The sequence below is a fragment of the Solanum dulcamara genome, chromosome 3 (genome assembly GCF_947179165.1).
Source record: "Solanum dulcamara chromosome 3, daSolDulc1.2, whole genome shotgun sequence".
Lineage (NCBI taxonomy): Eukaryota > Viridiplantae > Streptophyta > Magnoliopsida > Solanales > Solanaceae > Solanum > Solanum dulcamara.
Window position 1 is genome coordinate 62170219 of NC_077239.1, and position 72089 is coordinate 62242307.

General features: G+C 34.7%; 1 protein-coding gene and 1 pseudogene across 3 annotated transcripts; one reads left to right on the top strand and one right to left on the bottom strand.

The window, feature by feature from the left end:
• Positions 1 to 13895: 13895 nt before the first annotated feature.
• Positions 13896 to 18864, top strand: LOC129882673 (uncharacterized). 3 transcript variants are annotated; one of them, XM_055957073.1, is made up of 3 exons: positions 13897 to 14075; positions 14889 to 15124; positions 17419 to 18864. In XM_055957073.1, exon 3 carries the CDS (start codon positions 17419 to 17421, stop codon positions 18580 to 18582), a length of 1164 nt encoding a protein of 387 aa, XP_055813048.1. In that variant the 5' UTR covers positions 13897 to 14075; positions 14889 to 15124; the 3' UTR covers positions 18583 to 18864. The 3 variants fall into 3 exon arrangements, with proteins under 3 accessions (XP_055813049.1, XP_055813048.1, XP_055813050.1); XM_055957075.1 differs by having other exon boundaries at positions 13897 to 14033; XM_055957074.1 differs by having other exon boundaries at positions 13896 to 15124; positions 17410 to 18864.
• A 6900-nt stretch (positions 18865 to 25764) lies between these two features.
• LOC129883937 (5S ribosomal RNA) lies at positions 25765 to 25886 on the bottom strand (annotated as a pseudogene).
• Between the last annotated feature and the right edge of the window lie 46203 nt (positions 25887 to 72089).

Here is a 72089-nt window from a genome sequence, read left to right on the forward strand (position 1 = left end):
CTGTTTTAAAATGAATATTTAAATCAAAGAATGTGTCCTCAACTTCACAAAAGAAGGAATAAATGAGAAAAATTTCTTATGCCAATACTATTAGAAGTCTAATGTCTGTTATGATGTGTACTAGACACGATATATGCAATGCATTTGAATTTGTTAATAGATATCAATCCAACTCAGGAAAACAATACTGAAAAGCAATAAAAAGGATATTGAGGTATCTTAAAGGCACTATCAACTATTTTTTTATGTTATCAAGAAAATGATCTACAACTCAAAGGCTACATTGATAATGATTGGGGATGAGATTTAGATAAAAGAAAATATATTTCTGGATATGTATTCTTTCTTGACAATGACTCCATATCATAGAGTAGCAAGAAGTGGTCATGCATAGTCTTATCTACTATAAAAGTTGAATTCGTAGCACTTTCATCATCAATGCAATAGGATGTTTGACTTTAATATATTTTGGTCTACTTGGGTGTGTGCTGTTGAACTTGTCATAATTAATTATAATAGTCAGGCTGCAATAGCCTACAAAGGATCAAAATATAATGAGAAGACAAAATATATTAACATTAAGTATAGTTTTATCATATACATGGTTATACAAAAGAAACTAAACGTGAAATATATATCTACACATCAAATGATAGGAGATCCTTTAACAAAATTCATAGCATGTGTTGCTTATGAAAGATATGTGAAGCCATTGAGTTTGTGTAGATGCTAATGTGTTTATGTTATTCCTAATCATGTTCATGTAAATTTACATTATTGAAGTAAATGTTAATATATGCTTATTATCCATCCTTATTGATCCATATACATAGAATATTTTTATGTATAATACATAAATGTATAGTATAAAAAGTATGTTGGACATAAAAAAGGATCGGCATGTTTGCACATGCAATTACCTTTATTTCCTAGGTGACAGATAAAGATGAAATAATTATAAACTAATTATTGTCAGAAGTGATGATATAGAAAAGGTAAAAGTTTCTAATAAGAATGTCGTTTATTTTTTTGTGTTTAATCATATATGATTAAAATGATTTAGTCTATTTCTAATGTCAAATATGAGTTTTGAAGAAAAAGATTGAGTAAATTGTGAACTCAAAATTAGACATAAGTTGTTTGAACTATCACTCTATGAGAAATGAGTCAATATTGTGATACATATTTCTTACCATGTATGTATATGATGACCTATAAGGGTGATACAAGTTTAGTCCTACTTGTTTTTGTGTGACGTCCTAAAAGTTATAAGTAATTTTTCATATTGTACCCTCATGACTTAAACCTATTTCTTTAGATTTAATTTGGTGTTTGCAAATATTTTTGTGTGAAGTCCTAAAAGCTATAAGTAATTTTTTGTATTGTACCCTCATGACTTAAATTAATTTCTTGAGATTCAATTTGGTGTTTGCTATCTTATTATGTTCCCAAGAGATCATGCTTGATTCGGTATGGTAGGACATCAAAAAATCATATCATATTGATATCAAGAGAATCATGAGATGAGAAAGATTATTCAGTATTATCACATTAATTGTATTTATTAACCGATCCCTTCTGTTTGTCTTTTGAGACAAAAGAATAACGATGGAATCAAAATTAAGATAAAGAGATTATGAGAAATATGAATGTGATAAATGATCTAGGATACTGCATACTAGAATCTAATCTACATTTCATTGATCGAGATGCTATATATTCCTAACATATGTATAGCAATGAAGCTCTCGAAGTATGCACTAGTTGCATGGTGTAATCGACAAGTACAAAAGTAATAGAGTAGGAATAAGAATGGACCCAATATGTGTGAGTGGGAGATGAAGAAATTAGACTTGGATCACCCATGTGGTCAATCCGAATCTATGTAAAATAAATATATATTTATCATATATTTAATTTATATTTATAAATAAAAGAAAAGAGACACAACTATTTGGATTATTTAAGAAAAGTTGTATCCCTTTAGAATTATAAAAGGACCGTCTTAATAGAAAAAGAACGACAATAATTCTTCTCTTTCTTCCTTCTTCCTTATCTTAATTTCTGTAAGAGTTTCCATGAGGATTCTCATAAAGATATTTCTCTGAAATCATGAATAAACTTTTGCAACAGATATGCAATTATAGATTATGGCTATTATGGCGTAATTTATCTTTGTATATGATCACATTGTTTAACTAGTAAAACTAAATTCAATGATCCTGCAAATCTAACACCTCGGAAATATAAAAGTTAGAATGGAAGTGAAAAGTGATAAAAAAGTTCTCGTGCAGTGATTTACGAGCCCAATGTACGCATTGTAATTAACTCCATAACTCGTGGAAGTTGGTCCTAGATGAGACTTAGGATTTTAGAATATTGGTTCAATTTTTATGAGTGGACTTTCGATACGTGGGTCAGTGTACAGATCATGGAATGACTCGTGAAATGAAGTTCAAAAACTTTAAAATATCAAAGACTCAAAACTCCTTCTATGAGCAAACAATATGGCTCATAGATGGAACTACGAGTCATAATTAGTCTCGTGGACTTGACTTTCAAAAATTTGTGATTTCAGTACTTTGACTCTATGAGAGGTATCTACGATTTGTTAAAAGGAATATGGATCATAGATGTGGTTCGTGGTTCAATCTTTAGAAAGTTAGGACTTCTAGTACTTGGGCTCTACGATCGGACAGTACGTTCTGTAATAATTTCCATGGGTCGTAAATAGGTGGTCGTAGTTCAAGATCAGAAACCCAGGATTTTCAAGTCAGATTCTATAGATGGCCTTCAACGGTCTGTAAAATGGATTACGGTCCCTAGAAGGACCCATAAAGCATGTTCAATAGTTATTTTACAGGGGTATTTCAGTCTTTGCCCACTCTTTTAACTCCTATACTATGTCATTTTGGATTTTTTTTAAAAGGGGATTTAGGGGTTTCTATCAACCTAATCCCTTATTCTCTCAACTCTCACCCCAAAATAGATTCTACTGTATCAAGCTTCTCTTCTAAGGCAAGAACAAGATATCAAGTTCCATGTCTCCTTCTTCAATTTCGATTAGGGATTTGATCAAGGTATGTGGGAAGTTCATCAATGGGTTCCTCTTCACCCACTGAGTCCCAAAGAAACCTCATATTTTCTCTTATATTTCTTAGCTAGTTATAGGGGTTTTATGATTCTTCCATGAGTTTAATTGATTTCAACTTTTTATATCATGATTGATCTTATTATGCATGATTTGATCATAATTCAATGTTTTCAATAATTTTTACATAAACCAATGTTATATTGATATGGTTATTATGAACTAAGTTATGTTGATATGCATGCATGAAGATTTAAAGATTTTATGAATCAAGGATGCTTTTAGATAAAGTATCAGTATATTTTATGAAATTGCATGCTTCCTATTGAAGTACTTTCATTATGAAGATTATCATCATTTAGATGCTTTATAGAAGTGTCTCTTATGAGTATGTCATAAAATTATGATTTAAAGGAGTTATACTTATGATATGAAGTTATGAATAATTTGGTATTACTAGATTCTTATCTTTTTAAAGATTATGAATATGATATGATTATGCATGTTTTCCGTTGAGAGTTTACTCAGCAATGAGTGGACTTTGGGATGAAGGCTCACTCATTATTAGAGGATCTCAATCGGGGTGGAGTCTATTCCCAGTATGACTTGCCTAGTTAGTAGAGGCAGAGTCCTTTAAAAGTAATTCCCTTGTCCCATAACTATGTTCCCTTGTAGGACTGTGTCTTAATTGAGTCTAGCTAGTAGATCCATTTAAGCTCATGATTATGGTCCTTACCTTGGCAAGTAGTACACACTCTTTTCAGTTTGGGAGAACTACATTGAACTCCATGTTATAGCTCAAATGGTTTATGTCTATTAATGGTATCTCCGACAACAGACTATGATTTCTCCTACGATATGATTATGACTCTATCTGAAATATTGCATTGGCTATGTATTATGTTTTTAACTTAGATTGCAATAACCCTGAAGGTCATTTTCGATATTTTAGAAAAAATTACCATTTTACCCTCCCATTAGTTGCTCAGAGTCATTTTAGATTTGGTTTGAAAGTTGATTTTGGAAATCTTGTAAAAAGTTGAGGTTTTGCTAGAGAAATAAGTTTTAAAGGCTTAAATTGTCAAATTTTGTGTTTTGGAGTCTTTTGGAGTTTCGAGTCTCGAAATAAAATTTTATCGATTCTATCAGTTTTGAAATATGGAAATTGGTCTAGGAGAGTTGTCAAAATTATATTTGAAGTTGAAACGTGGAATTTAGGTCCAATGTTGAAAACTGAGTTAAAGTTTGATCCAAGTTTAACTTTAGTCAATATTTGTGGTTCGGGTGCTCGTATTGGATTTCTGATGGTTCCAATAGTTTCAAAAGGTGATTCTAACGCTATAAAGAGCTTTGTTGTAATTTTTGGAAGTCTCGAGCTCGTTTTGGTAATTTAGAGGCCTAAGTTAGTTTAGTTGCGATATTTTGAGTTTCGAAACAAGGAAACCTCATTCGAATTATGTCGATTCCATTGAGTCTGAAATATCACTTTCAAGCTTGTAGCATATTTGGTTTGTGTTCCGAAAGTTCCAGATGAGTTTTGGGTGAATTTTTAAGTTTCTTAGATGTTTTGGCGTTGTTTCAGCAAATTGTGGCAACTAAAAGGTCATTATTAGTTTTATCTATGGAAAAACTATTCCAAAACTTTTGAAATTTTGAGAATGAATTATAAAACTTATCTACAAAGTTTGTCTCATTTTCGCTAAGCCGAAATTGAATATTTATCGGAAAATAAGAAATAATTATTTACCAAGCAGAAATGATATTTGACTAGGCAAATAAGTTCAAAATTAAGTTTCGATTAAAAGAGCAGGTCCATATCATTATTTAAGATATTTAGGAAAAAGAATTGGGTCATTTCAATATCATATGAGTGATTTACGGCTCTTTTAGCGAAAATATAAGTTGCAAATTTTCTGGTGCAAATAAAGTTGTACAGGTATATAAATTTCAGATTGGGTTCATTTGGTATTTTGAGCATCTCGGGAGTTCTAAAGCTCAGAATGGAGTGATTCTTGTGAATTTCCTCTCGATATAATATGGGGGTTAGTATAAAATCTTTAATTCGACATTTTCTTGTGATTTCTTCATCTGATTTTTTTTTCTTATCTATAAATTTCTTGGAATAATTTGGGGTTTTATCGATTTGGACTCCATTTTTAATGAAAAAGGTATATTTAGGATCCTTGTGTTTTGGGTATCCTGATTTTGGCATAAATTTATTGATTCATTGATTATTTTTATCATATTAACCGCATATAATTTGAATTTTTCTCGTAAAGTTAAAATTTGCTAAATTGAGGATTTCAAGGTCGATTTTAACTCCATTTTTTTATAAAATTTCATATTTGAACTTTTCTAAATACGGGTAAGATATTTTTTAAGAAATATTTTAGATTTGAGTCGAAGTTTCGGATCCAAATAGTAGGGACTTTCTCAAGAAAATGGATTTTAGTAAAATTGGTGTTTGAGGGCTGATTTCAATTCCAAATTCAAATTGATTTTCAACATTAGTTTCAAAATACTTCAAGGATCATTTGCATGTAAAAATTTCTGAATTTTCTTTTTGTTAATGAAATCGGGATTTCCAGGTATTTTAGTTTAGATTCAGCTCGGTTTTTAAAAATATTAATTTAGGTATCATTAGACTCGTGTTCTTATTGAAATTCATATTTGAATAGATTTTTTTATTCGGAACATTGGAGTAAGGGTAAAGCTCAGATTTCGGAGTAGTTCGATATTGAAATCAAGGCAAATGAATTTCTAAACCTTTGTTTAAGCTTGTAGGATCAAGTATTCATGTTTTAAGTGTTTAAAACTAATGGAAAGTGATTTTGGGATTATTTGATGTTTAATCAGAGTTGATAATAAATAAGGGACTTTCTCTATTGTTTGAAGCCATATAAGGCTTTCTTCAATCAGCAAACAAGAGGTAAGTCTGCCACACCAACCCTTGTTGAGATAGGAAATATCTTTACTTCTTGATTCTCTATCATGCGTCCTTGATCTAATCTAATTTCTATCACTTCACTCTATCCTCTCTTTTATAGTGATGACTCATGCTTGGTCCTGTATGCGTGCATGTAAGATGTCATAGCTTGGCTTTAGCGTTAGATCTGGTATTGAGGCCAGAGTGATATACTTATGAAAATGATATGTGGTCAGACTTGGAATGCTCTGCGATCCAAAAGAATGAGTGAGGTTGTAGTTCAGTGATATATTTTGAGGATATGTTATTGGAAAGTTAACAATGGTTGAGAGACTTTGTTAGCATCTCATCATCTCTGGTTAGTTATTCAGCAATGAAAAATAGCCCGTGTATGGCTTATTCGATATCTGAAGTGGTTTGACAATGAAGAATAGTATAATTAAGGGAATAACTATGTTGTGAGCACTGTGACTCTAGGGACTATAGTTTGTGAAATTCATCATAAGAGAATGGGTTGCATAGTGTATGATGATGATGAAGTTACGACAATTAAGATGAGAATTTCTATGACAGTTTTAGTGGGTGTATATCCGGAAGGGTTATGATACGTCTATTCCGCAATACATATGTTTACTTGGGTGAGGTTATGGGTTGTGTTGCTTCTGCTATCGACCTAGCCTATGAAAATGTGCATATCATTTTCAACTAGAGACTAAAATATTTTGGTAATGTATGGTGGTTACGTAATGGGTAGAAAGATGTAGACCATCTGGGAATGATCTCTTTGGTGGGTATGATATATTCTAGTGGTGGATATGTCGGGCTCTCATAGTATGGTACTAGTGAAATATGGGAACGGAGATATCGGTTGGCAAGCGCAAATACTAGCTATTGAGGTGTTGTCAGTTGTTTCACCTACTCGGGCAATGAAGTTTGATGTTGCATTCACATTTAAGAAACTAACTGGTTGTTACTATGGATGTTGGAGTTAGCATAGTTTATAAGGAAACTTATAGTTGTGGATCTTTGGTGGGGAATTAATGTGTTTTAATGGTGACGTGTATTTTGAGGATCTAATTGGGGATTGGTGAGTTCTTCATGAGCAAAAAAGAGTGCATTGACATTGAAAGGATAATCTTATGGGTGGAGAAAGTTATGTCAAGTATACTTTCATGAAGGAAGTGAGTGCACCAGCAAGAGAAGACATATGGGAATTGGTTAATTCACGGGATTAGATAGTATAACAAGTTTGAGGTATCACGTGGATGATAAGGTTAACTCCGTGATGATGGAAAGGGTGGCTAAGCATGGTAATAGTAGTTCGGGATGGACTCTGATTAGGATGTAACTATGTGGTGATGACTTTTGGTTAAGGGGATCCAGTATGATAATGATGACTTGAGAGTATCTAAGATTTTGGTTGCTACCATTTGATGAGTAGAGTAGTTATGTGGAAAGTTGGGTTCAGGAACACATGGCTTCGTCTATTTTGTTCTGATTATGGGAATAGTATCTAGTGTTCATCAGTCAGGTTGAGCATGCTTCGAGAGTGGAGTCTATGGATATTCTGCTCTAGCGTTGTGGTAAGTTCTATAGTGGTCTTGAGTCTGACAACTAACATATTTTGGGTTCCTAATGAGGGACAAGGTAAGATCGATCCATAAGTGTCTAATGATAAGCTATGGTATGTGATTGCATAAAATCTTTAAGGTATGGGCTAATGTTTATTGAAAAGTGGATTGGTTTACACGATTTAAATCAAAATTTCAAGTTTTGCATCATAAATCTACATTCGTGGTGGTTGGTTTTTGTCAAGGTATGAATTGCCAAGGTAAGGAATGATTGATTGTGTCGATTAATGAGCATTTGAAGAACTTGTGCATGGTTTGAGTTGTGAAGTTTGTTACTTTTGGTTGTAAAAGAGTTCAATGAAGTTTTCATTTGAAAATCTTGATTTAAGTTAAAAGGTAATATGATGTGGATGCTTGGATAAGAAAATAATGATGATAAATGAGTTAATGAAGGAAACACGAATCTGGTGCATCAAAGGGTTCAAGCATTTGGTATTGGGCCATGTGTTCATAGTATACAAAATTATCAGGGTGAGGAAGGGTTCTCTAAGTGTGGCATGATGTACATGATGGTTGAATAGTAGTTGAAATTAAGTAAGTGTAAGATTGCATGAAATTGATATTGGTCGTGATTCAATAATTTTATCTTAATGGAAAAGTACTAAGAGATTTGAAATTTAGAGTCTTAACAATTGGTTGAGACTCGTACCTGTCAAGGAATACTTAAATGAGCAGAGAGAGGTCCATCATTTGAAATCTTGGGGGATAATAAGGTGTTGCTAAGAAAAGCTGGATTCTAGTGGCAGTCTAAGAGTAAAGTAACTAGCCGGTGTGACTATGAAGTTTTAGTAGTATTGGTAGTGTTAGCTTCACTGGAGTATTGTAGAGAGTATGAGAAAGTTGATAAATCGAGTGTGTCTATGATTATTATGAGCCCAGGTTGGCTGATTGCGGAGTCAGGTGAATGGGAATGTGTGTTATGGACACTATGGAAGGAATATCTTGTGATATTCGACTTCGATTCCGTATATTCTTATGTGACCGCCTACCTTGTTTCAGACAGGGCTCAGTGTATGATCATCTGTCTATGATTCATGGCGCGTTTTCACTTTCGTGGATGGATTCCTAGTGGTGGATTGGATGTACTGATCCATGCCCTTTTTGGTAGAGTAAGATGCTGACGCAAGTTTGGTTATTTCATATGTGGCGGATTTGGTGTTGCCTTGTGGCAGTTGAAGATTTTCAGAAATTCTACAAATGTCATCTTACTTAAGATAACTTATAGAAAAGCTACCTTATATATTGTAGTTTCTCGACAGTCTTAGTTTCTACCTTGTCATTGAGGACATGTTCAGCTAGGTGTGATTCGATACTTGTAGGACCATTGGTCCAAGTTCTTCCATTTGGGAATTGACTACAAACACAACTACTATTTCAGTTTTTCAGCGGCGTTATTAGAGGTTTTATATGCTTGGATGTACTATTCATCAGGTGGTTACTTGATCATCTCCTTCTTTGGATCAAATTAGTTGGGTTACCCCTTGAAGAGTATGCATTGTCTAAAGATCAGGTGTTTGCAATTAAAGCGTGTGGAAGGATTAGGTTAAGAAAATAAAATTTAACTAATATTAGAGATGGGTTTTTGCATTATACATGTTTGGTGGTTGGTTCTGGATTCACTACGGATTTTAGTAGGTAGTAGTTAAGAATCTTCTCATGGTTATGTGAGAAAAAGTTTCATTCCAATGGTTGTGCTATGACTTAGAGAGTTTCGGTTCAGGTTTGGTTCATGGATTAGCCTATGGCTTGGTAATCACTCGTGGGTTATAGATTTTTCAATTTTGATTTAGAAGTTCAGTTTTGATAGTTGATCCTGATGATATGGTGTAAGGATGGGTTCAATTGAGAAAGACAAATACCAAATTTGGAGGTTATGCCTTGAGCTCTTGGTAGCATCGAGTATCCTTCTTTCTTTTACTTTATGTTTGAGGATGAACATCAGTTTTAATGGTGGATGATATAATGACCTTGAAGGTTATTTTGGACATTTTTGATAAAATTACCATTTTACCTCTCCCGACAGTTGCTCCAAGTCATTTTAGATTTAATTTGAAAGTTGGTTTTTGAAAATCTTGTGAAAAGTTGAGGTTTTGCTAGAGAAATGAGTTTTAAAGGCTTAAGTTGTCAATTTTTGAGTTTCAGAGTCATTTGGAGTTTTGAGTCTAGAAATGAAGTTTCGTAGATTCCATTAGTTTCGGAATGTAGAAATTGGTCTAGGAGAGTTGTTGGAATCAGATTTGGAGTTGAAATGTGGAATTTTGGTCCGAAGATGAAAATTGAGTTAAAGTTTGATCTAAGTTTAACTTTGGTCAACATTTGGAGTTCGGGTGCTCAGATTGAATTTCTGATGGTCACAATGATTTTGAAAGGTGATTCTAACGCTAGAAAGGGCTCCGTTGTATTTTTTAGAAGTCCGAGCTCATTTTGGTATTTTGAAGACCTAAGTTAGTTTAGTTGCGACATTTCGAGTTTCGGATGAAGAAGACCTCGAATTCAAATTATGTTGCTTCCATTGAGTCTGAAATATCATTTTCAAGCTAGTAGCATATGGTTTGTGTTTAGAAAGTTCTGGAAGAATTTTTAAGCTTCTTGGATGCTTTGGTGTTGTTTCAGCAAATTGTGGCAACTAAAAGGTTCATTATTAGTTTTATAGATCGAAAAATTATTCCAAAACTTCTAAAATTTTGAGGATGAATTATAGGACTTATCTGAAATTATTAGTTTTAAGTCGAGATTGAACTTTTATCTCATAATAAGAAATAATTATTTATCGAGCAGAAATAAAATTTGATTGGGCAAATGAGTTCAAAATTGAGTTTCGATTGAAGGAGCATATCCATATCATTATTTAAAACATTTCATAAAAGAATTGGGTCATTTCGCTATCGTATAAGGGATTTACGACTCTTTTAGTAAAAAATACAACTTGCACATTTTCTAGTGCAAATAGAGTTGTACAGATATATAAATTTCAAATTTTGTTCATTTGGTATTTTGAGCATATCGGGAGTTCTAGAGCTCGGAATGGAGTGATTCTTGCGGATTTCTTCTCGATATAATGAGGGGGTTAGTATACAATCCTCAATTCAATATTTTCTCATGATTTCTTCATCTAGTTTTTTTCCTTATCTGTAAATTTCGTAGGAAAAATTAGATTTTTATTGATTTGGACTCTATTTTTTAGGAAAAAGGTATATTTAGGATCCTTGTTTTATGAGTAACCTGATTTTGGCATAAATTTGTTGATTCATCGATTATTTTCATCATATTAAATGCGTATAATTTAAATTTTTTCGAGGTAAAGTTAAAGTATGCTAAATTGAGGATTTCAAGGTCGATTTTAACTTCATTTTTTATTAACTTTCATATTGAACTTTCCTAAACCTGGGTAAGATATTTTTCAAGAAATATTTTAGATTTGAGTCGGGGGTTCGGATTCGAATATTGGGAGTTTTCTCAAGAATATGAATTTTAGTAAAATTGGTGTTTGGGGGTTTATTTCAACTTCAAATTGAAATTGGTTATCAAAATTAGTTTCTAAATGCTCCAAGGATCGTTTTCATGTAAAAAAAATTGAATTTTCTTCTTGTTTACGAAATTGGATTTTTCGGGTGTTTTGGGTTAGATTCGGCCCGATTTTTAAAAAGATTGATTTGGGTATCGTAAGACTCATGTTTTTATTAGAATTCATATTTGAATAGAATATTTTGATTTGGAACGTTGGAGTAAAGATAAGGCCAGATTCCAGAGTAGTTCTAGATTGAAATCAAGACAGTTGAATTTCTAAACCTTTGTTTAAGCTTGTAGGATCATGTATTCATGTTTTACATGTTTTGAAGTAATGGGAAGTGATTTTGGGGATTATTTGATGTTTAATCAAATTTGATAATGAATAATATAGTAATAGATGGCAAATGAGATGATTTAGCATGTTATGTTCGATATGAGTGATACTTAGCTTATTGTGAATACTTGAATATGTTGTTGTGATATGAGTACTGACTTTTTGATATTATCATTTCATCATTGTATTTTATATGGACATTATCTATTTGCATTGGTTTTGATACTTTAAGATGGAATTTGATTCGAGGATTATGCCAAAGGGAAATGGTTCTGGCGAGAGATGATTTATGCCGAAGGAAAATGGTTCTAGCGAGAGATGATTTATGCCCAAAGAAAATGGTTCTGGTGGATACATGATCCATGTGTGTCCCCCATGGGTTCCGGCCTGCTAGTTAGTGGATGTGTATCATTAAGACAGACATGCATCACTATATGTGAAATTGTATTGCACTACATTGCATCATACATCTTTTGCCATTTATGGACTGTGATTACCCCTGATATTCTCGTGATTGATACTATTGATTGGTGTGACTTGACTGAGACTTGAAATGTACTGTTGTTGATATATATATATATATATATATATATATATATATATATATATATATATATATATATATATATATACTTGTCCTGTTAGACTGGCTAATTTTTGTGCAGGTTGTAGTTTGAGGGGTTTGATTGGTATGATAGGATTACTTACATTCTATTAGCTTTGCTTAGTATTAGTTGTTTACTTGCTGGGTACCGCGTTGTTGATACTCACTCCTTACTAACTACACTTGGTAGGTTTAGAGTCCGAACAGTGACTCCATTTTCTTTCCATCTGAGGCTTTTAGAGGGGATTTGAGAGGTAGTGTTGATGTCAACGATCCTTCTTGTTCTTCTTTACTTTTACTTTGTTCTATTCAAGAGACAGAGTTTTGAGACTTGTATTTATTTCAGTATCTTTGTATTTAGAGGCTTGTACATGTGACAATTAGTCCGTGAGGGATTTTGTAGTTGACTGGGACTTCCGTTTTTACCTTCAAATTACTTATTTTTGAACTATTTCCACTTTTATTTTCACAATTGTTGGGTTAGGGTGACTTGTCTGGTGGAAAAGCATAGGTGCCATCACGCCCGAATTTTGAGTTGTGACATAGATATATCACAGTATATCATATTTTAGCTTGATCATTGTATTATCATATTTTCAGACTTATCATGTTCTTACGTTGTACTTATACATGTTCTCCATATTCAGTACATTTTATAGTACCCCATACTTTTGTCTATATTGTCTCATAACGCTCCATCTCAGGCACGTGATTTGTATTGGATCATGTCTGTTAGCTTTGCTTGGTGAGTCCTCACATTTTGAGGACATGCCTCTTATGATTACTTCTTCAGACTTTACTTTACTTTACTTTCAGTTTTCAAATATTAGAGACAGCTAGAGACATGTTCTAGAATCTCACATATGGTAGTGGTTCTTCAAACATTAGTATTTCCACGTATGTTGAGTTGCACTCAATTTTCTTTCTATGCTATATCAGTATATGTTCAGACTTTATTCCACTTTTATGTTATTTCATTTCATTATGTTATCTTTATGTTATGTGGTTTAGCTTAGGATCACATCTAGGAATAGACTTGGGTCGTGACAACAAACTATGTGTTGATTAGATTCTTCAGTTGTTTTAGCAAGATGTTCATAAATGCAATTAGACTTATTCATAGAGTGTTTCTCGACAACTAATGGACTCTGAAATGATCAAATTGGTCCTTAATGTATGGGGATTGGATTGTTTTGTCTTTCATATAGATCAACTAATCGAAATATTCGTTAATGTATAGAAAAAGTGATTATTTTAATTCTTCATATATACCGCCTAATCAAAATAGTCCTTAATGTATAGAAAAGTAATCCTTGTAATCCATATATACCACATAATTAAATTAGTCCTTATTATATGAAAACATGATTTTTTTAGTCCTAAATCTTGAAAGTAATTGTGCAAGTGAAAAGAACTTGCTAAGTTCAATTAGTAACTCATGTGAGTTGGGTAAAAACATATAAAAAAATAAGAGTGAAATCTCTTGGCCATAGACAAATCTTATATGATGAGAAAAAAGATTATTTTTTTCTATCTTTAATGATAACTCTTGCGCCAATATTTAATATATCGTTTTGCCTTTAAAACCATAACCTAACTATGAGTCTTGCTGCAAGAACAAAACTATGTTATAAGAAAAGCGAGTCTATTATGGCTTAAATTTGAATTAATTAAACTTTAATATAGATATCAGATATATGACATAAAAAAAATTAAATACAATTCGTTTATTATATTTTCAAGATGTATACGTATTTTCATTTATTTTTTCTTGTCAACGCCTCTGTGTATATATACAGCAGTTGGGTGTCTTCAACAATTGTTCCTTTTTATCTTCAACCTTCTTTCACTGGACGCCCCTCATAATTTTCAGACAAAAGTTTTGTATTTTTTTTCTCATTAATTATTGATTTGAAGCAAAATCAACAATCAATCTCGTAAGGACAAACGCTAGGCCAACTCCAATTTCATCTTGGATTGTAATTTCGTGCACCCTTTAATTTCCCAGATTGTTTGTATTTAGGGGAATTTTTTTTCTTGACCTAATTTAATCGTATATAATATGCCCTTGTGATTATATGCAGATCTACATGTATCTAACTTCTTTGTAATGATCATGCACCTATAAAGTTACAATCTTTTTGATCTAATCGTATTTTGAGGACTATGATATTCTTTAATTGTAATATTGGAAGTTATTAAATTATTCATAGCAATTAACAGTAATATTATCTGGTGGGGTTTTGATTTCCCTTTGGACTGCGTTTCTATTGGGCTTAAATCTTTTACAATATCATCTTTTGTTTGCAAAATTAATGGATCAACGTAAATATGCTGTACTTGATTTGCTGCAAATTTTGATTTTTGGGGGAATTATTAACATGGTATGTTTTATTTGTCATTTTGGGGGTTTTAGATGGTGGTTTATGGTTTTCTTTCATGAAAACTCGGTTCACATTTCGATGGACTTGATGTTTGTCAATAATCTGGTGACATCAAACTAAATGTTATCTTGCAACTGTGCATAATGTTTGTTTTTTGTTGGAGAGTGTTGTCCCGGCTAAGATTTCATAAATCTGGGTGAAAATGATTCATCCTATAATTATCTTTTCTGCATATTTTTCAATAGAAAGTGAGAAATCATCTATCTAATTCACTAAGTTGCCTCCCTTTTTCCTAATTTCTACTTCTCAATCATCGTTAATGTGAGTCCTGTCAAACATTTCTTTCTTGCTTTGTATTGTACAAGAACATCATGCACATTACTATCATCTTTTCATACTTAACTGCAGGTTTTAGGACTCATGGCTGATTGTGGCTAAGATATAGACTAGTACTGCATTGTATTCAACACTTATTGCTCCAGATTTCTAGGACTGTTCACCAATGAAAATTAATACAGCTCGTGAAGGTTTATCATTAATTGCACTCTAGAGTGGCACAAGGATCCTGTAGTATTTCATTCAGTAGTACTTACAACGTTGCAAGAATCAGAGGAACCAGTAGAAGAGACTTGGTATATTTCTTGGTGAGTATGCTTACCAGAAGTCGTAGATATGGGTGTTTTTTGGTTTATTTTGTCTCTAGATGTGTCATGTTAATTCTTTAATCTTACTTGGTTATTTCTGGATGTCAATTTGGAGATAACAATCTCTGGTGTATCTATCCCTTCATTTGAGAGCATACATTGATGTATTCCTATATTTGTTGGGATCTGATCCCAATGCAAAATTTGTAAATTTCCTGAGTCTTTTTGCTTGAGGTTACTGTTTTGTGGGAAAGGGATGATAACTTAATCATGTACAAAGCCAAAATGTGATCTATTTCCTAAACAAGAAAAGAAAATAAAGAGATGGGAAAGAACTATGTTGCTCGAACACTCCAAAAATGTTGCTACACCCGTGTCCGATCCTCCAAAAATGCACTAACGTTAGAGGATCCGACACACACCGATTGGCATTTTCAAAGAGTTCGTGCAACACGGGAAAAATATGTTCTGTAGAATTGGAGGAGAAATAGACTGAATACATCTGATAAACTGGACAATTATGCACTACATATATCTTTTGGCATGGATGAGAGAGTTTTCCATGTTGGCTAGTGTCCTGCAGACACCGTAGAGTGAAGTAGCTTTTCTTTTAAACCTTAAAATACACACTGGTATAACACTTGAGTTTCATGGATTGGTGGATGATCCTATATTCTAACTCATTTGAAATACTGTGGAAGTACTACTTTTGTTTCTGTTGGAGGTTCAAAGATTTTAAAGGAATTGGTTATTGGTTATGTTTATCATATCGTGACTTCCATTTCTTAACTTCAGTTTAGACAATTGTACTGCCAAAGATGCTAAATTCTCATAATAAAGAACAGTGCTGACTCTGGCAAAAGAGACTTTGAAATATCGGTGAATGTAGAACTTGTTGGAGCTGCAAATCTATTAGACACCTGGTGCTAGACACTATAGATCATATATATTCCAGAACTTGGTTTTGTTATCTAGATGTAGTTGTTAGAAACAGTATCAAAGTTAACGAGTGCTTACAGGTTTGGAATTCTAAATGTATCAGAGGAGAGGTGTGTTTGGTATGATGGAAAATGTTTTCCTAGCAAATATTTTCTTGAAAAACAAGTGGATTTCTGACTTAGTCTAGTGCTTGGTAAGTAAGCAAACAAGTATTATCTCAAGAGCATTTATATGTAATCTAGCAAACCAATATGAGGGTGGGACGGTGTGGGGAGTGGGGGTTTTGGGGCGGCGGAGGGTGGGATGGTCAAGGGGTAGGGATCGGAGGTGTTGGGTGGGTGGGCCGGTTGGGAGAAGACAATTAACTTGGAATGCCACTTATGCAATTTGTTTTCCATACATCCATTAGGGAAGTCATTTTCGTCATTTTTAAGGAACTTATTTTTCTAGAGAAAATATTTCTTAACATTTTGACCGTCAAAACATGAAAAAATTGAAAACTATTTTCCAAAAAATGTTTTCCTCCATACCAAACACACTCAAAAGAGCCTCCTTGTTGTTGGGTAGTTAGTTTGGGATCATGAATCTTCCTTGAGTTCTTAACATCAAATTGGGAAGAGAATATGCCCTGCTGTTTCTTTTTCCTTTTGATGTGTGTTGTATTGGTGAGTGTGTAATATATATATTGCCTGGTTTATTGGTATGGAAGAGAATGTCTGTGAATAGACGGGTTGTGGTATGTTTACATTACATGGCTTCATCAACTGAGCGTCTCCTTGTAGTTCAGGATGCTTTTCTCTTAGCCTCAAACTCACATAAAGATTCTTTCTTTAGGACCTCCTTTCACCTTTCTTTAGCTATAGTTAAACAGATTTCATCAGTGTTTTTGGTTTCTTCTGGCTATGCTATCCACCTTAACAAAGGCTCCTAGTCAAAGTATAATAGCATGGAGGGTGTAAGGGTGGAGGTCAACTCAGAAAAGGAGAATATCTCCTCCCTAAAAGACGCTACACCTAGAAGCCCCTTTATTAGGAAGGGAAGTGCGTAAGAACCTTAGATAGTGCAGTTCATCCTTCCAGAACCCCGGAAGAATTATATTGTAAATGTAGAGTGGGAAGGCTGCAGCTCTATAGTACTGGGTGTTTGTTTCGTATCGAAGAACATTGCTTGTGATCGATAGGTTCATTTGTTTGGACAATCTCGTCCGATATATTTTTATAACTTGAGGAGTCGTGGTATTTAAACAGTTTTCTTGCTGTTTGTCATACTACAAAATTTACTGTTTCCGTATTGCTAGCTGTTGCATTAATCTGTTGGTTCCATTGTTTTCTAGTAACACTTTATAGTGTACGTAGATGGCTAGTAGGAAACGAAGCATGTCAAATGATGTAGATATGCATGTCCTGTACAAGGAATTGGAGGGAGCTTCATGTCCTATATGCATGGATCATCCACACAATGCTGTTCTTCTCCTTTGTAGCTCTCATGATAACGGATGCCGGTCATACATTTGTGATACAAGTTATAGGCATTCAAATTGTCTGGATCGTTTCAAAAAACTCAGAGCCGAAAATATGGACAATCCTCCCATTATGACACAGGGAAACCTGGATATTGCTGTTGAGACACCCGATGAACACTTGGAGCTGAGAAATTTAAGTGATCGTGCTGTTGTTCATGGATATCATGATATACCTGCCAATGAAGTTGTAGCAACTGGTGCATTTCCTGGAGGATCAGAAGAATATGGAAATAGTAACCGAGATAATCGTGTGGAGATGCTGGAAGGTACTCTACAAACTTCAGGTGCTGTTACTGTATGGGGAAGTAGTCATGAAACAGCAAATGCGGACAACTCATCTGTCTCAAAATTGAAATTGAAGTGTCCTATGTGTCGTGGAGATGTATTAGGCTGGAAGGTAGTGGAAGAAGCCAGAAAGTATCTGAATTTGAAGCATAGAAGTTGCTCTCGTGAATCATGTTCATTCCTTGGTAACTACAGAGAATTGCGCCGGCATGCTAGGAGAGATCACCCAACAGCACGCCCTGCTGATATTGACCCTTCAAGACAGCGAGCTTGGAGACGGCTTGAGAACCAGAGAGAGTACGATGACATTGTCAGTGCTGTTCGCTCTGCCATGCCTGGTGCAGTAGTGCTTGGAGATTATGTGATTGAGAACGGAGACAGGCTAGCTGGCGAAAGAGATCGAGGCTCAGGTGCAAACGGAAGGTGGTTGAGTACCTTCTTCTTGTTTCAGATGATTGGCTCAATGGATCCAATATCTGAGGCAAGAGGTGGCAGGTCAGCTTTGTCAAGGCATCGTCGGTCCACTGGACCTCTATCTAGGCGCCGCTATCCTTGGGGTGAAAACCTGCTTGGTCTACAAGATGATGACAATAATGAAGATGAGGATGAACCTGATCTTAACATTATGAGTGACATGAGTGGTGATATGTCTACAAATCCGAGAAGGCGCAGGCGCTTGATGCGATCTAGGTCAGATGAAGATCAGCAGTAAGACTGTAGTAGACCACTAGATTGTATTAATTGTCTGTACAGGAGGGGGCTGTTTACACTGAATCAATTGGATCTTTCTTGTGTTCCACTTTGTTACAGAAAGATACAGTTCAACTCTTAACAAAATTTATAGATTTGTATGTTGGCTTCTAGACGAGGTATAATAATTTGAGGGTGAAAACAGGTTGTCCCTGTGATTGTGGGTTGTAGCTTCAGAATATAAAGTGTCCATTTGGTCTTTGATTTCCCCAACTCTGAAACATTGTTCAGTTTTTATTCCATTCTATATTGTAATTTCATCAGTTTCCTATCCGTATAGTCAGTCGGTTCCTTTATGCTTTGATCGTCTTTGCCATGAAAGAGGAGATCATGGAAAGTACTGAGTGAAATAGCAAGTGCGCGTTATACTATTCTCATCTAGTCAAGCTAGCATCCAATATTTCAATTCATAAACTTGGCAACTCTTTTCCTCAACTATCGGATATTCAATAATAATGTTCATATAGTGCAAGTAAACTACCATTTAAGGTGATGCATGGCACTATGTTACTGACATGTATAATTTGTTTCAAAATATTACTTATTTTAGAAAAATAAATCACTTATTACGTTTTCTTAACTACCTTTATTGTTTCAATTAATGTATTGTCAATCAATTTAACCAATTAAAAGGATATACTGTTAGATGGAGTAGTAAATATTTATCATTGAAGTTATTTAATGTTTTTCTCGTGACCATCTTTTTTTCCCTTAAAAGGACTATTTATTTAATTAAGAGGAAATTCACAAATCACAGTTTTGGGGCCTAATAACTAAACTCAATAATACTTTTTATATTGGGATAATTACGCTATATGGCCATTCGGCAAAAGTAATTATCAAAAAAATGGTTATTCGTTGTATAGACATGTATAGTCAGTGTATATTTCATGTATAGTCAAGCTATATTCAGTTTTTGAGTGTATCATAATATATATTCAGTATATAACTCATTATAAGTAATCTATATTATATAGTCAATGTATATTTTCTATGACTTTTGACAAGCAATATTGTATAGTCATTGTGTATTTCCTATGATTTTGACTATTTTTTATGTAAATAAAACATGGCTATATTTGTTGTAAACTAATTAGTTTATTGTATATATTTAAAAATTGTCCTTTTTATATTTTCTAAACCTAGCGTCACTTTCTCTCCTTTTTCTCTTGCTCGCATCTCTGCTTCTCTCAGAGAAAAATTTGATACGTCTAATACATTATAATTTTTTTGATACAGTTTGTATTTATGATACATGTTACTTTACATATGTGTCTAAAGAGAAAAGCCACTAATAAATCTGATACAGTCTGATATATATATATATCACATTTTTATGATACAATTTTCAGGTTGCTTTACAGCTGTGTCTATGATACAATATTTGAATTTCTTAAGAACAACAAAGAAGAAGTAGAATTTTGAGAAACAAAGAATAGTCTAATACATCTAATACATCTAAGATTTTTTTTGATAGTCTTTATCTATGATACATGTTGCTTTACATGTGTATCTATGGTACAAAAATTGAATTTCTCAAAACAGGGACGGATCTATATTGGATCCAGGAGGTTCATCCAAACCCCCTTCGTAAAAAAATTACACTATATATATATAAGATCAATTTTTTGTATTATGAGTAAATATTTAATATTGAACTCCTTGAACATAAACCAAAGGACTTGCTCAGTGGTAAAAGGGGGTCCAAGATTTAGCATTATGTGTGCAAGTTTCCAGGTTTGAATCTAGTTAACCACACTTTTCCCCTCTAATTTTAGGCATGTTTGTAGGTTTTAGTTTTAGGCGTTTTTAATTAAAAATGAATAGAACAAATGATTTCATAACAAATTAATTTTTTTTAAAATTTAAAATCCTTAATTGAAAAGTCAACAAATTAAAAAAATCCTTTTTTCTAGGGATTGCAATATTTTATTTTCTCCCTAACTCGATATCTTCTCTTTCGACCTTTCGCCAGTTGCTGCTATTGACTGCTGCCCGTTGCTGTTGTTCGCTGCTACTGCCACTGTCCGCTGCTACTGCCACTGTCCGCTACCACTGCTCGCTGCCACTACTTGTTGGTGCCTTCATTCAGCCATTCATGACCACCTCTGTAAGTTCTTACTTCTTCTTCTTCTTCTTTTTTTTCTTCAGAATTCTATATACTCTTGCTTTCGTATTTGTTGATGTGCTCAACTTGGACATTCACTCTTCTTCGCATTTTTATTTTTCATATGAAAGTTTTAACTTTGTTCATTGATTCCATGATTATGGAAGTTATAATTTTTTTTTATTTGACTAATTGGTTGTTTCTATATATCTATTCATTAGGGTAACTGAATTTTATAATTTGACATTCAACTTTTATTTACTAGACATTCAATTTTTTATTCACTGCCAATAATTTTGTTTGGTCCTTATCGTGTGTTTAATTCTTCTAAGTACTAACTAAATTTTTACTTTATGATTCAGTCTCAATATTTAGTGAAGAAGTATTTTACCAAAGTTTCGAAATCAAGTTTTGCTTCTCATAGTCATAGTCAATCTAACCAAGAAGAAAATGCTAATCATTCAGAAGTATCATTGCATTTTTCTCAAGAATTTGATTTGAGTTATTTAATGTTTGATCCTGGTGAAAGTATCTCAATATTGAACTATCATCCAAATCATCATGATGTTATTAGAAGAGCATACCTTTTGAATGATCCTTGTTAATCTGGTCTAGCAGTGCATGAGTATCCTTAAACAAATATTTCTGGATCAATGCGTTGTTTGAATCATGAATGACTTGGTGATGTATATCATGATTGGTTGGAGTGTAGTGTTAGTAATGATGCAGTCTTTTGTTTGTATTGTTATTTACTTAAAGACCATAACATTCATTGAGGAGGAGGTGAAGTATTTTCAGGTATTGGATTTAAGAATTAGAATAAAAAGAGTAGTCTTGACAAACTTATTGGTGTATCGAATATCATACATAATCAGTCAAAAAAAAATATCAAAATTTATTACGACAACGGCAGTCTATTCAATTTGCATTTCAGAGGCAATCTAATCAATTTAGGTATGGATATTGGATCCGCTTAAGTATTTCAGTTGATGTAGTAAGACTTCTCGTAACTCGGGAATTTGTATTTTGAGGTCATGATGAATCTAAATCATCACTTAATAGGGGTAACTTTCTTGAAATTCTTTCTTGGTATGCAAAATAATGTGATAAAATTCGTGATTATGTACTAGAACGTGCTCCTCAAAATGATCAAATGACTTCTTCAATGATTCAAAAAGATATTCTGAGTGTATGTAAGATAAAGACCGTTAGGAATTAAATGGTGATTACTTTGCCTTACTTGTTGATGAATCTTTTGATGTGTCACACAAGGAGAAAATGGTTATTGTATTTCGATATATTGATAAAAAAGAATTTGCGATGGAGAGACTTATTGACATTGTTCATGTTCAAGATACTAGTGCTTCATAACATTCTTTGAGTCCATCAAGTGTTCGTAGACAATGTTATGATGGGGAAAGCAATATACATGGAGAGATCAATGGCCTTAAAATGTTGATTAGGCAAAAAAGTGAATTGACGCATTCTATCCATTGTTTTGCTCATCAACTTCAACTAACTCTTGTTGGGTTCTCTAAAAAGTGTGGTGGAGTGAAAAAACTTGTAGTATTGGTCTCAAATATTTTAAATGCATTCGGATCTTCTTTTAAGCGTATAGATGAATTATAAGATCTCAAAAATAAATAAATTAAAGAGGCATTAGATATGAATGAACTTACAATCGGTAGGAGCTTGACTTAGTAACTTGTTCTTTCAAGAACTTGTGACACTCGTTGAGGATCTCATTATAAATCCTTTAATAATTTTATTATTATGTTTGACTCTATTATTGATGTTCTTGAATAACGTTCTCTTGATATATGAAATATGAATGAAAGAGCTAAGGCCATCTCGAAGCTTGTTGAACATATGAGGTTGTGTCATGTTGCCTTTGATGAGATATGTCTTAGCAATAAAAAATGAGCTTAGTAAATGCTTACAAAAAAGTAGCAAGATATTGCATATCACGACCCAACTTCGTAGGTCGTGACTGGTGCCCGAATTGGGCACCCATACGTACCCTTAGCCCCATTTAGCGTGTTAGCAGAATAGACAAAAGTAGGAGTCAAAAAGGGATCGCTAGAGAGCGCATGAGAACAGATATAGCACAAGAGGGACGTTAAGACCATCATGGAACACAAAGCCCAAAACATATATACATAACCCACATCACAAGTCTACAGACCTCTACAGAACGATAGCCTAATCATATGATGGGACAGGTCTCCGTCGTACCCTTAACCAATATGTACAAATGTACAACAGAAAAGTTAGTACCAAAATAGGGCTCCGGACAAAGGAGTACTGCCAACCAATAGGGTGAATGTCTTAAGCGAGCAGATCAGCAAATCGAGCGTATGTATTTGTGGGCATGTAATGCAGGCCCCCCCAAAAATAGGGGGTCAGTATGGATAATGTACCGAGTATGTAAAGCATAGACTGTAATAAGTAAAGTAATTACTAGAATAGAAGGTGCAAAAATTAGCAAAATATCCAGAATACCAAAATATTTTTCATAACCACAGATAATGTATGCAGAAAACATATACTATATCTGGCCCCATTATGGGACTCGGTGAAAAAATCGTGGAGGCCACCCCGTCACTAGCTCCACAGCACATCATAACTCCAGAGTAGGGAATATCTCCGTAACAGATCATATCATATTAGATGATCATATCATATCATATTATATATGTACATGGCATATCATAACTCTACAAATCCCATGCACAGGTCGTACTTGCCCCCTCACATCGGGGCATGGAGAACAATGCAAAAAAGTACGCATGATAACAAATCCTGGCTCCTGACTCAGTGAAAGAAGCATTCAGGCATCTACGAGTGGAGTATTGAGAAACTAAATGCAATATAAAATACAAAACATTTCCAGAGACTCGATAGCGTAACTCTGATGCAAAGTCATATAAGAGAAATTGAGCGATAATCATAGTGCATGTCTTTCGGATGTCACGATGGTCTATGTCAAAATAGTCTTTCTGAAATCATTTCCATATTTCAAAATATATTATGGGGCTCAATGGATTAATTAAAAGAAGCTATCATTCAAAATCAAGACAAGAGTCATATCAAGTACCTTTTGAAAGTCACTATGGATTACATCAAAATAGAACTTTTGGAACTATATACTCGTATTAAAGCGTGATAAAATATCCTTTGTTAATAAAGAAATTAGCCATCCTAGTGGCTCTAGGAATAGGAACTTCCTTGGAATCATAAAAAATTCATATATTTGTTTCATAACGACCATGCCAAAAGAAAGAATAAGCTTTACATACTTATGCCAAAATATGCCAAAAGAAGGAAACGTTAGCTTTACATACCTCTTACGGATTACTTTTAACATGTTCGCCTCGTCGTCTCTTGAACCTATTTAACATGAAAGTAATTCTAAGGTTAGTGACCTTCAACTTTCCAGCTTGTAATTCTACCACAAATTACCCATAGGAACCAATCCCTTATCCATTTCCTTAGACTAGTTCATTACTAGTTCCGAAGTTAGCGAAAATCGAGCAGCATCTCTCCTATAACTTACCCTATCCAAACTTCCTTGGTTACCTCCAAACCTTAGAATCCAACCAAAAACAACAATCATCAGCATATATATAAGTAAACCACTTCAACATTACATAACACAAACTCCAAACAAATCGTTTAAAACTACGATACCAAAATAGGGTTTTTAATCTCTATTTCGTAAAATTTTTAACCACACGAACCGGGGTGTCATGTGGATGAAACCAGAATCATATACAGTCATTTTTAGTCATGTTACATCTCTACAATACTACAAAACAACGGCCAACACAACACCACAATAACAATGACTCTAGCCAAACTTTAACCCGTTAAAATCGCGTCAAACCAGCCCCTACATGACCTGCAACATTCTTTAGTCGTAACATGTATATTTTTATGTTTCCAATCCGTATTTAGTCCTTCATAATATGTCCAAACCCTTACCAAAATGTGGGAGAAGAGAGACAAGCCATACCTTTCTAGAACTCGCTAAATCTTGCCTCAGAAGTTCTCTTAACATGCTGAAAATTGACGGGCTGTTCGCGTCCCTTCTTCGCTGCCCCAAATAATAATTTTACGCTGTTAAAAACTTTCATGTATTTGTGGAATACCTTAAATAATTAATTCACATAACGAAAGTCGAAGACTTACCTCAAATTGGCCAAATCTGTGGCTGCCTTCTCTCCTTTCTCATGTTTTTTTTCTCTTCTTTGTTGTTGATTTTTGGATGAAAATGACTTAATAGTCATCAAAACATTTCTATATATGTGTCCTTAAGAGGGGACACATGGCATACCCTATGAGTGACATGTGGCAGCCCCTTAGGGTGCCACCTCATCCATGCGCTCACTCACATGATGGCACATGGCAGCGTGGGGTCCACCCCAAGAAGGTGAATCACCTACTTGGTCCAAGTAGGTGCATCACCTACTTAGTCCAAGTAGGTGCTACACCTCCTTCCACCTCTCCTGTGGGTTCATAATATCATCTCACTTCAAGAGCCTATGTATTTCTTGCTACTTAAGCTCGACGTGTACTCAAGTAACTTAGTATGTAAAATGTCCCAAGTAATATATTTCACAAGTAAGTCGAGTCCTACGACTCACTACTTGACCTCTACCTTCTTCCGGATTCTTATAACCCTATTTCCAATCTTCTCTATTATGGAGTATCTCCTTCCCCTTTCTTTAGGATTATTTGATAGCGTTATAGATTATCTGACTCATATGACGACTTCTAAGAAACTTAAGAGCCTTCCCAGAAACTTAAGAAGCTTAAGAAACATTCCAAGGTACAAAAGTACGGGGTGTAACATCCTTCCCCCCTTTAGAACATTCATCCTCGAATGTGAACCAAAACTTTCCTTCGAATATTATATGGACTATATGGAGAGTTTGTCTGTCCCATTTCCATAGCATATACTTTCATCGAGCAATCAATATCAGAGTTCCAAAGGTTAGGATTACTTGTAGATGTAGGGAATAGGTATGGATACTTGTGTTTCATTTCCTCTTTTATTTCCCAGGGGGTCACCCATCCTAGTACTACTTTTACCCAAGCATGCTTAACTTCGGAGTTCTGATGGGATCTGGTGCGTTAGTGCTGGTATGATCGCATCCATCCCTTAAAGTCTCCACCAATGGTTCCTCACATAGTCTCAGATACCGCAGCTTCTATTTGTTTATTGCTGGTTGTTCCTCACATAGTCTTAGATACCACAGCTTCTATCTGTTTATTGCTGGCCTCGAGATCCATCCATTCTTTATGGGATCTCTTTGAAGTTTAAGCGTTTCCATTTATATATGATAGCGTCAGTTGATTTCCTCTTATGCTTGTACTTCTCTTATCCATTTCCCCCCTTTTAGGGTGTACTCATGTCATCCTCTATTTATTTTCAACTATTCATGCGCAAATGATTCTATTCCAACATATTTAACATGCTGCACCATGTCCACACCCTCTGTTAGATCATCCATACTTTAAGTTGCCCCTATAAGAAACCCTAGTACCACCATAGGGTGCTTAGTATTCTTGATAGATAGTACATAATTTAGTCCAAGTACTGGTACTCAAGTCATACAACTTAATGTAGTAGTTTAGCCTAAGACACATTTCATTCATCCCAATCAGTACGTCACTAGTGCTTATAATCGTGTTCAATTCTCTATTCGGGGGCACTTATACTCTGATGTCATGTGTTTAACATTTTGTTATCACCCTTTTTTCCCCAAAGGATACCATTTGTTCCTTTGATAATTTCACAGTGCTTCAGTTGTTTTGCAATTTCTATTCCCTATCCTCGAGGGATCCCACTATTTTCCAAGGTGGAGGTACATATACACAATACCCCTTTCTGCTTCATGATCTTCCATCCTTATCGTTATTGTGGATACAATCTTTCAAGATATATTACAACCTTATATCTCATTCTCTTTCTATTTCCAAAAAGAAATTTGACAGAGTTTCCTCTATATTTCTTACTATCCCAAACCTGAACTCAGGAAATACCAATAATGCCTCACAGGACCAACAAATATTTATTCATATCACATCCACACAGGGCTTTCAATATCAATAACCGTATGAAAATAATGGACTTACCTCACGTGTCCAACTCAAACTGCATTTGTTACACTTTCCTGTCTACTTTCCTTTCACCTTTCAACCTTACATGTCAATCGTATTTCCATACCTCACCTGACATATCTCCTTCGTGCCTTTGCTTAACTATGTGCCCTATAACCTTCAATATCGTTAGTTACTTTCTTCTATCAATGTTGTTCTTCTGCTGAAATCACAAGTTAGTATAGGGAATTTCATTCCCTATGACTCGGCTTTATCGCACGATCTTAGATATAAAAGAAAGGTAACATCCTAAATGTCTTGCAACTTCCTGTTTATAGAAGTAGTGCACAACACACCGATAAACAAGACTCTACTAGACACCATCTGTAGACACTCCAAGGACGAACTGCTTTGATACCACTTTTGTCACGACCTAACTCCTTAGGCCGTGACTGATACCCGAGTTAGGCACCCATACGTACCCTTAGCCCCACATAGCGTGTTAGTAGAATAGACAAAAATAGGAGTCAAAAGGGGGTTGCAAGAGAGCGTATGAGAACATATATAGCATAAGAGGGATGTTAAGGCCATCACGAAACACAAAGCCCAAATCATATATACATAACCATATCACAAGTCTACAGACCTCTACAGAATGATATCCTAGTCATATGATAGAAAAGGGCTCTGTCGTACCCTTAACCAACATGTACAAATGTATAATAGAAAAGTTAGTACCAAAATAGGGCTCCAGACAAAGGAGTACTGCCAACCAACAGGGTGAATTTCCTAAGCGAGCGGATCAGCAAACCAAGCGTCTGTACCTATAGGCATGTAATGTAGCCCCCCCAGAAAGAGGGGGTCAGTATGGATAATGTACCGAGTATGTAAAGCATGGACTGTAATAAGTAAAGTAATTACTAGAACAGAAGGTGCAAAAATTAGCAAAATATCCAGAATACCAAAATGTTTTTCATAACCACAGATAATATATGAAGAAAACATATGCTATATATGGCCCCATTATGGGACTCGGTGAACAAATCGTGGCCGCCGCCCCGTCACTGGCTCCATAGCACATCATAACTCCAGAGTAGGAAATATCTTCATAACAGATCATATCATATCAGATGGTCATATCATATCATATGTGTACATGACACATCATAACTCTACAAATCCCATATATAGGTCATGCCTGCCCCCTCACGTTGGGGCATGGCGAACAATGCAAAGAAGTACACATGATAACAAATCCTGGCTCCGGGCTTAGTGAAAGAAGCATTCAAGCATCTATGAGTGGAGTATTGAGAAACTAAATGCAATATAAAATACAAAATATTTACAGAGACTCGATAGCGTAACTCTGATGCCAAGTCATATAAGAGAAATTGAGCGATAATCATAGTGCATGTCTTTCGGATGTCACGATGGTCTATGTCAAAATAGTCTTTCTGAAATCATTTCCATATTTCAAAATATATTATGGGGCTCAATGGATTAATTAAAAGAAGCTATCGTTCAAAATCAAGATAAGAGTCATATCAAGTACCTTTTGAAAGTCACTATGGATTACATCAAAATGGAACTTTTGGAACTATATACTCGTATCAAAGCGTGATAAAATATCCTTTGTTAATAAAGAAATTAGCCATCCTAGTGGCTCTAGGAATAGGAACTTCCTTGGAATCATAAAAAATTCATATATTTGTTTCATAACGACCATGCCAAAAGAAAGAATAAGCTTTACATACTTATGCCAAAATATGCCAAAAGAAGGAAACGTTAGCTTTACATACCTCTTACGGATTACTTTTAACATGTTCGCCTCGTCGTCTCTTGAACCTATTTAACATGAAAGTAATTCTAAGGTTAGTGACCTTCAACTTTCCAGCTTGTAATTCTACCACAAATTACCCATAGGAACCAATCCCTTATCCATTTCCTTAGACTAGTTCATTACTAGTTCCGGAATTAGCGAAAATCGAGCAGCATCTCTCCTATAACTTACCCTATCCAAACTTCCTTGGTTACCTCCAAACCTTAGAATCCAACCAAAAACAACAATCATCATCATATATACAATTAAACCACTTCAACATTACACAACACAAACTCCAAACAACTCGCTTAAAACTACGATACCAAACTTGGGTTTTTAATCTCTATTTCGTAAACCTTTAAACACACGAACCAGGGTTTCATGTGGCTGCAACCAGAAGCATATAAATTCATTTTTAGTCATGTTACATCCTTGAAATACTACAAAACAACGCCCAATACAACACCACAATAACAACGACTCTAGCCAAACTTTAACCCATTAAAATCACGTCAAACCAGCCTCTACATGACCTGCAACATTCTTGAGTCGTACCATGTATATTTTCATATTTTCAATACGTATTTATACCTTCATAACATGTAAAACCCTTACCAAAATGTGGGAGAAGAGAGCCATGCCATACCTTGCTAGAACTTACTAAAACTTGCCTCAGAAGTTTTCTTAACATGCTGAAAATTAACGAGCTATTCGTGTCCCTTATTCGCTACCCCAAATAGTAATTTTACACTGTTAAACACTGTCATGTAGCCTTGGTATACCTTAAATAATTAATTTACAAAACGAAAGTCGGAGGCTTACCTCAAATTGGCCAAATCCGTGGTTGCCTTCTCTTCTTTCTCACATTTTTTTCTCTCTTCTTTGTTGCTGATTTTTGATGAAAATGACTTAATAGTCATTAAAACATGTATATATATGTGTCCTTAAGAGAGGACACATGGCATACCCTAGGGATGACACGTGGTATCCCCTAGGGTGCCACCTCATCATGCGCCCACTCACATGTTGCCACATGGCAGCATGGGGTCCACCCTAAGCAGGTGAGTCACCTACTTGGTCCTAGTAGGTGCATCACCTACTTAGTCTAAGTAGGTGCTACGCCTCCTTCCGCCTCTCCTGTGGGTTCGTAATCTCATCTCACTTTAAGAACCTATGTATTCCTTGCTACTTAAGCTCGACGTGTACTCAATTAGCTTAGTATGTAAAATATCCCAAGTGAGTCGAGTCCTACGACTCACTACTTGACCTCCAACTTTTTCCGGATTCTTATAACCCTATTTCCAATCTTCTCTATTATGGAGTATCTCCTTCTCCTTTCCTTAGAATTATTTGATAGCGTTATAGATTATATGACTCACATAATGACTTCTAAGAAACTTAAGAGCCTTCCCGGAAACTTAAGAAGCTTAAGAAGCATTCCAAGGTACAAGAGTATGGGGTGTAACATTGCAAATGCCATGCGACTTGTTGAAGTAGAAAACAGAAGGTTGCAAGTTTTAAGGGATGATGAATGGGATTTTCTTATTGCTAAGGTATCTACATTATGTATCAAACATGATGTTTTGATACCTAACTTAAAGGAGCCATATGTTATCTCTTTAAGATCAGGGCAAAAACTTGCTAACTGTACAATCTTACATCGTTATCGTGTTGAAGTGTTTTGCAATATTATTGCTTCGCAATTTCAAATAATTAATGATCGTTTTGCTGAGATGTCTATCGAAGTTTTCCATGGAATTGATTTCTTAAATCCAATTAACTCATTTTCAAGTTTTGACATAAAAAAGTAATGAAAATGGCGGAATTATATCTAGATGACTTTGATGAATATGAGTGCTCTTGAGAATAAACTTGCAAGTTATATTGTTGATGTTTGTGATGTTGATGAAAGATTCTCCGATCTAAATGGGCTTTGTGATATTTCCAAAATATTATTTTAGTTTAAAAAAAATTTAAATTATCCACTGGTATTCCGCTTAGTGAAACTTGGTCTACTTCTACTAGTTGTCACTATCTTTGTTGGAAAAGCTTTTTCGGCAATGAAGTTATCAAGAATGATTTGCGGAGTCAAATGAGTGATGATTCTTTTAGTGATTGTTTGGTGACTTATTTAGAAAATGATGTATTTGATAGTATTTCTAATGATGTTATTATTAAGACATTTCAAGATATGAAACCTTATAGAATACAATTGTAATAATGTATGTAGTTGCATTTCAATTGTAAAACTATATTTTGACAGGCTTATTCGCTTGTTTGGTTTCTTAGTCCCCCTTCAAGGTAGTGTAATTATCATTATGTTTTATAATACATATCAAGATATGATAATTTCTACTATTCAGGGTGTTTTGTATTATTTTAAAGTCATTTTATGTCAATTCTTTTTTGTGGGGGAAGAGTATTTTTATTTTGAGTTGATGTTTATTTTAAGTATTTTGAATGTAAAAGTTTGTGGTAGCTCTCCATTTGCAATTTTAGAAGCTGAAGATAATTCAAAAGGAACTAAGAACTTGTAGAAAGACCCCTGCTTCTTGCAAAACAGGTATATCTGACTATGACTTGTGATACTTTAATAAGATCACATATTTATAACATCATGATAAAGAGATATTAAAGTAGCACAAGTCATATTCAAATATACTTGTTTTGCAAGAAGAAAGAATCTTTCTACAAGTTCTTCAGTTCCTTTTAAATTCTCATCAGCTTCTGAAAGTGCAAATAGAGAGAAAGCTTGAACTTTTACATTCAAAAGACTTAAAATAAACATCAACTCAAAGTAATAACACTCTTCTTCCACAAAAAAATTTGCCATAAAATGGCTTCAAAATAATACAAAAAACCCGAACAATACAAATTATCATATCTTGAAATGTATTACAAAACATATTGATAATTACACCATCTTGAAGGGGAATTAAGAAATCAAATACGCGAATAAGCCTGTCAAATTGTAGTTTTACAACTGAAATACAACTATTTACATTATTACAATTGTATTCTACGAGGTTATAGCATGATGAGAAATACTATCAAATATATCTTTTTCTAAATAAGGCACCAAACAATCACTAAAAAAATCATCACTCATTTGACTCTGCAAGTTATTCTTGGTAAACTTCATTCCCGAAAAAGCTTTTTCAAAGGAGGCAGTGACAAATGGTAGAAGTAGTGAAAGTTTAACTAATTGGAATACCAGATGATAATTTGAATGTTTCTTTGTCTGAACTAATATTTTGAAAATATCACAAAGTCATTTAGATCGGAAAACCTTTCATCAACATCACGAACATCAATTATGTAACTTGCAAGTTAATTTTCAAGAGCACTCATATTAGATTCATCAAAGTCATTTGGATATAATTTCGCCACTTTCATTACTTTTTTGATGTCAAAACTTGAAAATAATTTATTTGAAAATAATCAAGCAATTCCATGGAGCAAATTGATAGTCACCTCATCATAACGATCATTAAATTTTTGAAGTTGTCAATTAATAATATTGTAAAACACTTCAACATGATAAAGATGTAAGATTGTATAGTTAACAAGTTTTTGTTGTGATCTTAAAGAGCTAACTTATGGCTCCTCAAAGTTAGGTATCAAAACATCATGTTTGAAACAAAATGTAGATACCTTAGCAATAAAAGAGTCTCATTCATCATCCCTTAAAACTTGCAACCTTCTCTTTGTTACTTCAACAAGTGGCATGACATTTGCAATATCTTCTCCTTTTTTGTAAGCATTTACTAAGCTCCTTTGTAATTTCTAAGACATCTCTCATCAAATGTAATAGGAATGCAACCTCATATGTTAGACAAGCTTCGAGATGTCGCATTGTCCTAGCTTTTTCATTCATATTTCCTGCATCAAGAGCAAGTTATTCAAGAAAATCAAGAATAGAACCAAACATAATAATAAAATTATTAAAGATTTATAATGAGACCCCAACGAGTGTCACAAGATCTTGAAAGACCAAGTTGTTGATTCAAGCCCCTACTGATTGTAAGTTCACCCATATCTAATGCCTCTTTAATTACTTCTTTTGAGATCTCGTAATTCATCTATATGCTTAAAATAAGATCACAATACATTTTAAATATTTGAGACCAATACTACAAGTTTTTCCACTTCAAAACACTTTTAAGAGAGCACAACAAGAGTTTGTTGAAGTTGATGAGCAAAACAATGGATGGAATGCACCGATTTACTTTATTTCCTAATCAACATTTTAAGGTCATTGATCTCACCTTGCATATTATTTACTACATCATAACATTGTCCACGCACACTTGATGGACTCAAAGAATGTTGAGCAAGTAAATTAATAATTGCCTTCTTTAGAGATGAAACACTAATATCTTGAACATGAACAATGTCAATAAGTCACTCCATCACAAATTCCTTTCTATCAATATATCGAAATACAATAGCCATTTTCTTCTTGCGTGACACATCAGCGGATTCATCAACTAGTAAGGCAAAGTAATCACCATTTTATTTCTCAAAAATAGCTTTAACGATCTCTATCTTACATGTACTCACAATATCTTTTTGAATCATTGAAGGAGTCATTTGATCATTTTGAGGAGTATGTTCTAGTACATAATCACGAATGTTATCACTTTTTTACATACCATGAGAGAATTTTAAGAAAATTACCCTTATTAAGTGATAATTTATATTCATCATGACCTCGAAATGTAAATTCCTGAGTTATGAGAAGTCTTACTACATCAAATGAAACACTTAAGCAGATCCAATATTCATACCTAAGTTGATTAGATTGCCTCTCATATGAAAATTTAATAGACTATCGTTGTCGTAATAAATCTTAACATTTCTTTTTTTACTGATTATGTATGCTATTCGGTAGATCAATAAGTTTGTCAAGACTACTCTTTTTATTCCAACTCATAAACCCAATACTTGAAAATACTTCACCTCCTCTATGATGAATGTTATGGTCTTTAAATAGATAACAATGCAAACAAAAGACTGCATATTTACTAACACTATACACCAATCAATCATGATATACATCATCAAACCATTCATAATTAAAAAGATGCATTGATCCAGAAAACTTTATTTGAGGATTCTCATGTACTGCTAGACGAGATTGACAAGGAACATTTAAAAGGTATGCTCTTCTAATAACATCATGATTTGGATGATAGTTCAATATTGAGATTCTTTTACTAGGATCAAATTTTAAATAGCCCAAATCAAATTCTTGAGAAGAATGTAATGATACTTCTGAATGATTATCATTTTCTTTTTGGTTAGATTGACTATGACTATGAGAAGCTAAATTTGATTTCAAAACTTTGGTAAAATACTTCTTCACTGCATATTGAGACTGAATTGTTAAGTAAAAACTAAGTTAGAACTTATAAGAATTAAACACGCAATAAGGACCAAAGTAAAATTTTAGGCATTAAACAAAAAAATGGATGTCGAGTAAATAAAAGTTGAATGTCAAATTAAAAAATTCAGTTAACCCAATGAACAGATATATAGAATCAGCTAATTAGTCAAATAAAAAAATTATAACTTTCATAATCATGGAATCTATGAACAAAGTTGAATTTTTTTTATGGAACATAAAAAATTGTGAAGAAGAGTGAATGTCCAAGTTGAATTAACTAAATAAAAGAGCACATCAACAAATACCAAAGTAAAAGTATATATAATTTTAAAAATTAAAAAAGAAGAAGAAGGACTAAGAACTTACAGAGGTGTCCATGAATGGCTGAATGAAGGCACCAGCAAATAACATCGAGCAGCGGTAGAAGGCAGTGGCAGTAGCAGCGAGCAGCAGCAACGAGCAACAAGAAACAACCAATAGCAGCAGCCAGCAAGTGATCGAAAGAGAAGAGTTGGGGGAGAGAAATAAAATATTGCAATCTCTAGAAAAGGGGATTGTATTTAATTTGTTGACTTTTTAATTAAGGATTTTATATAAAAAAAAATTAATCTATTATGAAATCGTTTGTTCTAATTATTTTTAATTTAAAATGCCAAAAATTAAAATATGGCTAAAATTAGAGAAAAAAAATGTGGTTAACTAGATTTGAACCCGCGAACTGGCACACATAATGCAAAATCTTGAACACCATTTACCACTAAGCTAGTCCTTGACTTATGCTTAGAGGGTTCAATATTAAATATATACACGTAAATTTTAAAATAGATCTTATATATATAGTGTTATTTTTTAACAAAGTGGGTTCGGATGAACCATCTGGACCCAATGTAAATCCGCCCCTGATTGCATCACATAATTTGAAATACTTTCTAGGTGGTTTTAGCTAGTATACTTTGATATGTCATACTGAGGAACTTTGTTTTTCAGCCTACTAGTCTAGTGTTTTATGTTATCAATGATGAATCAAAAATCACTATTAATATGTCTTGTGGAAAATTGAAAAATGAAGATATATTCCAAAGGTTGTGCTAACTATAATAAAAAACATGGTTGACTATAGTATTGTATCCTTATTACTGTTGTTTGCAGAAAAGATGACTTTTGTCACACCCCGAATCTACACCCTGAACGTGGCCGATACTCAAAACCATTCTTCATCCCAAGCAAACTCTTGGCCTGGCTAACTCTCTAAGCAGAAAACTTAACTCATAAAATGTTATGATGGGCATGCAGATTTATAAAATGCACTTCTCATTATAAAGTCTCAAAACATACTCTAAATATAATAAATCTCAATGTTTTTGAAACATGAACTCAAAAGAATAAAGTTGAATAAATTAACACACTATCTGTGACTAGTTTATCAATACTCTTGATACTGACTCTGAATAGGTACCAGGACATGCCCACGACTATCTCAAAATACTAGGAGTAAAGACTGAAAAGTAAAAGGCTCGAGAGTGCATTTGAATGCAAAAAGGTCTTACCACAATGTTGGATAGAAATCTAATCTTCAGCGGTGCGCTGGTTGAGGATCTTTATCACCTGTGTCTGCTTTATAAAATGATGCAGCGTCAAATAGCGCTAGTACATGGAATGTATGGTATGTAAAATAGCTGAAAGGAACTTACCCAGAGATATTCAACTCAACTCAAGAACTCAACTCTAAAATATCTCAACTCAATTAAAGTATGAATATGTAAAACAATGCTTTAAAACATAGATAAATAATGTAACTCAATATAAAATATTATTTTACTCTTGGAGAGTTTCTCTAACAGAAAACCATCATTATAAGCATAGTGATGATACAACGAACTGTTGTCATTGCCACAGCCATCCAATACTTTGCCATGGTAAGAGACACAATTCATCTCAAGGATCCAATTAAAGTCCTCTTTTGGTACTATAAGAAGTAACGAATGAACCGTACGATCATATCCTACACTAGCTACGTAGTTTATGGGGTTTGAGTTGTTCTATACTCTTACCCAAATCATTGATCAATACTACTTCAAAAAATATATTTACTATGCTAATATCTCAAATGAGTATATGTACTCAATTAGCTCATTTAGTCTCTTTTAAACTTCTCTCAAAACTCAAGTCTTCTCAACTCATCTCTTCTCTTTAAAATAGATATAATGTCAACTCAATAAATGCATTTAAAAGCATAATTTTGACTTCTCAACTCCATCTCAAAAATAGATATTTAAATGTATTCATACTAAATAATACTCATGCTCAAAATATTAATTAAGAGACTTCTCAAACTCAACTCATGCTCAAACTCTTTCTCAATTAAATGATGAAAAATTATCATTCTTTAACTCAAACAATGCATAAAATAGTTAATGAAAAAACTCAACTAGGGCTCATCTAAATTCAAACATGAACACATATCTCAAGAATTTAACTCATAGATATCATCATAATATATTTATATATACAAGAACTCAATAAGGAATTATATAGATAACTCAAGAATTTAATTTAATAGGCTTGAAACTCAAACTCAACTTGATTGAATGAAGATGTAGGGTATGAGAACGAACACAGTCCAACATTGTGATGAGCCTTAAATACCTGGAACGATTATTTTCTAAGCAAAACTTAAAGATCTTGATTAAAACTCTAGAACCCTAGCTTCTCCCCTTCTCCCTAATCCTTGCTCTCAAAATATTCTAAGTGTTAATAAGAGAAAAGGCATGTTGGGTACTGATAAGGGACTAATTTTAGTTCCAAAACATCTCGGGTTTAGTCTGGAAAAGGTGAAAAAAGACTGGGATACCCCTCATTAAAATTAAGTCAGGGTCGTCTACGAGCACTTCTACAGACCATAGAGTCTTCTACAGACCGTAGATGGCCTGTCAAAGAACCTTGGATAAAAAGTATGGACTTACTAGAATTTTCTCACTAGGGTCTACGACCATTCTTCTATGAGTTTCATATCCTAGGACAAGTCATAGAGACCCTCTCGTAGACTCGACTGGGTTTTGGGTTTAGGGTCCATGGACCCCTTTCTACTACTCGTTCAATCTCTAACGAGTCATAAGACCCATTTATTGGACTTTGTGCAACTGGAATGTGTCACCTAGGTTTACAATTGATCCTACGGGTCATAATAGTTTCTATGGATTGTAACTCAGCATCACAAGGACTGGTCCAACTTTGAAAATTTAGCTAAGTCTTGGGGTGTCCTACGAATAGCCACCATCGAGTCATGATTACTCCTACAGATCATAGGTACCCCTCGTGGCCACTGGACAACCTACTCTTCTCAATTTCTTTTAGCTTCTTAGGATTTATCTTAGTTAAAATAATACAGGGTGTTACAATATCTCCTCCTTAGAATCATTCTTTCTTGATTGATAACCAAGCTAAGAATCATCTCAAGCACGAATACGATGCAAGAACTCAAAGACTCAGACTCAAGAATAACTCAATCAAATACTCTAACTCATAAAGGTAGTAACTTAGAGATAAGAATTAGGAATATTACATTCAACATTGACAATACGAGGAAGGAATAGATGCGGGTACTTGGCTTTCATATCCTCCCCAGCTTCCCATGTAGCCTCCTCAATAGATTGATTTATTCACAAGTCTTTGCTTAAGAGACATCTTTGGTCCTTAATTTGCAAACCTGACGATCAAGAATTTGGACATGAATCTCCTCATAAGACAAGCCATCTTTCACACCAATGTTTTCTGTAGAACAATGAGTGAAGATCTCCCAAGCATTTCTAAATCATGAAATTATGGAATAGTGGATGAACGACATCTAACTCTGATGGAAACTCTAACTCATAGGAGATATTGTCAACTCTCTTAATAATCTAGTAAGGATCAATGTATTGGAGAGTAAGATTCCCCTTCTTCTAAAATCTCATAACTCTTTTCATGGGTGAAACTTTCAGATACACCTAATCATTTACCTAGAACTCTAAGTTTCTTCTCCTAACATTAGTGTAGGATTTTTGACAACTTTGTTTAGTCTTCAACCTCTCTTGAATAATTTTTACCTTCTCCATGGATTGATGAACCAAGTCTGGCCCTTTTAATTCAGCTTCACCAACTTCGAACTACCAAATTGGCTATCTACATTTCCTACTATAAAGAGCCTCATATGGAGCTATTTGAATAATCGAATGAAAGCTATTATTATATACAAACTCAATAAGAGACAAGTGGTTATCCCGGCTACCCTTGAAGTTGATGACATAAGTTCTTAATATATCCTCAAGATTCTGAATTGTATACTCTGCCTAACCGTCTATTTGACGATGGAAAGAAGTACTAAGAGTCACCTTTGAACCCAAACCTCTTTGAAATGACTTCCAAAATTGTGTAGTTAATCAAGTACCTCTATCTCAGATGATAGGCAAGGGAATTCCATCCAGTCTTACTATCTCTCAAATATATAACTTTGCATAATCCTCTGCTTAATCTATAGTCTTAACGGGCAAGAAGTGGGATGATTTAGTCATCCTATCAACAACCACCCAAATTGAATCATGTTGTTTGTGAGACTGCGATAAACCGGTAATGAATCCATATTGATCATCTCCTATATTCACTGTAGCAACTCTATATTTTGTGCCACACCACAAGGCCTTTGATGATCAGCCTTGACTTATTGGCAATTTGGGCACTTGGACACAAAATCTACAATGTCTCTCTTCATACCATTCCAAGAATAAACTTCTATTAAGTCGTGGTACTTCTTTGTATAACCCAGACGAATTTAATATTTGGAGCTATTGGTTTTTGCCATGATTCTTTCTTGAATGATATCAACACTTGAAACATAATCTTCCTTGATACCTCAACACTTCATATCCCCCTTTGGCAAAAGCCATCACTTTCTGTTTATGAATATCTTCTTTTAATTATAGAAAAATAGGGTCTTGGTCTTGTTGTTCCTTCACCTCAACAGCTAGTGAAGACTCAGCCTAATTCTGAATTATAACACCTCCCTCATTAGAGTCCACAAGACGAATCTCCAAACGTGCAAGTCTATGCACTTCTTTAGCCAACTCTTTCTTTCTTCCTCAATGTGAACAATGCTCCCAATGGATAACCTACTAAGAGCATCAACAACAATATTAGCTTTACTTGGATAGTATAGAATACACATGTCATAATACTTGAGAAATTCAAGTCATCTCCTTTGTATCAGGTTTAGCTCTTTCTGACTAAACACATATTGCAAGCTCTTATGGTCTATGAATACATCTACATGCACACCATAAAGATAATGATGTCAAATCTTGAGAGCAAATACTACTGCTGCCAACTCTAGATCATAAGTCGGATAATTTCTCTCGTAAATCTTAAGTTGTTTGAAAGCATATACTATCACCTTAGCTTTCTTCATCAAAACACAACCTAGTTCAACTCTAGATGCATCATAATAAAATAAGAAACTATCAATTCCCTCAAGTAAGGATAAAACTAGAGCAATAGTCAATCTCGTTTTCAATTTAATTGAAAACTCTTTTCACAAGCATCGGACCATTGAAACTTAGTCTTCTTATGAGTCAACTTAATCAATAAAGATGATATGGATAAAAATTCCTCAACAAATCTCCTATAGTAGGTAGACAAACCCAAGAAGCTTCTTATATCTATCGAAGATGTAGGTCTAGGCTAGTTCTTTAATGTTTTAATTTTTTGTAAATCTACTCGAATACCATCATTACAAATGATGTGGCCTAGGAATGCCAAAGATGTAAGCTAGAACTCACACTTAGAAAACTTAGCATACAACTCTCTATCATTGAGAGTTTGGAGAATAATTTTGAGATAGTTGGCATGCTCCTCCTCATTCCTTGAATAAATCAGAATATCATCGATAAACATAATATCAAATATATCTACATACTACTTGAACAACCTATTCATGAGGTCCATAAATATTGCAGGAGAATTAGTCAAACTGAAGGACATAACAAGGAACTCGTAATGACCATACCTGGTTCTAAAAGTTGTCTTTGGAATGGCACTTTCTCTTACTTTCAACTGACGATAGCCTGATCTGAGGTCTAACTTAGAGAAACAAGTGGCGTCAAAAAGATCATCGATTCTCAAAAGTGGGTATTTATTTTTTATAGTAACTATCTTCAACTAACAATAGTCATTGAACATTCTCAGAGAACCATCTTTCTTTCACACAAATAGGATAGGAGTATCCCAAGGTGAGAAACTCAGCCTAATGAATCCCTTATCTAGGAGATATCTCAACTTCTCTTTCAACTCTTTTAACTCTACTAGAGCCATTCGATATAGCGGAATAAAAATAGAATGAATATCGAGGAGAACATCTATTCCAAAGTCTATCTCCTTATCGGGAGGGAGTCTAGGTAAATCCTCAGGAAAAACTTTAGGAAACTCACTCAGAACCGGAACTAACTGAAGGGATGGTGTATCCACACTATCATCTCTAACTCAAAAAATATGGTAGATACACCCCTTTTAAACTAACTTTCTAGCCTTAAAGTACGAAATAAATCTACCTCTGTATACTATTGGACTATCTTTCCACTCAACAACTGGCTCATTCAGAAACTAAAATTTAACAACTCGGATTCTACAATCAACTGAGGCATAATAAGCATAGAGCCAGTCCATGCCTAGAATGACATCAAAGTCAACCATATCTAACTCAACTAAGTCTGCTGAAGTATTTTTTTATGATAGATAGATATAGTACAATCTTGATAGACTCTCTAAGCTAGAATAGACTTCCTAATAGAAGTAGAAACACTGAAAAGCTCTATGAGTCATTTAGAGAGGATCCCAAACTTAACTGCTATATAAGGAGTCATAAAAAACAAGGTAGAACCTAGATCAAGTAATACAGATACATCAAGAAAAAAGACTCAAAGCATACCAGTGACAATATATGGTGAGTTCTCTTAGTCATGGCGGCTAGCCATAGCATACAGATGGTCTGGACCTCTACCTGCTCTGAAGTATACCCTCTCTGATTATCTCTATTTGATGGTATTGTCTAAGAATATTGTGCTATGTTACCCCTATTACCCTGCCTATCTGATGGGAAATCTCTTATGAAGTAACCCATCTAGCCACACTTATAGCAACCATTAGTGTCATCACTACACTCTCCCAAATGTAGTCTACCACACATACCATAAGGCAACCTATTTGAAGAACTCTGTACCATACTCCCATGAGACTATGAGTCTTGAGATCTGAAATTCTTATTTCCTTGAGACCTCTGATGATTCCTATTATTGGTTGTAGGTGCACGTATTGATGAAGGTGCATAACCAGAAGACCTTTTCTGAAAAAAGTAACAGTTGCCATTACCACCCTTTTGATGGTTGTACTCATTACCTGTGGACTTATCTTTGTTGCTCTCATTCTCCTCCCTATCCTTTCTCTTGTTCTCCTGAACTTGCTAAGCATACACCATGAGTCTGGAGGTGTCCATATCTAAAATCAACAAGTCTTTCTGGCACTCTTTTTTCACATGTCTACTCAAGCCAGAAACAAACTTTCTCATCTTATCTCTCACATCAGGAACCATTTTGGGAGCATACCTAGAAAATTGAATAAAATTGAGATTATACGCTTTAATGGTCATCCCCTATTGCTTCAAATTAACAAACTTCTCAACTTTTGCTTCCCTCAGCTCTCGCCAAAAATATGGTCTAGAAATGCATTTTCAAACTTATCCCAGATTGCAGGATCAACATCCTCACCTCAAATTTCCTCTCTCTTGTTGTACCAGGCATTAGAAATATTTTTTTCAGTTAGTATGATACAAGTTCAACTTTCTCTATCTCAGTCGCATGTATTGCCTTCAGAATCTTCTATATTTCATCAATAAAGTTTTGAGGATCCTTCTAAACTCTAGATCCAATAAAGACTGGTTGGTTCATCCTCAAAAAGTCTCTAATTCTATTTGTAGTAGATAACTCATGGGAAGTAGAGCTAGGCACTAGAGTAATATGATGACCAGACTAAGCAGCCATCAACTGTGTGAAAATAGAAATTGCTCCTCTAAACTTAGCCTTAGAAGTTAAAGTAGGTCGGGCAGTCTGTGGAACCTCTAGAGTTCCATACTTATTCGCATTCTTAACTGCTCGGGCTCGGTTCCAAGTCTGCATTCTGGATAGTGGTAGAATCTCATTCTAGGTAACCTTCTTCTAACTCTTCATTTTGAAGGCATGATCTAAAATCATGAAACTCCCGGATTAGAAAGAGATTTCATAGAGTTAAAATCTATAGCATGAACTGAATATGAAAGAAGTGAAATGACTTCTAAAGTCATATAGCCTCCCCATTATAGATGTGATATGCTTCACACTAATAATAAGTACTTTACTAGACTCGGCTTTATAGAATCCTAGGACTCTTGAACTATATGCTCCGATACCAAGTTTGTCATATCTCGAGTCTACATCCTAGGCTTGGGGCACTCAGAAACCATTGTTGTTTTCTAAGAGAACCCTTGGCCTGGCTAACTCCCTAAGCGGAAGACTTAACTAATAAAATACAACTCATGATGGGCATGCATATTTATAAAATGCACTTCTTATAATAAATTCTCAAATTATACGTTGAATATAATAAATCTCAATGTTTGCAAAACATGTACTCAAAATAATAAAGCTGAATAAACTCATACACAATTTGTGACTAGTTTATGAATGTTCTAAATAATGATTCTGAATAGGTACCGGGACAAACCCATGACTACCTCAAACTACTAAGAATAAAGACTAAAAAGTAAAGATTCTAGAGCGTCTCTGAATGCAAAAAGGTATCACCACAATATTGGATAGAAATTTGATCTTCAATAGTGTGCCTGTTAAAGATCTCTATCACCTGTGTCTTTATCATACAATGATGCAGCACCAAATGGCATCAATACATGGAATATATGGTATGTAAAATAGCTAAAAGAAACTTACTCAAAGATACTCAACTCAACTATGAAAATAGCTCAACTCAATTAAAGCATGCAATATATGTAAAACAGTGCTTTAAAATATAGATAAATAATGCAACTCAGTATAAAATAATATTTTACTCTTGGAGAGTTTCTCTAACCGAGAACCATCACTCTGAACATCGTGATGATATAATGAACTGATGTTATTTCCACAGCCGTCCAATACTTTGCCAGGATAAGGTACACAACTCATCTAATGGATCCAATTAAAGTCCTCTTTTGGGACTATGAGGAGTTGCCCGAATGAACGATAAGATCCTATTCAATGTTGGCTACATAGTTTATGGGGTTTGAGTTGTTCTATACTCTTACCTAAATTGGTGCTCAAAACTACTCCCAAAAATATATTTACTATGCTCATATCTCAAGTGAGTGTATCTACTCAACTAACTAATTTAGTCTCTTTTAGACTTTTCTCAAATCTCAATTATTCTCAACTCATCTCTTCTCTTTAAAATAGATATAATCCCAACTCAATAAATACTTTTAAAAGAATAATTTTAACTTCTCAACTCCATCTCAAAAATAAATGTTTAAATGTATTCATACTCAACTAATTTATACTCAATAATACTCATGGTCAAAATAAGAATTAAGATACTTCTAAAACTCAACTCATGCTTAAACTCTTTCTCAATTAAGTGGTGAACATTTATCATTATTCAATTCACATAATGCATAAAATAGTTAATGCAAAACTCAATTAGGGTTCATGTAAATGCAAATATGAACACATATCTCAAGAATTCAACTCATAGAAATCATCACAATGTATTTATATATACAAGAACTCAATAAGGAATTGCATAGATAACTCAAGAATTCAATTTAACTGGCTTGAAACTAAAACTCAAACTCAACTTGACTGAATGAAGATGTAGGATATGAGGACAAAATTAGTCCAACATTGTAATTAGCCTTAATGATGATTTTCTAAGCAAAACTCAAAGATATTTCTTGAAACTCTTGAAATATAGATTCCCCTTTTCTCCCCAATCCTTGCTCTCCAACTATTCGAAGTGTTAATGAGTGAAAAGGCACATTGGATACTGATAAGGGACTAATTTTAGTCCCAAAATATCTTGGGTTTAGTCTTGTAAAGGTCGGAAAAGTCTGGGATACCCCTCATTAAAATTGGGTATAGGCCATCTAAGGGCACTTCTACGGACTGTAGTATTTTATACGGATCGTAGAAGGCTGATTGTAGGTACCCCTTGTGGCCACTGAACAACCTACTCTTCTCAATTCCTCTTGGCTTCTTAGAATTTATCTAAGTTAAAATAGTAGGGGGTGTTACAACTTTGGCCTTTGTCAAGTTAATTTTTTGAACCGATTTAGTATTAAATTCTTTAAGAGTGTTGATGATGTTGGTGCATTTGTTAGAGTTGGCTCTAGATGAGAGTAAGGTTATCAACAAAATTTAGTTAATATATTTTTGGGCCAGAGGTGGAAATGTTGATGAGGTCCATCTCATAGCCCTGACATTTTTCTCAGAGTACTGACATTACTCTCAATGGTTCTGAATAGTCTATCCGTACTCATTGATGAAGATTAAAGGATCTCTTCTTCTGATGCCTCTTGAAGAGTTCTCCCTATTGACTAGTTGCAATAACTCGAAAGGTCATTTTTGATATTTTTGATTAAATTATCAGTTTACCCCTCCTTAGTTTTTCGAGTCACTTTTGGTTGGGTGTAAAACTTACTTTTTGGAAATATTGTGAAAAGTTGAGGTTTTCCTTGAGAAATGTGTTTTAAAGGCTTAAGTAGTAAAAATTTAAGTTTCAGAGTCCTTTGGAGTTTCGAGTCTCGAAATGGAATTCCGTTGATTTCATCTTCTCCAAAATGTGGAAATTGGTCTAAGAGAATTGTCGGAATCAGATTTGGAGTTAAAATGTGGAATTTAGGTCCGAAATTGGAAATTGAGTTTAAGTTTGATCCAAGTTTGACTTTGGTCAACATTTGAGGTTCAGGTGCTCGGATTAGATTTTTGATGGTTCCAATGGTTTCAAGAGGTGATTCTAAAGCTAGAAAATGCTTCGTTATAATTTTTAGTGGTCCAGAAGGTATTTGGGGTATTGTAAGTGTCGAAACTAGTTTAGTTGCGACTTATCAGATTTTGGGTCAAGGAAGCCTCGAATTTAAATTCTGATGGTTTTATTAACTCTAAAAGATTGAATTTAGTGGGGATGCATATCTAGTTTGTGTTCACAGAATTCTGATCAAATCTCGATAGTCCATTCGGAGACTTAGCCTTGTGAAATGTTGCTATCAACTGGTGCATGCAGTTGTTCTTCGCGTTCGTAGAGGATCCCTGCCGCGATCGTAATATTTCATTATTTTTGTCTTTGAGATTGCGAGGTATAGGTCATGATCATGATGAAGCGAGGGACTTTCCTTTGCGATCGCGATGTAAGTGGGTCGCAGTCGCGAATAGATAATTCGGCCTGAACTGTATCTTTTCCAAAAGATGGGATTAAGGCCATTTTTGACATTTTAAGCTCGATGGAGGTGAATTTCAAGGGGATGTTTTGAGGGAAACTATTGGGTAGTGTATTTCTAACACTTTTCCTTAATTTCCATTGAATAATTTCGTATTTTAACTTCAAATTGTGGATTTCAAATTGGAGATTTTGGAGTTTCTCTTGAACATGAACTTTTGAAGGATAAATGGGGATTCTGAACTCACTTTAACTCTATTTCTAAAACAGATTTAATCATTAGATTCCTTATTACTTTTGAAATATTTTCATCCAAAAATAATCAAATTCCGAGTTTAATTTCTGATATAATATTTTTGACCATTTTACCCTTTTCACCTGAATTTCTTAATTTTAGTGTCAATAGATTCAAAATATGATTGTGAGTTTATATTTAACTAGATTGTGGTGATTTAGAGTATCATCAGAGAGGAAAAGGGGTGATTTTGGATTGTTCGTGACTTTTTGGCTAAGGCAAGTGAAATTCTAACCTTTGTTAAATATGTTGAACTTGGTATTTCCTATGTGAGGGGATTAGGGTGTGTTAGGTAATTGGATTGAATTGAATTATTTGAAGGGTGATAGGGGATTTGAATAGGGATTAATTATCATAAGTGTTGTGGATTTGGGGATAATGATCTATTGTGTGATTGTGGTTTATATGACATTATTGTGAATATTTATCTTGCTTCACTGTTTAATTATTCATATATTGTATTTGTAATGGTTGAGAAATGATATGAGTAAGGTACTGGATATTGGGACCGAGGTTTCTACCAGTCAAGGTGATTTGTCGAGGTTTTTTTAGGCAGACGAGGTCTCTTTCGGTAGATATTATGACCAAGATGTCTTTCGATGGATATTATGCCTGAGGTCTCTTATGGAAGATATTAGCTGAGGTTATTTCCGATGGATACATGATCTATGTGAGGCCCACATGGGTTTTGGTCTAAGGTGATCAGCGGATGTGTATTGTAGGGCAGATATTCATCACGATATTTGACATTACATTTGCATCTATTTCATCTTGTAATTGATAATGACTTGACATTTCCTTTATTTGCCTAAGTATAGTGGTGAGAACGTATTTGTACTTTCTATTTGTGGACTGTCTAGAATTTTGGTATAATTAAAATATAAACTGTATAGATTGGGTTGTCTGAGTGTAGGTGTGTAGTTGGGGAGGATTGTGGTTGGGATCTCAGGTGTACTCGTGTTTCGCATTGCTTTACATAGGGTTTAGTTTCCATTTTGCTGAGTACCGTATTATTGGTGCTCACCCCTTTTTTCTACACATATGTAGGATTTGAGCCAGTACCTCCTGTTCATAGTTTCCCTATTGATTGGACCGAGCTTTTGACGTGTGAGAGGTAGCAGCTTGTCTTCTTCGGCAGGCTCTCGTCGTCATTTACCTTATGCCTTATCCTGTTTGAGGAGTTAGACATATAGACTTATACTCTTTTCATTTCTATTAAAGTAGTGGCTTGTACATGTGACACCAAGTCTTGAGTAGTTTAAAACCTACTTTTCATTTTTTCTTATCTATATCATATTAGACTTTACATTTCCGCTTTTATTTCTTCTTACTTTGAATTGTTTAGACTCTTAGGCTGACTCATTTTTATGGGTTAGGCGATTTCTATTACACATAATTCCAGATCATAACAAATTGGTATCAGAGCCTTCGGTTCATAGGTCTCACATGTGTACAAGCCCAGTCTAGTAGAGCCTTGAGGATTGATTCAGAGACGTCCTTTACTTATATTTGAGGGCCTATGAAGACTATTAGGAAATACCTTCACTTATTTATTCTCTATCATGCGTCCTTGATCCGATCTAATTCCTATCATTTCATCCGTCCTCTCTCTTATAGCGATGACTCATCCTTGGTCCTGCATGTGAGCAATTAAGGTATCGTCGCTTGGTGTTAGTGTCATAGGTCCAAAAGGAATAGTCAGACTTGAAATGCTCTATGACACAAAAGGAATGAGTAAGGTTGTGATTCAAAGATATGTTTCGAGGTTATGGCATTAGAAGGTGAATAATTATTAAGAGACTCCATGAACATCTCATTTCGTCCGGTTAGTTATTTAGCAACGAAAAATAGCATTGGTGTGGCTTATTCGACATCTAAAGTGGTTTGACAATGAAGAATGGTATAATTAGGGAAATAAGTAAGCGGTGAGCACTGTGACTTTGGGGACTACAAAGTATGAAATTCATAATAATAGGATAGGTTATATAGTATATGATAGTGATGATATTACATCAATTGAGACTAAAATTTCTACAATGATTTTATAGAGTGGGTGTATATCAAGAAAGGTTATGACAAGTCTACTGCTGAGATGCTTGTGTTTACTTAGGTAAGGTTATGGGCTGTGTTGCTTCTGTTATCGACCTGGCTTACAGAATGGTGCATATCGTTTTTGGCTAGAGACTAAAATACTTTGGTAATGTTTTGTAGCTATTTAATATGTATAAATTTGTGGGCTATTTGAGTATGACCTTCTCAAGAGATATGATGTGATATAGTGGTGGATCTAACAGATATTCACAGCGTGATACTAGTGTTTCATGGAAATAGAGATATTTATGGAGTTATCAGTCCTTTCACCCAATCAGGTAATGAGGTTGATGTTGCATTCTCAGTTGAGAAATCAAGTAGTTGTTAATCTGAACGTTTGGATTAAGCATTATTTATAAGGAAAGTTATAGTGGTGGATCGAGTTAATCAATCTTATTTTGTCTCTTCGGTAAGGGGTGACATTTGAGTTGGCATGGTTAAGTTAGGGACTGGTAACTTCATGATAAGCCAAAAGGAGTAGACTGATATTGAAATGACAAGTTTAAGGGTAAGAAAAGTCCCAACGAGTATATCTGTATGAAAGGCAATTATACCAAGGAGAAAGTACATATGAGAATTGGTTAATCCATGGGACTCGACTGTATTATGAGTTTGAGGTATCACACCGAAGATAGTATTAACTTCGTGATGATGGAAAGAGGTGTTAAGAATGGTAATAGTAATTAAAGATGGGCCCTGACTAGGATGCAAATATGTGGTAATGACTTTCGGTTAAAAGGGTCTAGTATGATAATAACAACCTGCGAGTATTGAAGGTCGTGGCAGCCACCAGTTGATGAGTAGTATATATATATATGGAAGGTGGAACGATGTGTTAGAGATTACTCAAGTAGAATCGAGAATTTTTTTAACTTATAATGGAATTCAGGTATGTAGTCTAGCCTTTGGAATGAGGAGAGGAAAAAAATGCTTACAAAGTTCAAGGATTTAACATAGGGGATGTTCGGGAGTTAGGTTCAGAAACACGTGGCCTCATCTGTCTTATTCTAGTTATGAAAATAGCACCCGATGTTCATCAGTCGAGTTGATCATACTTTGAGAGTGGAGTCTATGGACATTCGACTCTAGCACTGTGGTAAGTTCTATAGTGGTCTCAAGTCTAACAACTGGCACAATTTGGGTTCCTAATGAGGTACAAGGTAAGATCGACGTATAAGTGTCTAATGATAAGCTAAGGTATGTGATTGCATAAAATCTTCAAGGTATGGACTAATGTCAACTAATAAAGGGAGTGGTTTGCATGGTTGGGGGTAAAATTCAAGTTTTTCATCATAATGTCTACCTTCGTGGTAGTTGGTTTTGTTAAGGTATGGCTTGGCAAGGTAAGGAATGATTGATTGTGTTGATTGTTAAGTAGTTGGAGGAACTTATGTATGATTCGAGTGTGGAGTTATTGCATTCGATTGTAAAAGAGTTCGATAAATTCTTCATTTGAGAAGTTTGATTTAAGGTAAGAGGTAATAAGTTGTGGATGTTTGGCCAAGAAATAATGATGATAAATGAGCTAAGGAAATGAACATGAGTCCGGTGCATCAAAGAGTTCAAACATTTGGTATTGGGTCATGAGTATGAGTTAAGAGTTTAAATTTTTTAGCAGTATTATGTAGTGGATACAAGCTAAGAAATATGAAGAACTAAGACCTCTGGTGTAGATCCCTAGGTTCAAAGTTGAAGGTTGTATGTGTTTTTGCCTTTGATTCAGGTATGACAATGTAAGGTGGGCTAGTTGACAACAGATTTATGATGGGTCATCAACAACTTTCTAAAGGTTTAAGTTTGGTTTTAGATTGGGTGACAGACAGTAAGGTATCAAAGATTTTATATTTTATGTGGGTTTAGATTGCTCAACTTATTGTATGCGACTTATGGGCGCATTGCAGGAAGGGCTTATATCTCTTTGTGGTTCTTAAAGATTTAACTATAGATTAATACTACTCGATTGATGGGACTACATAGATTGTTGTGATGCGATACATAATCACCTGATGGTACATAAGGGTTGCATACTCATGGTATATGGAACTGTCGGGGTGACCAAAAATTTCTCTAAATTTTGGCATGAAGTACATGATGGTTGAATAGTAGTTAAAATTGGGTAAGTGTAAGATTGTGTGGAATTGATATTGGTCGTGTTTTAATAGTTCTATCTTAATGGAAGGGTACTATGAGATTCAAAACTTGGAGTTTAGCAATTGGTTGAGACCCGTACCTATCATGGATGCTTAAATAGAAGGAGAGAGGTCAATAGCTCAAATTTTAGGAGACCACAATGTGTTTCTAAGAGGACCTTGATACTAGTGACAACTTGAGAAGTAAAGTAACTAGCTGGTGTGACTACGACATTCTGGTAGTATTGAGAGTGTGGGTTTCTGTGGAGGACTATAAAGAGTACAAAGTCAGACAGATGGGAATAAATCAAGTATGCCTACGATGGTTATAGGACCAGGCTGGTTGATTGTGAAGTCAGACAGATGGGAATGTGTTTTATGGACACTATGAAAGGAATATCTTGTGTCATTCGACTTTGGTTCTGTACATTCTTATGTGACCACCTACTTTATTTCAGATAGGGTTTAGCATATGATTCTCTATCTATGATTAATGGTGTGTTTTCACTTCAGTCGATGGATTCCTAGTGGTGGATCAGATGTGCTGATCCATGCCCTTTTTGTTGGGTAAGATGATGACACAAGTTTGGTTAGTTTAGGTATGGCAGATTTGGTGTTGCCTTAAGATTTTTAGAAATTTTGTAAGTATCATCTTGCTTAAAAGAATTTATAGAAGAGATACCTTATATATTGCAGTTTCTCGGCGGTCTTTATTTTTACCTTGTCATTGAGGATATGTTCAGCTAGGTGTGATTTGATACTTGTAGGACCATTGAGCCTAGTTCTTCCGTTTGGGAATTGACTACAAACACAGCTACTATTTCAATTTTTCAACGTCGCTATTAGAGGTTATGTATGCTTAGATGTACTGTTTACCAGGTGGTTACTTGATCATCTCCTTCTTTGGATCAAATTAGTTGGGTTCCCCTTGAAGAGTATGCATTGTCTAAAGATCAAGTGTTTGCAACTAAAGATCGTGGAAGGATTAGGTAAAGAAAATGAAATTTAACTAAGATTAGAGATGGGTTTGTGCATTATGCATGTTTGGTGGTTGGTTCTGGATTCACTCTGGGTTTTTGTAAGTAGTAGTTAAGAATCTTCTCATGGTTATGTGGGAAAAAGGGTTCATTCCGATGGTTATGCTGTGATTTAGAGAGTTTTGGTTCAGGTTTGATTCATGGATTAGCCTGCGGCTTGGTCATCACTCCTGGTTTAAAGATTTTTCAATTTTGATTCAGAAGTTCACTTTTGATAGTTGATCCTGATGATATGGTTTAAGGCTGAATTCACTTGGGGGGATAAATACCAAACTGGGAGATTACGCCTCAGACTCTTGGTAGCATCGAGTATTCTACTTTCTTTTACTTCATGTTTGAGAATGAATATGGTTTTTAGTGGTGGATGATGTAATGACCCAGAAGGTCATTTTTGACTTTTTTGAATAAAATTACCATTTTACCCCTCCCATTAGTTTCTCCGAGTCACTTTTGGTTGGGTGTGAAAGTTAGTTTTTGAAAATCTTGTGAAAAGTTGAGGTTTTGTTTAAGAAATGTGTTTTAAAGGCTTAAGTAGAAAAAAAATGAGTTTCGGAGTCCTTTGGAGTTTCAAGTCTCAGAATGTGGAAATTGGTCTAAGAGAGTTGTCGGAATTAGATTTGGAATTAAAATGTGGAATTTAGGTTCAAAGTTGGAAATTGAGTTAAAGTTTGATCCAAGTTTGACTTTGGTCAACATTTGAGGTTCGGGTGCTCGGATTGGATTTCTAATGGTTCCAATGGTTTCGGGAGGTGATTCTAATGCAAGAAATAGCTTCGTTATAAATTTTAGAGGTCCCAAGGATATTTTGGATATTGCAAGTGCCGAAACTAGTTTAGTTGCGACTTATTGGATTTCAGGTGAAGGAGGACTCAAATCAAATTCTGATGGTTCCATTGAATCTGAAACATCAAATTTAGTAGGGTTTCATATCTGGTTTGTGTTTATGGGATTCCGATTGAATCCCGAGGGTCCATTAGGAGACTTATCCTTGAAATGTTGTTGTCAACTGGTGCATCCAGTTGTTCTTTGCGTTCGCAGAGGATCCCTGTCGCTATCACGATGTTCCATTATTTTGATCTTTACTATCGCTATGAAGCGAGGGCCTAACGTTTGCGATCCCTACGTTAGTGGGTCGCGGTCGCAAAGAGATAATTCGGCCTAAACAATGTCTTTTTCAAAAGACGGGATTAGGGCCAATTTCCTCCATTTTTCACATTCTAAGCTCGGTGGAGGCAATTTCAAGGGGATTTTTCATGGAAAACTATTAGGTAATATATTTCTAACACTTTTCCTTAATTTCTATTGAATAATTTCATATTTTAACTTCAAATTGTGGATTTCAAATAGGAGTTTTTGGGGTTTTCTTGAACATGAACTTTTGAAGGAGAAATAGGGATTTTGAACTCATTTTAACTCCATTTTTGAAATGGATTTCACCATTAGATTTGTTATTACTTGAGGAATATTTTCATCCAAAAATAATCAGATTCCAAGTTTAATTTCTAATATGAGATTTTTGACCATTTTACCATTTTCTCCCGAATTTCTTGATTTTGCTGTCAATAGATTCAAAATATGATTTTGATTCTATATCTAATTATATTGTGGTGATTTGGAGTATTGTCAAGAGGAAAAATGATGATTTGAGACTGTTCGTGACTTTTTGGCTAAGGCAAGTGGAATTCTAACATTTGTTAAGTATGTGGAACCTTGTATTTCCTATGTGAGGGGATTAGAGTGTGTTGGGTTATTGGATTAAATTAAATTATATGAGTTGAAGGGTGATAATGGATTTGAATAGGGATTCATCGTCTAAATATTGTGGATTTTGGGACAGTGATCTATTATGTGATTGTTGTTTATATGACATCATTGTGAATATTTATCTTGCTTCACTTTTTAATTGTGCATATATTGTATATGTGATGTGTGAAAAATGATAAGAGTAAGGTACTGGATATTGGGATCGAGGTTTCTATTGGTCAAAGTGATTTGCCGAGGTTTCTTCAAGCGGTTGGCGGATATTACGATTTAGGTCTCTTCCGGTGGATATTATGGCTGAGGTCTCTTCCAGCAGATATTGGCTGAGGTTATTTTTGATGGATACATGGTCTATGTGAGGCCCTCATGAGTTTTGATCCGAGGTGATCACCGGATGTGCATCGTAGGACAGCTATGCATCCCAATATTTGACATTGCATTTGCATCTATTTCATCTTGGGATTGATTATGACTTGAGATTTCATGTATTTGCCTTAGTATAGTGGTGAGAATGTATTTGTACTTCCTATTTGTGGACTGTCTAGAATTTTGGTATAATTGTGATATAAACTGTATAGATTGAGCTGTCTGAGTGCAGGTGTATAGTTGTGGAGGATTTTGGTTTGGATGTCAGGAGTACTCGTATTCCGCATTGCTTTACTTAGGGATTAGTTTTCATTTTACTGAATACCGTATTATTAGTGCTCTCTCCTTTTTTCTACACATGTGTAGGATCTGATCCCAGTGCCTCCTATTCATAGCTTCCCTATTGATTGGACTGAGCTTCTGACGTGTGAGAAGTAGCAGCTTGTCTTCATTGGTAGACTCTCGCCGCCATTTACCTTATGCCTTGTTCTGTTTGAGGACTGATACATATAGACTTAAACTCTTTTCATTTATGTTAAAGTAGTGGCTTGTACGTGTGACATCGAATCTTGGGTAGTTTAAAACTTACTTTTCATTTTTCCTTATCTATATCATATTAGACTTTATATTTCCGCTTTTATTTCTACTTTCTTTGAATTATTTATACTCTTAGGCTGACTCATCTTGGTAAGTTAGGTGAGTGTCATCACACCCGATTCTGAGTCGTGAAACCAGTAAAGAAATGGATCTTGCACTAATATAGTACATGATTGGTTTGGTCAGGTTAGGGGAGAAAGTGGAAGATAATGAGGGTCTCCATAATGAAGGACCATTTTAACATGTGGAAAGCCTTGTTGGGTTTAATTGATAGTTTGAATGGGAAATTGAGGGAAAAAGAAGTGGAGAGGAAAATGATATGTTCTCTCTTGCTTTATTAAATAAGCTTTGGTCCCACATAGGTGGTGGAAATGAAAAGTCTCCTACTTAAAAGTAGAAGCACTCCTTCATGTTGCTAAAGGGTCAAGAATAGGGTCTCCCCTCGCGCCGTCGTCGTCGTCGCTCGCTCGGCTCGGCTCGGCTTCGGCTACGGCTACGGCTTCAGCTTTGGCTTCGTCTTTGGATTTGGATTTGGATTTGGATTTGGATTTGGTCAATTGATATGATTGATTGATAATCTTTTTGGACCAAATTTTCTTTAAATTTGAATTAATTAATATTATTTATTTAATTAATTAATTAAGTGAAAAAATCCTGACCCGCAACCCGCAACCCGTTTCTTTCTCGGATTAATTTAAAAATATTTCCCTCCGTTTTTCCAACGGATTTTTGAAAGGTTGCAACCTTGTCCGAAAAGTTGCAAACCTTTTCTCAACAGGCAAACCTTTTCCCAACAGGTGCCTTTTCTTAAAAGGTGTAAACAGTCTATATATATCTGTTAATCCTCAGAATGTTCCATACAAAAATTCTGAAATAACATCTTCTTTTTCTTCTTTCTGCACTTCCTAAAATCTTGTGATATACATCCTTCAAGTGGTTCGCATTCATCAAAGATTTGCAGTACTTCTACTTTGGTGAGTAAATTGTTCTATCCTGGGAGGAAAGATTCCAAAACCTCGGGTACTTTGAGGGGAATAATTTCCTTAAGGACACACTGTGCATTCAGTGGGCTCGATTTTGTTCCTGCATTAATTTTTCAGATTCTGTGTTTTATTACCTTTAGTTGTTGTTACTGTTTTTAATATTTACAATACAGTTTACTAACAATCTTAAGGAAATTATTGTTATTTTATTTTTCTGATTAAACTGTATTCTGTTTTTGGAGACTAAAACCTGTGTGGTTTTCTACTCCGTATGAAATAAATATTTTGATTTGAAGAGTATAAAAACTTCGTTGGAATATTAAAGTTCATATTTGTACAATGATTTGAAGAGTATAAAAACTTCATCGTTATTTTTGTAAAAGGTCTGATATTCTGAAATATTAAGACGGTTTGTCTATTTTGACAGTGAAAAGAAATGACAAGTGATACTGCTACTACTTTTGCGACTGTTGCTGCAATAAGCCGCACTTCTGTGCCACCGGCAGAAAAACCCGGAAAATTTTCTGGAGCCAACTTCAAAGGATGGCAGCAAATGGTGTTCTTTTGGCTTACCACTCTTGGTATGCAGAAGTTCACCAATGAACACACTCCTGTGCCCGCTGCTGATATGCCGGCCAATGAAAAGTTTATGATTACTGAGGCATGGACACAGGCAGATTTTCTATGCAAGGGCTACATCCTAAGTGCTTTGGATGATGATTTGTATAATGTCTACAGTGCTGTGAAAACTTCTAAAAAATTATGGGATGCACTTGAGAAGAAGTACAAGACTGAAGACGCATGCTTGAAAAAATTTGTGGTTGCTTAGTTCCTAGATTATAAAATGATAGATAGCAGAACTGTTGGAACCCAGGTTCAAGAACTACAACTTATTTTTCATGACCTTATTGCTGAAGGTATGGTAGTTAATGAATCATTTCAAGTGGCTGCGATGATAGAAAAGTTGCCTCCTTCGTGGAGAGATTTCAAAAATTATCTAAAGCACAAGCGCAAGGAAATGAAGTTGGAAGATCTTGTGATTCGTCTTAAGATTGAGGAAGATAACAAAACAGCAGAAAAGAAGTCGCGTGGAAATTCAACAATTATGGGAGCAAATATCGTTGAAGATGCTGCTCCAAAGAATAAGAAAATGAAGCAACCTTTTGGAAAGAATCAGGAGCAAAACAAGAAAAAGTTCAAGGGCAATTGTTATAATTGTGGGAAAGTTGGACACAAAGCTCCAGATTGTCATCTTCCGAAAAAGGACAAGAGAAAGGGACAAGCCAATATGGTAGAAAATAAAGAAGGTATCGATGATCTGTGTGCAATGCTATCAGAATGCAACCTAGTAGGTAATCCCAAAAATTGGTGGCTTGATTCGGGAGCTACTTCGCATGTGTGTGCAGTCCGAGAAGCCTTCTCTACTTATTCCCCTGCAGCACCTGATGCGACGATCTATATGGGAAATTCTGCAACTGCTAAGATTGAAGGATATGGGAGAGTATTTCTGAAAATGACATCCGGCAAGGTGGTGACACTAAACAAAGTGTATCATGTTCCAAAAATGCAAAAGAATTTGGTGTCTGCCGGCCTTCTTATCAAGAATGGATTCAAGTGTGTTTTAGTTTTAGACAAAGTAGTTGTCAGTAAGAATGAAATGTATCTAGGAAAAGGCTACCTCACTGAGGGTCTTTTCAAACTAAATGTAATGGTTGTTGATGATAATAAAGTTCAAGCTTCTTCTTACTTACTTGAGTCAAATAATTTATGGCATTCACGTTTAGGACATGTCAATCATAAAACCTTGCGAAAATTGATTAATTTAAATATATTGCCTAACTTTGATTGCAATAAATCAAAATGTCAAGTATGTGTTGAATCTAAGTATGCTAAGCATCCTTATAAATCTATTGAAAGGAATTCTAGTCCCTTAGAATTGATTCACACAGACATTTGTGATATGAAGTCTACACCAACTCGTGGTGGAAAGAAGTATTTTATAACTTTTATTGACGATTGCACTCGATATTGTTATGTATATTTTCTTAATAGTAAGGATGAAGCAATTGATGCATTTAAGCAATACAAGAACAAAGTGGAAAATCAATTGAATAATAAGATAAAAATGATTAGAAGTGATAGGGGTGGAGAATACGAATCTCCTTTTGAAAAGATATGTTTAGAATATGGAATTATTCATCAAACTACTGCCCCCTACACACCTCAATCAAATGGAATTGCGGAAAGGAAAAACCGAACATTAAAAGAAATGATGAATACTTTATTAATAAGTTCTGGTTTACCGCAGAACTTGTGGGGGGAAGCTATCCTTACAGCTAATCGAATACTCAACAGAGTACCCCACAGCAAAACACAAACTATTCCATATGAACTATGGAAAGAAAGAAAACCCAATTTGAAATATTTCAGAGTGTGGAGTGTTTAGCAAAGGTCCAAGTTCCTTTGCCCAAAAGGGTAAAAATTGGACCAAAAACCATGGATTGTGTTTTTATTGGTTATGCTACAAACAGTAAAGCTTGTCGATTTTTGGTTCACAAATTGGACAATCCTGAAATTAATGTTAATACGGTAATTGAATCAGATAATGCTGAATTCTTTGAAAATATTTATCCGTATAAAACTAAAAGTGAGTCCTCAAGTGAAAGATCTAAACAATCACGAGTAGAACCGAAGGAAAGTAAACCAATCGAAGAGGATCCAAGGCGTAGCAAACGTCAAAGGATATCTACTTCCTTTGGACCAGATTTTGTGACATTTTTGCTTGAAAATGAGCCTCAAACATTTAAAGCTGCAATGTCTTCTTCTGATTTAGCATTTTGGAAAGAGGCAATCAATAGTGAGATTCAATCAATTTTGAATAACCATACATGGGAATTGGTTGATCTTCCTCCTGGAAATAAACCTTTAGGATCAAAATGGATATTTAAAAGGAAAATGAAAGCTGATGGCACTATTGATAAATTTAAGGCAAGACTTGTAGTCAAAGGTTATAGACAAAAAGAAGGTCTTGATTACTTTGACACATACTCGCCGGTAACAAGAATAACATCTAGTCGGGTGTTAGTGGCACTTGCAGCTGTATATGGTCTTGAAATTCATCAAATGGATGTTAAGACGGCTTTCTTAAATGGAGAATTGGAGGAAGAAATTTACATGGAACAACCTGAGGGTTTCGTAGTTTCAGGTAAAGAAAGGAAAGTGTGCAAACTTGTTAAGTCACTTTATGGACTTAAACAAGCACCTAAACAATGGCATGCAAAATTTGACCAAACAATGTTGGCAAATAGATTTAAGATTAATGAGTGTGAAAAATGTGTTTACATTAAAAATACTCCAAATCATGAAATCATTGTTTGTTTATATGTTGATGACATGTTGATAATGAGTAAAGACATTGCCGATATAAATGCTACGAAGCGTATGCTTGCTAGCAAATTTGACATGAAAGACTTAGGGGTTGCTGACTTAATCTTAGGAATTAGGATCCATAAAACTCCACAAGGTCTAGCATTATCACAGTCACATTATATTGAAACCATTCTTGATAAGTTCAAGTATTTAAATTTTAATGTTGCAAAAACTCCAATTGATGTAAGTTTTGCACTTCAAAAGAATGAAGGTAAAAGTGACTTACAATTGGACTATGCACGAGTTTTGGGAAGTTTGATGTATATTATGAATTGTACACGACCAGATATAGCATGTGCTATTAGCAAATTGAGTCGATTCACGAATAATCCCAATCAAACTTATTGGATGGCAATAAAATGAGTCTTGGGGTATTTGAAACACACCAAAAACTATGCTTTGCATTATAATAAATATCCTGCAGTAATTGAGGGATATAGTGATGCAAACTGGATCACCGGATCATCTGAAGTTAAATCCACAAGTGGATATGTTTTCACCGTTGGTGGAGGAGCAGTGTCTTGGAAATCATCAAAATAGACATGCATCACCCGCTCTACAATGGAGTCTGAATTTATAGCTTTAGACAAGGCTGGTGAAGAAGCTGAATGGCTTCGAAATTTTTTGGAAGATATTCCATTTTGGCCCAAACCTTTGGCACCCATATGTATACATTGTGATAGCCAAGCGGCAATAGGGAGGGCAGGAAGCATTATGTATAATGGAAAATTGCGTCACATTCGATGGCGACACAATACTGTTAGACAACTACTCTCTAGTGGTGTTATCACTATTGACTACGTAAAGTCAAGAAATAATGTATCGGATCCACTAACAAAAGGCTTATCTAGAGAGGCTGTTGAAAGATCATCGAGGGGAATGGGGTTAAGGCCTAGGACAAGTCATCATGGCGGTAACTCTACCTAGTAGACTGGAGATCCCAAGAACTAGGTTCAAAGAGATCAAACAAAGTTATGATTGACGGTTCAACATTGTCAAATAACTCAATCCATTCTCGTGATGATGACAATGTTTAGAAACAAAGGATAAAACCTTAAGGCTTTTTACTGAGTTAATACAGCATTAAAGGTTTTTTAATGATTATCTAAGTCTGGCTGAAAATAACTAGATAGAGTGTTTATAGGACTACACGTTTAGAAATCACCTATGTGAATGTGAAGTATAAGCCGCTTCAAGGGGAATGACGGTAAAGGCCCATTCTCTATGCATTCACGAAACCAGGCGGTGTTCATGGCTGAAAAGAACACAACCGTGAGAACCATAGATGGTTGATGATTAATTGTGTTACTTATGTTGTCTAGTTATACAACAAAGTTCGACGGTTCAAAGATATCGCATCTACCAATTGATCGAGTATATCCTATATAAGTTCACTATGGAAAGTTCAAAGGAAAACCTACTTATCCAGATGCAATTAATTTTCACTTGTATATCACACACTTATCCGTGCATTCCTTTATCTTGTAGACATTCCCCATTCATGTGGGGGATTTTTGGGTTTAATTGATAGTTTGAATGGGAAATTGAGGGAAAAGAAATGGAGAGGAAATGATATGTTCTCTCTTGCTTTATTAAATAAGATTTGGTCCCACATAGGTGGTGGAAATGAAAAGTCTCCTACTTAAAAGTAGAAGCACTCCTTCATGTTGCTAAAGGGTCAAGAATAGGGTCTCCCCTCGCGCCGTCGTCGTCGTCGCTCGCTCGGCTCTCGGCTTCGGCTACGGCTACGGCTTCAGCTTTGGCTTCGTCTTTGGATTTGGATTTGGATTTGGATTTGGATTTGGATTTGGATTTGGTCAATTGATATTATTGATTGATAATCTTTTTAGACCAAATTTTCTTTAAATTTTAATTAATTAATATTATTTATTTAATTAATTAATTAAGTGAAAAAATCCTGATCCGCGAACCGCAACCCGTTTCTTTCCCGGATTAATTTAAAAATATTTCCCTCCATTTTTCCAACGGATTTTTGAAAGGTTGCAACCTTGTCCGAAAAGTTGCAAACCTTTTCTCAACAGGCAAACCTTTTCCCAACAGGTGCCTTTTCTTAAAAGGTGTAAACAGTCTATATATATCTGTTAATCCTCAGAATGTTCCATACGAAAATTCTGAAATAACATCTTCTTCTTCTTTTTTCTGCACTTCCTAAAATCGTGTGATATACATCCTTCAAGTGGTTCGCAGTCATCAAAGATTTGCAGTACCTCTACTTTGGTGAGTAGATCGTTCTATCCTGGGAGGAAAGATTCCAAAACCTCGGGTACTTTGAGGGGAATAATTTCCTTAAGGACACACTGTGCATTCAGTGGGCTCGATTTTGTTCCTGCATTAATTTTGCAGATTCTGTGTTTTATTACCTTTAGTTGTTGTTATTGTTTTTAATATTTACAATACAGTTTACTAACAAGCCTTCTCTAGATTAATTTTTAGGATCATCATGGTTTTTTCCTTTCTCTAAAGTGAGAGGCGTATTCTTGGACGAAGATAGCATTGTCAAAAGCCTTTTTAATAGAAAGGAAACTAGCTTGGCTGAGAACAATTGTCATAGGAGGAGATGGTAATTTAATCTTATTAAAATTAAACTTGGTCACCAATTTATATCCAGTATTGCATAAACCAATAGGCCTGAAGTTTTTCAGCATGAGAAATTGGTACACTTGGGGATTAGACACAAAAGAGTGACATTCATGTCAATTGACATTGTGCTAGCCTTAGAGACCTCTTTGCATAAGATGGTGATTTTTAACCCATGCAATCCCAATATTTCTAGTATAACATGGATGTAGACCATCAGGACCAAAGGCCTTGAGGTATTTGAAGGATTTGCGAGTCACCCTAAGTTCAACTTATCTTAAAAGGACATCCAGACTTACAGACATTGTGTGACTCAAGGGATGTGAGAGTAGTTCCTGACCTCAGTATAGGAGTAGGAACACTTAGTAGTGTAGAGCTTGATGAAGGAATGAATAAATGATTATGTTTCATTCTTGTATTAACAGTAGAGGTAGGGAAGAACCTGATATTTGGGTCCCCATCACCAAGCTAATTGATCTTAAAATTTATTTTGCAGAATTCTTCTTCAAACTTGAGTAGATCCCTTAGGAGATCAACTTCAAGGTCTTGAAGGATGGTGTTACTGGGGCAACTCTCTGATCTTTAGATGCCTTTGATTCTTTTCATTCAATTGAAAATATTGTAGAAGTATTTCTATTCAAGTCTGAATCTTGATTTTGAAAGATCCTATAACAGTGAAGGATGTTTGGTGGCTCAAAGTAATTTAGAACAAGGCCTTTGAAGGAGGGGGTTCCCACACGTCATATGATCTAGTCTGAAAGTTTTGTCTAGGAAAGTACTACAATGATTGTGTAGTATAACTTAGAAAGAGTATTGGTCAGAGTATGCCTGAGAAAAGTGTGTAACAATTACCTCATGATACTGAACTATCTAAGAGTCAACGACCAAACATATGTCTAGTCTTCTAAGAATAAGGTTTTGTCTATTTTTATAACACTTATTATTCAAAGTGTACTTACTTTCTTTAAAGCCTAGGTTTACCATTTTACACTAATTAAGACATTTCTAAAGTAGGCCAGTGTTGTTATTATAAATACTATTTTCTCCAAATTTTTCTCTTACCAGGAAGAATTCATTAAAGCCTCCCCCAATGAGCCAGTCACCCCTATAGTTCTAGGAAATGTTAAGTAGATTATCCTACAAAAATTTCAGTTATTAAAATCAATATAAGCTTTAATGGTTGAGAATAGACAAAAGTGGAAAGTGGAAAATACCTTGATCATAACGTGGATTTTCTGAGGGGTTATGGATATATCGTTAAGTTTGAGGATATTCTCCTTCCATATGATCATTATTACTCCTCTAAAGAGGCCTACAAAAGATGATTGGATCTGGAACTTGAAATCATCAATGAGTTCCTTGTAGTCAGACATGTGGGTTTTGAGCAACACTAGCATTGAGTGATTGTGCATCTTGAGCATAGCCTTATCTGATGATGAAGTTCATAAGTTCATTTGAGGATGTGGGTTCTCCTTCAAGTTTTTCCCTTTTTCTACATGGGCAGGCTTTTTATGCCCCCTCACCAAATTTAGGTCTACTACAAATAGAGATTATCTTTTTTGGTTCCTCAAGTTCAGTGTGCACTTCATAATTTTTCTGGAATAGTACAAAATAACAACTTAGCTGGTAGGATCGTTGGACTCTTTCAAAGGAAAGGCTTTCGCTTTTGGCTTCCCAAAGGTTGCCAAAATTGCTTCCATCTCTTGGTTGCTTTTTCTTAGCATTTTTAGTACCAACTCATTTTTTCCTTTTAGGTTTTCTACCTATGAGGTGGGCATCTGGGCATGGGGCTGAAAGAGTTGTTCTGTTAGTGTTCATAGGACAAAGTTCAAACTTAGTGGTAGGAGATTTGGTGTTACTGCTGGAAAGAAAATCATGTTCTGGCACCCGAAGGATGTCCAGTGGTTTTGACTTGGGACTTCCATGATGGAGGTCTAAAGTTCGAAATCCTCTGCTAGTGAAAGAAAGGAGTTTGCCTTCTGGGTCGAACTAGTTGCATTGGACTTGCCTAGTGTAGGTTATCTCTCTTGTGTGATTTGCGAGCTATTGCATAGGTGCAGGAGATTTTACCCTGTGCGCACCAAAAGGATACCGATTGCATGTTTATTTGTCATAAGAAAAATTATGTTTTGGCAAATTTGATTCAACAGAAGATTGATCTCTTAAATGACCATCTGGTATAGGCTTCCATACGCTTGAGATTGGAGAAGTGTTTGCAGCCAGAGTTGGTGTCTGAAGTCTTCTATTGCCTGATTCAAGCCATGCTTACTTTCTTTGGCCAAGTCGACTGCATCTTTTAGGATAAGGGTCACCCGTAGATTGCCTATTGTTACACTGAGGTTTAACAATTTCCCCTGCAAAGAAAGTTCCATCCATGTGCTCGTGTCTTGTCTTGCGGTAGCGGTGCCGACACATACATGAAAGGATCATTTCTGAATTTGAGACCTTAGATCTTGTTTGTTCACCATTGTTGGTGGGTGAAGCGCCTTCAATTTTTGTTGTTCGGAGTGAGTTTTCCTTATAATCAAAAAGAGTAACGAGGGTGGATTTAATCGATGTGACAACCATGGTCACTTCAATTGTGCTAGTGTGATATTTATCCTTTGTAGACTGAGAATATGCCCGATTTTGGAGATGTTTTTGGCGGAAATCTAGTGACAACATTATAATAAGGGAAAAGGGTCAAAAATACCCTTAAGCTATTTAAAATGAACAAAAATTCCCCCCATTTATAGTTTGATCCAAAAATGCCCTTGTCGTCAATATTTTGGTTTAGAAATGCCCTTATTATTATTTAATGGGTCAAAAATGTCCTTTTTCAAATAAATGTATTATTTATTTTCTTTTTGAACATATATTTTTCCTAATAATATTTCTTTTATTAGTAAATGTTTATTCTTTTTCAGTTAGAAAAAAAATAAAAATATTTCTTTTTTTATTATAATTATTTTTATCGTTATTTGAAGAAAAATTAATGATAGATTTATTATGATCTTATATATATGAAATATATTATCCGTTAAACTTAGATTACATAAAATTATTCTTTTTAAAGTGATAAAACGAGATTACAAATAATAAAATAATTTCGTATATTTTTATTATTTAAAGTGGTTTAAATAGAAAGATGAATGAAATTCCTTAAAAGTAATATTTTTATAAGGAAAAGATTTTTTTAAAAAAAACACATATATATTCGAAAAAGGATATTTTGACCCATTTTGTAACAATAGGAGTATTTTTGACCCATAAAATAACAATAAGGACATTTCTGGACCAAAATATTGACGGCAAGGACATTTTTGGGTCAAACTTTAAATGGAGTACATTTTTATTCATTTTAAATAGTTTAAGGGCATTTTGACCCTTTTCCCTTTTAATAACAACTTAATATAGTTTGATAAAGACATTAGTACAAATGGGTCAGAGTCACAGTCCCATTAGTTTGAGAAACTCCTAATTTTGCATTGGTATTAGATTCGAGCAAATGTGTGGTTTAGATTGCTTTTCTTCTTCAAATTTCTAAAAGGATTTTTTACATAAATGACTATTTTAGATTAATAATTACCCTTATGTAGGAAACTTTTTTTTTATTACGGTCTATAGCATATTTTTCTTAATTAATAACTAAAATCACTCATTACCCCTCCCTCCCCCCCCCCCTCTGCGTGCTTCTTCTTCTCCTTTTTCTCTTGCTCTTTCTCTTTCTCCCTTTTTTAAATAATAATTAATTATCCTAATTTAAATAGTATTGAAATATTTAAAAATTCACATATAATACTTATAATATATTTATATTAATCACATGCATTGAAACTTAAGTTTTAAATTAGAATAATTAATTATTATTTTTAAAATAGAGAGAAGGAGAAAGAGAAAAAATGGATAGAAAAAAAGGAGGAAAAACAGACAAAAAAAAGAAGAGAAGTAGGGAGAGAAAAGAGAAAGAAAGAGGAAGAAAGAGAGAGAAAAAGACGGAAGAAGGAGAATGAGAAAAAGAAAGAGGAAGAAAGAGACATAAAAAGAAGGAGAGAGAGAAATAAAAGAAAAAAATGTATTTACTATCTTTTGCTATTTTGGGGAACAAAACTAATGTTATTTTTGGTAACTGTATATATTATGTCATAATTAATAATTAATGTAATATACTATATTATTTATGTAAATGACCATTTCTAAAACATAGACATTTTCATGATCCCTTCTTAATTTTAATTTGTTTTCATTTTTAAATGGGTTTTACCACTATATGTCCTATATTCTCTTTGGGGCATTAACTAATTTCAGTTCGCCTCAATAGTTAAAAGTGTTTCTTATCATGATTTTTTAATTTACTCAACTTAAATTCGATTTTTTAGTGAAGGTTGAGGAATACCATTGTAACACCCCAATATTTTTTTGCCAAGATTCAAAACATTCTTTATGTGTGTAGGATTGAACTCGATGACTTCGAGTTGTGTATATGTGTCACGACCCGAATCCGGGTGTGATGGCACTCATCTCAACCCACCGAGATAAGTCAGCCTAATAACCAATGAAAAGTAAATGCGGAAGTAATTGAGATAAAAAAAGGTTTAACTTATTCAAAAATAAATAAATAATCTCAAAATTCCCCAAGACTGGTTGTCACGTATACAAGCCACTAATACATTACCGAAGTACGAAAGAAAATACAGTCACAATGTTTTCGTCTCTAGAATAAGACTGAAACATAATAAAAGAGTAAGATGTGTCCGCTAGATGGATGTAACAGCTACCTCAACACTCAGAATGATAGCCTCAGATGTAGTAAAAAATGGTAGGAGATCAAGCAGATCTGGGCTCATAACCTACACAAGTGTAGAAGCAAGGGGTGAGTACCAAACAACACGGTACTCAGCAAGTGGACAACTAAAAACAAAGCAAAGCTCGATAGATACAAGTACTCCTGTCCTCCCAACCGAACTTCTTTAACTACAACCTGCATAAAACCAGCCCAATTCTACACTTGTACGATAATAAAAGTAATACAGTCCACGAATACTCATCAATAGTCTCATCAATGGATCATATCAAGTCAAGTTCAGCATATACAGAGCAATAAAGGGGTAAATACGAATTCACAATTATACACAAAATGCGATGCAATGAAATGAGATGATGCATGTATGTCCTATCGGTACACATCCGCTGAATTACAGTCCGGAACCCATGGGGGACATTTCTGTCCATGTAACCTGCCACGGAACGTGTGGCCCGTCCCCTCAATATATATATCTTGCCACAGAGCGTGTGGCCCAACCCCTTTGTTTCATAATACCTACCACTGAGCGTGTGACCCGACTCCTTTGTTTCATATCATTTTCAGTCTCAACACAATATGTCAGAACTAATGCAATAAATTCATGTTCATATAATTCACGATAATAACATGAAAATAACAATATTTTTTCCTATCTCACATCAACATAGTCATTTCACATGTCCAAAATAAATCCACAATCACAACATATCAATTCCACCAATACATGTCATTAGATCACCATTTTATACCCCTCATCTCCATTTTTAAGGCCAATCATATAGTCAATAATCCAGTCTAATTCTCATTACTCCTTAGTACACATAATACGGAAATACAAGCATCTACAAGCTTAAACTGAGGTTTAGAAATTCACTTGACTTAATTAATCGAGCAATCACTCCGGAACTTGAGCCTTCCCTTTTTGTTGGACCTCTAATTCAACGTAATCTAGTCAAATAAATAACCACAATAAGATTTCGAAACTAACAACACCCATATTATTATATGTCTAGCCTAGACCCAAAACCTACTCAAATCTATAATCAAGTTCCTAATGTTGATGTCAAATAACATGTCAACTCTCATATTTCCAAATTTTAAGCCTAGGGTTAGGTTCTAATTTCCCCCAATATCATAAATTTAATAGAATTCATAAAATATAATATACCTAATATTTAATTATCTATATCAATATATCAAAATTCGGGAACTAACTCATTCTATGTCATTGAAGTCAAATCTATTTTTTTTTCCGATTATGTTCAATCATGATAAAATAAACTCACATGTCAAAATTCAGCTAAAACGGATCGTTATTCGACCCCCAAATCAAGATTTTATATGAAGAACCCTATGGTCATATTTTGTTATTTCAGCATTGTTTCTCCACCAATATACCCTAAAAATATGTTCATAATCACATGAAAATTTAATAAAAAGGATGAGAATAATTACCTTGACGCTTTGGAATAAAAATCCATATTTTTCTTTTCTCCTTTCTTTTCTTTCTTCCTCCGTATTTTTTTTTCTACAATTTTTGTGTTTGCATCGATGTTTTCGTTACATCTGATGGCATTAAGCCATTAGATTATATATATAAATATATAATTATTATTATTTTTCTTTTATTATTATTTTTTTTCCTTTTTTAAACTAATTATGTATTAAGATTTACAAACCCTACTAACCTATTTTAATAAATATAAGAAAAGTGGTATTAAATAAGTTAATACTTTAGCCCATCAATTAAATTAATTATTTAAAATCACCCATCAACTAATTAATCGAAGTTATCGAATAGTCCAAATAACTCATTAAAATTTTACGGAAATGGTCTCGTATGAAAGGAGGAGGATTTGTTCTCAAAATGACCTAACGGGTCATTACATTATCCACCACTAAAAATCATGTTCGTCCTCGAACATAAAGAAGGAGAAGAGAGAATAACCAATGTTACCAAAAGCCTGAGTTATAATTTTCAAAAGTCAGTTTTTATTCCTTCAAGTGAGCTCCTCGTTAAGACTATTCTATCAAGATCAAGTTCTAAGAACTGAACTTTCGAATCAAACTTTGGTAAATCTATAAATTAGGGATAATTTAGACGTCACAGATTAACCCATTAACCAAACCTTAACCAAAATCCTCTAAACCTCATCATAACCATCAGGACAATCTTTCATCACATAACCATGAGAAAATTCTAGACTAATACCGGCTACAACCAGAAGTGAACCTGAATCAATCACCACACTCATAAAGCACAGACTATCACAGATCTTGTTAAGATTCCATTCTCACTATACAAATCTGATCTTTAGGCATTAGGTACTCATTACTGGAGAATATGATTTATCTAACCCAAAGAATGAAGTGATTGAATACCCTCCTAGCGAGCGATACACCCAAGCATACAAAACTTCTAATAACACTATCGAAAATGGTAGATCAGTAGTTGTGATTGTAAACAACCCTTAAGAGCGGTAACACTAGACCCATTAGCCCCCCACATTTTACCATACATAGCCAGAACGAGACCCCGATGAGAGTTGAATCTTAAGACTGTCGGACAACTGTAAGTATTCATAGTAGCTCTTCTACAAATTCTTATAAAAAGAATTGTGCATGTAAAATCACACTATTATACTTCAACAATCCCTAACAACACCAAATCTATCACAACTGAAATAACCAAGTTTGCAAAAGCATCCTACCCTACCAAAAGGATCTCGCAGGATCGGTACACCGATCAACCACTAGGGATCCATCCACCAAAGTAGAAACACGTGTGGGCATAGGCAGCGAATCATACTTCAAATCATGTCGGAAATAAAATAGATAGTTACATAAGAATGTACGAAATCAAGATTGAATAACACAAGACACTTCTCTCATAGTGCTTATATCAAACATTTTCATTCATCTGACTCCATCACTTTGATTTATTTATTTTTTGCTACCCACAATCGACCAGTCTGTTCCTCATACCAAAACTTAGAGAAATTCTTGGTCACCTGAATAATTTTATATATTATGAGCACATAGACTCCATTTATCCTCTAGTGCCTATGTAACGCATCACAATAGTTTGTATAACCCATCAACAGAGTAGTATTAATCCAATTCAATATCCTTAATAACCATGAAGAACTATATCCCATCTTGTAGTGCATCCATAAGACCTACCATAATTTGAGAGTCTAACCTTACATAAAACACATAATCTTCGACACCTCATTATTTTTCATTCAAACCAAAACCAAACCTTCAGAAAAGTTGTTGTTACATCCCTCATAAGTTTGTGTCGAACCAATCGACATTGTATAGTCATATATGAAAATAAGGGCGAAAATTCGTACAATCTTCAACTTTGAACTAAGGATCTACACATGGTGTCTTATTTCTTATCATTTCTTAGATGCTTCCCATGAAGCAAATTCCAAATACCTTGAACTATTTAATATACCAGACTCTTATTCCTTTTGCTAACTCATTTACCAACCTTATTCTTTTGAATCAAAACTTTAAGTGAAGCCCTTTCTTAGGCCAATTAATGATCAAAAGCAATAAACTCTCCAATCCAAACCCTGCACAAGTTCTTTCAACAACTCAATACCCCATGTTATCGATCAATTTTCATTTTGCCGATCTATACTTTGACGAAACCTACCGCCATAATGTAGACTTAAAATGAACAACTTGAATTTCGAATTTCATCTATGTAACCCAACCCCATTATCTATCAATATTAACTCATACATTGAAGATCTTTATGAATTCACGTATCTTAGTTATCATTTATCACCTCTCCATTGATCTTATTGTATCCTTCGTTAAAATTTAAAATTTAATTATACCAGTTACCAAACTCGAAACCATAAAAGAACTTATTACCACACTCGAGTCAAACGTCTATAGAGTTGTTTCTCAAATCTTATCCAATAATCGTTAACCCATGTGAATAACACATAACACTGCCACCATAAACAGAGCAAAATAAATAGAACCACGTGTCAATAAATTTAATTCTCCACTCTCTCTGAAGATACATTCAATCCTTACAACCAGAGTAAATATAATTGCTCTCGCCTTGTTTCGAAGGCTAAACTATATTTCACTAATTGTTTTCATTTATGAATCTAGATTCTTTCAATTCTATCCGAGCGGTGTCTCAACACATTCTACATCTTTCCATACAACCACGCCACTCACCAAATAGTACAAAATCACAATTTAGATACCTGCAAGTCATTATTATCATATCGAATCTATTTAACCCAAAATTCTTAAAGTATGATTATGTCCTGGTCATAATCCATCATAAATTCTTATTACCGTTATGATCAATACCATTGCCATCATCTCGAATTCAACCTTCTCAATCGACAAAAAACCTTAAACCCAATTATACCAACCAACTCCAATGGAATAACCCAATTTTATGTGCACTCTCACTAAAATTCTTGATTGCCTTCACATAAGTATACTTACTGCTACTTTCTTTATCCATAAACTTATCATTCTCATATCGATCCACTCCCTTGGAGTTTACGGTTAAATTACAAGTCCTCACTTAGAATTCTCGGGATACACTTCACAACCTAAACGCATTAATCATACCAAAATCCATCACTAAGATCTTTTTTATAAATAATGCTTACCCCAAGCGTCCGTAGTATCAAACTAGTTGGATTTTCAAATGTGAATGCAACATCTCATCATATGAGAAGATGATACAACTGATAAATCCTTAAGTAGTTAGTAATCACACTTGATAATCGATGTATTTGTTTTTGTATACCAATAGTACCACACCGTGAAAGCTTGATAGATCCACCACTAGAATACATCATACCCACCGTAAAGTTCATACCTAGATAGTCTAGACCTTTCTATCAATTGCATAACTGTCATACATTACCAACGCATTTTAGTCTCCACTCAAAATCGATATCACCCTTCAGTAGGTAAGATCAATAACAGAAGCAACACAACCCATAACCCTAACTAAATAATCACAAGTACCGCGGTAGTAGACTTATAATAACCCTTCCTGATAAACATCCACCCTATCAAACTGTTGTTGAGATTCTGATCTTGATTAGCGCAAAATCATCCTCATCACATACTATGTAACTCATTCTTTCACGACGAACTTCACAGTCTGTAGTCTGTGAGGGAACAGTGCTCACAAAATAGTCATTCCCCTAACTATATCATTCTCAATTGTAGAACCACTTCAAACATCGGGTAGGCTAAACAAGTATCATTCTCAATGCTTAACCACTATTCAGAAATATAAGACGTTCATATAATTCTCCATACCATTGTTCCTCTTCCTATACCATATGCTCAAATTACATTATTGAACCTTAACCTTACTTACTCTTTTAAAATTGTTGTGCATTACAAGTCTCACCATACACCATTTCCATAAGTTTATTACTTCCACCTCCAAATTAGATCTAGACCACGTGATGAACTTTTAACTACACGCACATAAAATCAGGCAAGAGTCACCCCTATATGTGAGAGAACGGAGTTAGGCAATAGAAAATAGATCGGATCAAGGATGCATGATAGAGAATCAAAAGGTGAAGATATTTCATAAAAGTCTTCATAACCTCTCGAAGATAAGTACAAACGTCTCTGTACCGATCCTTAAGACTCTACTTAGACTCGACTTGTATACATGTGAGACCTATGAACCTGGGGCTCTGATACCATTTTGTCATAACCCGAATCCGGGTGTGATGGCACTCATCTCAACCCACCAAGATAAGTCAGCCTAATAACCAACGAAAAATAAATGCGGAAGTAATTAAGATAAAGAGAGGTTTAACTTATTTAAAAATAAATAAATAATCTCAAAATCCCTCAAGACTGGTTGTCACGTATACAAGCCATTAATACATTACCGAAATACGAAATAAAATACAGTCACAATGTTTTCGTCTCTAGAATAGGACTGAAACATAATAAAAGAGTAAGAGGTGTCCGCTAGATGGATGTAACTAGCCTCGGATGTAGTAGAAAATAGTAGGAGATCAAGCAGATCCGGGCTCACAACCTACACAAGTGTAGAAGCAAGGGGTGAGTACCAAACAACACGGTACTCAATAAGTGGACAACTAAAAACAAAGCAAAGCTTGATAGATAGAAGTACTCCTGTCCTCCCAACCGAACCTCCTTAACTATAACCTGCATAAAACCAGCCCAACTCTACACTTGTACGATAATAAAAGTAATACAGTCCACGAATACTCATCAATAGTCTCATCAATGGATCATATCAAGTCAAGTTCAACATCTACAGAGTAATAAAGGGGTAAACACGAATTCACAATTATCAACAAAATGCGATGCAATGCAATGAGATGATGCATGTCTGTCCTATCGGTACACATCCGCTGAATTACAGTCTGGAACCCATGGGGGATATTTCTGTCCATGTAACCTGCCACGGAACGTTTGGCCCATCCCCTCAATATATATA

What these genes read in the sequence shown, in the direction of transcription:
- LOC129882673 (XM_055957074.1), top strand. Translation starts at nt 17,419, where the DNA reads ATGGCTAGTAGGAAACGAAGCATGTCAAATGATGTAGATATGCATGTC.